The 72,089-nt window shown below is 33.4% G+C and overlaps 3 protein-coding genes and 1 pseudogene across 3 annotated transcripts in view; 2 read left to right on the top strand and 2 right to left on the bottom strand.

The window, feature by feature from the left end:
* Positions 1 to 23,998: 23,998 nt before the first annotated feature.
* Positions 23,999 to 28,703, bottom strand: LOC105634439 (fumarylacetoacetase). The gene is made up of 14 exons (XM_089718323.1): positions 28,179 to 28,703; positions 28,020 to 28,098; positions 27,863 to 27,921; positions 27,651 to 27,775; positions 27,439 to 27,513; positions 26,866 to 26,941; positions 26,568 to 26,667; positions 26,391 to 26,450; positions 26,143 to 26,213; positions 25,980 to 26,042; positions 25,718 to 25,782; positions 25,382 to 25,478; positions 25,148 to 25,273; positions 23,999 to 24,315 (listed from the first exon to the last, which is right to left on the bottom strand). Exons 1-14 carry the CDS (start codon positions 28,380 to 28,382, stop codon positions 24,256 to 24,258), a joined length of 1,260 nt encoding a protein of 419 aa, XP_089574449.1. The 5' UTR covers positions 28,383 to 28,703; the 3' UTR covers positions 23,999 to 24,255.
* An 89-nt stretch (positions 28,704 to 28,792) lies between these two features.
* On the top strand, positions 28,793 to 29,740 carry LOC149498377 (uncharacterized). The gene has a single exon (XM_089717304.1). The coding sequence runs from the start codon at positions 28,793 to 28,795 to the stop codon at positions 29,738 to 29,740; it is 948 nt and encodes a 315-aa protein (XP_089573430.1).
* Positions 29,737 to 33,789, top strand: LOC149498376 (uncharacterized; annotated as a pseudogene).
* Positions 33,790 to 71,884: 38,095 nt separating this feature from the next.
* The window catches only part of LOC105634440 (umecyanin), a 2,963-nt gene continuing 2,758 nt past the window's right edge, over positions 71,885 to 72,089 (bottom strand). Inside the window, exon 2 of the mRNA XM_012217303.3 lies at positions 71,885 to 72,089. This exon is cut by the window's right edge and continues 287 nt beyond it. Coding sequence (XP_012072693.1) covers positions 72,018 to 72,089 — 72 coding nt within the window. The 3' untranslated portion in view covers positions 71,885 to 72,017.

The raw sequence follows: 72,089 nt of genomic DNA, 5'->3' as shown, positions 1-72,089 counted from the left end.
GGCGGCACGGGTGTGCTTGGCATGACACGGTCATGCTTGGACTTCCAGAGGCTAGCACGGGCGTGCTGGAATTGGCACGGCCGTGCCCCTTCTTCTTGGGTTGACAGCAATCCAAGTCTTCCATATATTTAAGTGTCAGTTGCTCCACATCAGAAGCTCAAAAAAAAAAAAAAAAACCTATACATTGAAATTTCATATCTTAAACAAAACATAAATCAAACTTTAACCCTTCACAATTAACTCAACATCAATAACACGCAAATTAATTAATCAACATTGAAAACTCATCTTTAGCTCAAATATCACCAGCATCACATCAAATCAGAACAACTTGCTGTGGCGGTGCCCACTCAAGTGGGACCCACACAGTTTGAAAAGAAAAAAAAAAGAGCACAACGTGTTATTTGACCCACACAGTTTGACAAGAAAAAAAAAGAGCACAACGTGTTATTTGAAAAAATAAAAGTTGGCAGCAAAACAGTTCAAAGGTTGACATTTTTTTGACAAAACGAAGAGCCGTGAATGAGTAATACACGACTCTCTCGTATCCTCTCCTATAAATAAAGGAGATTGCCAAGCCTCAATGCACACACCAGAAACGAGAGAAAAAAAATGTAGAGAGAGAGGTTATCTAGTTTTAGGAAGGGTTTTCTAAAACTATGGGACAGAAAAATAGTGAGGAAATTATTATAAGGTGTTTTTGGAAAACACTTTGAGTGCCACTATTTTTATATTACTCTCTTTGTGCACCTACTATTTTTTAATAGTGGAAGAATGATTCAGAGTTTGTCCCGTGGACGTAGCCCTAAACAGTTGAGGGTAAACCACGTAAATTTCTGTGTGTCACATTTTTACTTTTCCGCTGCCGTAATTATTTTCTCTTAATTCTTTGAAAAGGCCCAACAAGTGGTATCAGAGCTGATGCCCAAAAACTGGTATCAGAGCTGATTCCTAACAAGTGGTATCAGAGTCGAAGGTTTCGGCAGGTCCAGCCGGTCAGATAGCGGTACCGGATTCGTGGATATATTTTGAAAATAAATATACCACGACGAAGAGAAAATTACAACGAGTCCATTGGTGCTGTCCGCTCGGAAAGACGTTGCAGACTCGACTTAGTGATGAATAGTAAAGTAGTAACTCGCCGTTAATGGTGAATAGTTATTATTGGCGTTACTGTTGCTAAGCCCGTCACTGTTAAGCCCAGTAATATTCACGCATAGTACTATTTATATGTACAGTTACTATTCATACATACAGTTACTATTCAAGTATACTGTTACTATTCATGGTCACTATTCACGTATACTACTGCTCACATATATGGTTTATGTTGGTGATGATTTCTGCGCAAGTCGAAATGGACAAGCAAAATGATCAGTCTAAATGGCGGGAATTACCATATATGGAGAAATGAGAGATCTCCTTATGGTAATTAAAATGCATTTGCGTGTGTTTAGTTGAACTAAACCGGAAGAGAAGACTGATGAGGAATGGACTTTCGAGCATGTGTCCAAATCTCAGTTGGTAGATTTGATGATGAAGGTTTCTGTAGCACCTTCAGAAATGGTCAGTGGAAGCTCACAAAAGGTTCATTTGTGGTTAGCTAAAAGACCGAAAGCTGTACATAATGCATGCGAAATTCTCCCTAGACACTTTGAGTGTAACAGAGAATGACAGTACAGTTGACTTGTGGCATAAATGACTATGTCACATGAGTAAGAAAGCTCTGGCAAGAAAGAACATACTACCTGGATTGGTTGAAGTTCACCTAAACAAGTGTCCTGATTGTATGGCGGGAAAGCTAAACAGATTAGCTTTCAAGATTACCCGTCCTTCTAGAATGAAGAATGTATTAAATCTGATTCATTCAGATTTGTGTGGACCATTGACAATGTCATATGGTGGAAATCGATATTTTGTGATATTTATCGATGACCATTCTAGGAAGACCAGGGTTACACATTGAAGTCTTCTAAACCTGGTTGAGAGATAGAACGCAGACGAATTGGAGATGAAGAAAATGTTCCACAAGAACAAGTGCCAGAGTTAGAAAATCCAGAAGTTCCTCATGAAAATGAACCAGATGAAGATTATGGTGTTCATGTTCAGCCACCAGCACCGGAAGGTTCTTAAACATTAAGAAGATCTAGTAGAGTCTGACAACCATCTACTAGATATCCAGTCAATGAATATGTACTGACGACTGACGGGGGAGAACCTACAAGTTTTGAAGAAGCTATGGAAAATGAACACAAGAGGAACTGGATTGAAGCCATGCAAGATGAAGTGAAGTCCTTGCATGAGGATGAAACATTTGAGCTGGTGAAGTTGCCCAAAGGCAAGAAAGCTTTGAAGAACAAGTGGGTGTTCAGGATCAAGCAAGAAGAACACTCCCAACCATGATTCAAAGCTAGACTGGTTGTGAAAGGATTCAATCAAAGAAAGGGTATTGATTTTGATCTTTTCACCAGTTGTGAAATGACATCCATTCAAAAAGTGCTCAGAACGGCCGCCAGTTTTTGAACTGGAAATCGAGCAAATGAATGGAAAAACTACCTTCCTACATGGAGATTTGGAAGAAGAAATATACATGGAGCAGTCAAAGGGTTTCGTAGAAAAAGAGGATTGTGTTTGCAAACTGGAGAAGAGCCTGTACGGCTTGAAGCATGCACCGAGACAGTGGTACAAGAAGTTTGAGTCTGTTATGGGGGAGCATGGCTACAGAAAGACTACTTCAGATCACTATGTTTCTATAAAGAAATTCTCTGATGATGACTACATTGTTTTTGCTCTATGTGGTTGATATGGTGACTATTGGTCAGAATTAATAGCTTGAAGAAACAGCTAAGTAAGTCTTTTGCTATGAAAGACTTGGGACCAACAAAGTAAATTCTTGGCATAAAGATCGAAGAGCCAAGAAATTATGGTTGTCACAGGAGAAGTACATTGTGAAAGTACTTCAAAGGTTTAGAATGGGGAACGCAAAAGCGGTTAGTTGTCCTCTTACTAATCACTTTAAATTAAGTTCTAAACAGTGCCCTTCTACCGATGGAGAGAAGGAAGAAAAGGAAAAGGTTCCATAAGCTTCAGCAATTGGAAGCTTAATGTATGCCATGGTTTGTACACGGCCAGATATTGCTCACTCAATCGGAGTAGTGAGTCGGTTTCTTTCAAATCTTGGAAAGGAACATTGGGCTGCAGTGAAATGGATTTTCAGGTATCTTCGAGGTAAAACCAAAGTATGTTTATGCTTTGGAGATGAGAAGCCAGTATTAGTCGGTTATACCGATACAGATATGGCTGGGGATGTCGACTCGAGAAAGTCTACATCAGGATATCTAATCACATTTGCAGGGGGAACCGTGTCGTGGCAGTCCAGATTACAGAAATGTGTTGCTCTATCAACAACTGAGGCAGAATTCATAACATTAACAGAAGCTTGCAAGGAGTTGTTGTGGATGAAGAAGTTCTTGAATGAACTCGGAATTCATTAAGAACGATATTTGATATTCTGCGATAGCCAGAGTGCGATTCATCTTGGAAAGAATTCCTCCTTTCATTCAAGATCAAAGCACATTGATGTTAGATATCATTGGATCAGGGAGGTACTGGAGATGAAGCAGTTACAGCTTGAGAAGATCCATACAGATGAAAATGGATCAGATATGTTAACGAAGATTCTTCCAAAAGACAAGTTTGAATATTGTCAACTAGCTGCAGGGATGATAGAGAGTATGGCTAACGTCCCCACTTGACTGTGCAGGGGAAGATTTGCTGTGGCGGTACCCACTCAAATGGGACCCACACAGTTTGAAAAGAAAAAAAAAAAAGAAAAACGTGTTATTTGAAAAAAATCAAAGTTGGCAGCAAAATAGTTCAAAGGTTGGCATTTTTTTGACAAAACGAAGAGCCGTGAATGAGTAATACACGGCTCTCTCGTATCCTCTCCTATAAATAGAGGAGATTGCCAAGCCTCAATGCACACACCAGAAACGAGAGAAAAAAAAATGTAAAGAGAGAGTTTATCTAGTTTTAGGAAGGGTTTCCTAAAACTAGGGGAAAGAAAAATAGTGAGAAAATTATTATGAGGTGTTTTTGAGAAACACTTCGAGTGCCACTATTTTTATATTACTCTCTTTGTGTACCTACTATTTTTTAATAGTGGAAGAATGATTCGGAGTTTGTTTCGTGGACGTAGCCCTAAATAATTGAAGGTGAACCACGTAAATTTCTGTGTGTCACATTTTTACTTTTCCGCTGCCGTAATTATTTTCTCTTAATTCTTTGAAAGGCCCAACAAGTGGTATCAGAACTGATGCCCGAAAACTAGTATCAGAGCTGATTCCTAACACAACTTGCGGTTGTATATATATATATATATATATATATATTGAAATACCCCGAATTTTTATTTTCGAAACTTTCGAATTTTTATTAAATCAAAAATCTCGATTTTCAACTATATGGGCTATAAATACCAAACAATTTCAATTGGAGCCCAAGGTTGCGAGTTGGGCCTAAGCCCAAATATATCATCGGAATTTTCAATTTGAGAACGGTTAAATTTTTGAAAAAATAATACGAAACCTCGTAATTTAACCTATTAGGAATATATACAAATTAATTATCCTAAAATCAAATAGTGTTACTATTAATATTTTATTATTATTATTGAGTAAATGGAAAAAAAGTTACGGAACCTAACTAAAACAATCGAAATAAATCGGACCTAGAAATCAAATTGATTTTGTCAAAAACTAGCTTGAATTTTCTGCAAACCAAATTAAATCGGGTCAAACCATTGATTTGGACCAAACCGGTTTGAATCGAACCGGAATGTCCTAGAAATTGCTAGAAACCGCCTTTCTTCTTATTTTCTTTCTCTTCTTCTTCTCCGCGCGTTCTTCTCTATCTCTTCTCCGACCTCCAGCCTCCGGCCACCAAAATCGGCAAGCCATAGCTCTAAATTGAAGAGCACAAAGAAAGGAAGCCATTTGTAGTCTCGTTTTGCGGAAATAGAGCTTGAAATGAGAAGAAATCGCGTTAGAAGCAGCGCGACACCGTGCAAAGCCATTTTCGGCGATTCTCGCCGTTTTCGGTGGACACAGCCAGCGAGGAGACCTCTAATCGACTCCTCTTGGTCTTGCGCGTGTCTTCCTCCCTTCAGTTCCGACGATCAGGCTTCGGTGGTGAAATCACCATTGACGGCGGCGCCAAGCTTCGGGTGGCATCGGTTTAGGCCAAATGGGCCACCAACTCAACAAACGGAGCATGGATTTGTGTCCTTGGTGAAATTTCGACTCTAGGGGTGTACAAATTGCATGTTTCTGGGCAGTGATGATTTCCGGCCACCGTGAACGGCGGTAGACGGCGACGCTCCGGCGAGGCCCAATGGACAGAATCTTCCTCTCCTCGCCTGGATTGTGGATTCGTCATCCGATTTTCATTCGGTATGTTCTAAGACTCAATTCTCAATTTTTTTTGTATAGATTTCGAATTAATTAACTAATGAATTTAATAGAGTAATTAAGTAAATTAATTTGAATAACAAGAAATTAGGTTATATAGAACATTTTTAGTTTTTTTTTTAAAATAAATTAAATTGATTAGCTTGCGGTAATTGCGATAGCCTGATATGTTTAGTTGGTTGGTTTAGAATTTTAAAATAACGTAATTGCAAATTAGTTTAAACCATTGTCAAATAAATTACATGAGCTATAAACTGAAATGACGGAAGAGTTGCGAAACCTGAAATGGCAGCATGCCATTTTAACTAATTAGCTTGAACAATTATTGCGGTATAATGCAAACGAAGTTATAAATTAAGTTTTTGGTGGAAAATGGGTTAAGTAGCATATGATGTATGAGTTTAATCAATAACTCAAGGTTTCTTTGATATAATGGCAGCTTCTAGCTATAGAAAATCATGGATTTTTTTGCTTGAACCAAGTTTATATTGTTGGAATAATTGTGCTCCTCATAACTTGTTGTGGATTGTTACTGTAAGCAAGAATGAAGAAATGAAAGCTTGATAAAGAGTACTATAATAGTTAGACAATATAAAACTATCAAATGAAGACAATTGAAATTAACATAATGATGTAAGTTTTATTCAATTATATATGTATTAAAGCTTTCATTTGTTTGGTAATTAGCTATTGAAGCTAGTTATAATTATATAAAGTAAAGAATGATTGCTATTACCACTGGAACATGATTGTTGTAAATTAATGGTTGAGTGTTGATATTGTTGTTTTGGAAGGAGGATGGGATTTAAAGTGATTGATTGCCCGACGGATGGGCTGTGTGTAATGATTGATAAATATATATTAATATTGTGATATTTGAGCAGGTAGATAGTCCAATTTTTAGGGGAGGTGCTGCCGAAATTCCGCTAGAACTTAGTTTAGTTTTAATTAATGACATAATTAATAAGTTTATTTAGAATAATTCTATAACTTAACACATAATAAATAGAGTGCTCTAATTATTTATTTATTATCTTTATTATTCATTTAGCTATTTAATTATTTATTTATTTTTATTGTTATTGTTTATTATTATTATCATTTATTTTATCGTTATTGTTTATTGTTAATAGTATTTATTTAATTATTTAATTGCATTTGAGAAATGGATGTCTAATAGTGCATTGCATTACGATATTCAATGGATCATTATGTCTGCATCTAATTGCAATGTTTGATTAGTTGTATTGTGATAATACTATGCTTTGTTTGTGTGGAGTTGGGATGAAGTGGGTCACCATGGGTTTGTGAGACCGTTACTGTTATATGGATCCTGATTCTGATTTCTGTTAGTCGGGTAAATGGGAGATCGGCGCCCCCGTGTGCACCTACTGTTCTGATCCGTATGATATGGAAAACCACAGGTTGGCTTCTTTATTGGGCGCACCTGATAATCTAGATTTGATCGCAGCCCGCAGGGTGGCCTCCTATTGTGAGCGCCTGATGATCTAGATTTGATGGAGACGACCGGGTTGCCTCCTGTTGGTATGGAAAAGAAAAGAGAGAATGGAAAAATAATGAGAGGGCTGGTCAAGTGAGGATTAGACCGGTCGGCCAGTATGGGGGATCGGCTCCCTGGTGCACACGTGAGAGGATGAGCCATGTGGGAGGACGGCTCATCGGGGGTTCGGTGACTCCACTGACCAATTTCCACGTGATGTGATTATATGAAGATGTTAATAATTGTGAGTGCTGGTGATATGCCATTTGTGTGATTGTCTGTGTGAGCATATAGCTAGTCGGATGACTAGATTGATATATTTATACATTTGTGTGAATGCATGTGTTGTGCAATAATTATTATTCATTAATAAACTCACATCTCTTTTGTTTAAATCTTTCAGGAAGTAGCATTTTCTAAATCCCAGCTATAACTCTGCTCTTTCACTGTTAAAAAGAAATTCTCTAATTTTAGTATTGATCTATTAAATAGATAAATGTCCGAAGGTTTATCTGTATAGATCTGTTAGTGAACTCCGCAGTTATAGGATTTGTATAATTTTAAGTCGTGTATTATTATAGATGAAATAATTTCGTGAGCCTATATTATAAATATAGTGTATTGTAAGCAGGGCGATTCGTAAATGTTTAAAATTTTATTGAGATAGTAAATTTTTAGTGTTTCAGGCTTACTACGGGCCTCGGGAGCCTTAAGCTTACCTGGGTCCTAGTGCCGGTCCGGCCCATGGAATCGGGTCGTGACAAAGTTGGTATCAGAGCTTAGGTTAGGGTTCTAGGACACAACTGCGGAGTATAGGAAATTTCTTTATGTTGGGATCGGCCGTAACCAGCATAAGGAAGGAAACTTGTGATTTTCCTCCCTAGGGAATAGAGTAATACCTGATGGTAGTGGATTGGCCTGATCACCCAGTACACTACTTTTCATGCGAGCTCTATTCCTATAGTGAATAGGATGGTGTAGAGAATAAATAGATTTTTCATTTGTATGGCAGATTGATGAACTTTGGGTGATTAGGAATCGGTATTTTAATATTCAGCTCGGCTACTGAATTTCTTTAGAATTTATTCAAAAGATAATCTTTTTAATTGTTTTATTTAGTTGATAATTGATATTTAAATTTAAAACACCATTTTGATTTTGAATTTAAATTATGTTATGACAAATAATCTGAAATTGATTAATTATGTAAAAAGTTATTTTCGTAAGTTGTCTATTTATATCACGGGGCCAGTTAGATGAAATAACAAGGTGAGTTGATCATGAGTGTGGTTAGAATTAAAAAAAAAAGAAAAAAAAAGAAAAAAAGAGAATGTTTTGAGAAGAACAAGATGAAAGGTAGTAATGAGGAATGGTGATGTTAATAATAAGTAAGTAGACAATTAGTAGTTGAATTAAGGACACAAATGTTGGAAAAGTTTGAAGAGACAACTTTAGTTTAGAAGCTAGGTTGCAAAATAAATGGAAGGGATAACATTAGGAATGGACTTGAATGGTTTAAGGGTATAAAAATGGTATATATAGCAAAGTGTAATATATGTTAGGAGCAAGTGGTAGACAAATCAGAGTAATTTATAAATATCTTACTCGACTTGAATAAGAGAATATTGATTGATTAAGGACAAATGAGATAGGTAAGTTAAATATAGAGTTGACTCAAGCTAGTGATAGGTAGATGTAGGGCTAATTAAGACTTTTAATTAAATGTTAAGACTATAGTTTAGAAAATTCTAGTCCATGATATGGACAGAAAAGTGAGAAGTTATTAGTATATATGTATTAGGCGATAAGAAGCTAATGAGATTGATTTGATGTGATATTTGGGTGTTAAGATAGCATTAGGTCAGGACTTAAGAAATTTTTATAGAAGACATTTGTATTGATGTGTAATTAGATGAAAGCGTATAGTTAGCGTAAATAATAAGTTTTAGATTGAAATGTTGGTGATTAGATAGATCACGATTAACAATGATTAATAGACGAAATAATTAATAAGAATACTCTAATATATCTAGAATGGATTAATAGGCAACATAAGCACAATGGAAGGTTATCAAATGAGATTTGGGTTATTAACTGAAATTTGAACGATTAAAAGATGTTATTATGAAAGTCGATTTTAGTGGTAAGTATTAAGATAACTTAAGGTATAAGTACCAGAAAGAGACGCTGGCGGTTAAGTGGAAGGAGTGAAAATTTTTATAGGAGTGAAATAGCTAGGGACCGCAGTGATCTAGGAGCTATATAACAGATGAACTAGTCTATGGTAAAGATATCATAGGGACAATCGAATTGGTATAGATGAGAAACAAAGACAGTTATTTCGAAGTGCCCTATGATATAATAGACAACAGAAGTAACAGACAATTTTTCTTAAAGTTTTGAATTAAAGTAATAAGTTTTTGAATATTTGATCAATAAGAGTTTTAGTAAGTATATATGTAAATTAAATGATATAATTTTTATCACTATATATAAAATCAAATTTCAATTAATCGCTTTTTGTAAAATTATATGCTTGGTTTTCATGAAGGAATGTTTAAATTTTCAAATGAATCATATAATCTTGAATATATATATATATATATATAACAATTGATCCATTTAAACAAATCAGCTTTTGGTACTAAATACAAATTACAACCTAAAATTGGTGAAACTAGATTTCTTCAAACAGACCTGACTAAAACAAACACAGTAATTCCTAAAACCATCCAATGGAAAGATATAACACTTCCAGATGAATGGATTTTAGAGGGGGTTGTACCTCCTCCAGTTATTGATCAAATAAAATCAAACGTCAATTTGCAAAAAATTGAACAATTTGAAGATGGTAAAGTAACTTTAAAATTTAATCGCAGTCAAAGTATGAGGTATACAGGGTCATCTTCCTCTGTTACAACAGATGAAAATGATAAACCTAGTTTTTCCATACCTTCTGTGATTTATGCTAAATACAAAGATAATGAATCTAAACCAATTATTCAAACCATAGTAAAACCAAGATATTCAACTTCAGACATTCCAAGTAAAATGAAAGGTGTTGATTATAGTAATTCTATACCACAGGCAGTTTATAATCCTGTAGATAATTATGTAAATCAACAGTCAACCTTAGTCAATTCACCTGAATTACCAACAGCTTCAGCTATCACTGAAAATGTTAGTGATATAAATAGAGAATTAAATGTTCTTAGTAAAATAGATATTGAGAAAAGTTTGATAAAAGAAATATCTAAAACTAAAAATTTACTTAAAATGAAAAAGATATTAAAAATTTACACTTTTGAAGAATTAAAATATGACTATTTAGAATATAAAATAAATAATCAAACTGAAATTAATTTCTTTGATTGGTATAAATTAATTAAAGAAAATAAATCTGAAAAAGATTTAAACCCTATAACAATTAGAGATAGAAGACCTGAATGGATAGTAAATGAACAAACCATAAAAAGTGATTTTCCTCCTAAAACAATTAGTAAATTAAAATATCAAGACAATGAAATTATTTGTGCACCTTATAAAATTGCTCAAGATAATGATGTAAATAAAAAGGTAATTGAACAAAATAACTTTAGTAATGCAAGTTTAATTTGTTTAAACTCACAATTAAAACGTATAGAACATATGCTTGAAGATAAACCTTTAGTTATGGAAAATATAAAAGGTAAAGAAATAGTAAAATCTCACATATTTAAACCTTACCAGATTTCTCAGTCAAGTAAAAAAGAATTTGTAAATAAATTAAAAGATCAATTAAGTAGACTTCAGGTTAGTTCTGCGACTATTCAACAAGTAGCTCCTGACACTCCTCAAGCATCTGTAAACATGATAGAAGAAAACACTAACTCTGATGTTAGTGAACCTGACTCAGAAAATATTAAACAATTTGAAATCAATCCTATAAATCATCATAGAGAAATAGTAAATAGAGCACCAGACTTAGGAATTGTTGATAAACCTAATACTATATCTCAATTTAAATATAATGCTTCAACAATTTATGAATGGAACATAGATGGTTTAAGCGAATATAATATCTTAAGTATTTTACAACAAATGACAATGGCTGCAAATGCTTATAAAACACAGTCAATCATTTCTGATAAAGCTATAGCAGAAATCTTAATTGCTGGATTTACCGGTCAAATTAAAGGATGGTGGGATTATCATCTCACTGACCAACAACATTTAGAAATCCTAAATTCAATTCAAATAGATGATGAAGGTGAACCTATATATGATGAAAATGGTGAAGTAATTCAGGATGCAGTATCATCTTTAATTCTCACTATTTCACTTCATTTTATAGGAGATCCATCTCACTTAAAGGATAAAAATGCAGAGTTACTTAGTAATTTAAAATGTAGAAATTTAGGTGATTTTCAAAATTATAAAACGACTTTTCTCACTAGATTAATGTTAAGGGAAGACTCTAATCAAAGCTTTTGGAAAGAAAAGTTTTTAGCTGGGTTACCTTATTTCTTGGGAGAAAAGGTTAGAAATCATATTAAACAACAATATGGTCAACCTATACCCTATAGTAAATTAACCTATGGACAATTAATTAGTATAATTCAAAAGGAAGGTTTACAAATATGTCATGATCTAAAACTTCAAAGAAAGATAAAATATGAAATGCAGAAAACTAAAAAAGAATTAGAATCTTTTTGTAAACAATTTGACTATAGTATAACTTTTCCACAGAAATGTGAGGGCCAGTGTTCTAAAACAAATAAACCTAAAAAATATTATAAAAATAAATACTCTAAAAAACAATATAGGTCTACACCTAGTCAAGATAAATTTTATAGTAAAAAGAGAACAAAATCTTCTTATAAAAACAAAAATAAACAACCTTCTAAATCTACAACTAAAACTTCTTATAAAAATTTAATTTGTTACAATTGTGGTAAAAAAGGGCATACATCAAAATTTTGTAAATTTAATAAAAGGTTACATAAATTAAATTTAGAAGATAATGTTTTAAATAAAATTTATGAATTATATATTGATTCGGATTCTTCGGAATCTGAGATTCATGAAAGTGAAAATCAAATTGATGAATTAGGAACTACTATAAGTTCTTCCAGTTCATCAAAATTTTCTTTAAATATGTTATCTAAAGATCAAAGTAATTTATTAACAGTAGTTAATGGAATTGAAGATCAAGAAACTAGAGCTAAACTTCTTAAAAAACTAATAAAAAGTTTTGAAGACGAAGATGACATAAAAAATATTACTCCTAAAATTCAGTCTAATACTTATGATTTAACTTCCATTTTAAATAAAAATAAACCTAAAAAGGTCGATGCGGATGAATCTACTAAAGAATTATATAAAGAAATTAAGATGCTAAAAAATGAAGTAAAAGAATTAAAAACCCAACTTCAACAAAACTCTAAAAAAAATAAAAATACTAGAATCCCAACTTATTTCTAGTTCTTCCTCAGAAGAAGACGAACCAGATAATAATTTAAAAATAAATGAATTAGATGAAGATATAGACTATAATTTTCTCAATTTATTACAAGAAATTACTTCACGAAAATATTTAGTAAAAATAAACATTCAAATAAATGATTTTATGATAGATGCAATTGCACTCTTTGACACAGGTGCAGATTTAAACTGTATAAAATCTGATCTAGTTCCTAAAAGATATTGGTTAAAAACTAGTGAAAAATTAAGTACAGCCAATAAATCTAAACTTGAAATTATAGGAAAAACAGATGCAATAATCATAGATCAAGCCTTAGAAATAAACACAGTATTTTTACTTTCACCTCAGATAAATTATATGGTAATATTAGGCACTCCATTTATAAATCTCATCACACCATATTCAGTTAAAGAGGATTGTATTAAATTTAAAATAAAAAATTGCAAAGCTCAATTGGAATTTACGGAAAAACCTAAAAAGAAACAATTAAATTTGTTAAAAGCTCATTCTATTAAAATGTTAGAAATAAATTCTTTAATCAAATCTAAAGAAGAAAACTTAAAAGATTTGAAAAATAATGCATGTTTAAATAGAATTAAAAACCAATTAAATTCTGATGATATCCAAAATAAAATCTCAACTCTAAAAAAGTTTATGGAAAACAAATTATGTGCTGACCATCCAAATGCTTTTTGGGATCGTAAACAACACATAGTGGACTTACCATATGAAAAAGATTTTGATGAAAAAACCATTAAAACTAAAGCTAGACCAATTCAGATGAGTCCTGAATTGATTGACCATTGTAAAAATGAAATTCAAGATTTACTTAATAAAAAATTAATTTCTAAATCCCGAAGCCCATGGTCTTGTGCAGCTTTTTATGTAAATAAAAACGCTGAAATAGAACGAGGTGCTCCCAGATTAGTTATAAATTATAAACCATTAAATACAGCTTTAAAATGGATTAGGTATCCTATTCCAAATAAAAAAGATCTATTAAAGCAACTCTATAATGCAAATATTTTTAGTAAATTTGATATGAAATCTGGCTATTGGCAGATTCAAATTGACCCTAATGACAGATATAAAACAGCATTTACCGTTCCATTTGGTCAATACGAATGGAATGTAATGCCTTTTGGACTAAAAAATGCTCCTTCTGAATTTCAGAGGATCATGAATGATATTTTTAACCCATATTATAAATTTTGTATTGTTTATATTGATGATGTGCTTATATTTAGTACAACTCTAGAAGATCATTTTAAACATTTAAAAACATTTTGTATGATTATCGAGAAAAATGGTTTAGCATTAAGTAAAGCTAAAATGGATTTGTTTAAAACTAAAATAAGATTTTTAGGTCATTATATAGAACAAGGTAAGATTCAACCTATAGAAAGAGCACTTGTTTTTGGTGGAAAATTTCCTGATGAAATTTCTAATAAACCCCAATTACAACGTTTTCTTGGTTGTTTAAATTATGTGATTGATTTTTATCCAAATTTAAATTGCATGATAAAACCTTTACATAATAGACTTTGTAAAAATGCTGGTCCTTGGACAATTCAGCACACTCAACTTGTAAAAAAGATCAAATCATTCGTAAAAGAAATTCCTTACTTATATATTCCTGATCCTAATGCTTTTAAAATTGTTGAAACTGATGCTTCTAATATTGGCTATGGAGGTATTTTAAAACAAAAAATTAATGGTAAAGAAAGAATAATCCAATATACTTCAGGTCATTGGACTTCAACTCAATTAAATTATTCTACCATTAAAAAAGAAATTTTAAGTGTTGTTATTTGTATAAATAAATTTCAATCTGATCTTTTAAATCAAAAATTTTTACTTCGTATTGATTGTAAATCTGCAAAAGAAGTTTTACAAAAAGATGTCCAAAACCTTGCCTCTAAACAAATTTTTGCTCGATGGCAAGCGCTTTTAAGTATTTTTCAATTTGACATAGAGTATATTAAAGGCAATGATAATAATATTCCAGACTTTCTAATTAGAGAATTCTTACAGAACAATGGGAAGAAAGAAGGATAAAGGGAAAGAAATTAAACAAGATTCCGGCTCCCCAACTAAAGCTCTTTCTGAGCACTCTGAAGATCTTAGTAAAACCTTAAACACTAAAACCACTTCTCCTAAAGACCTTAAAAAATGGATTGAGGAACTTTCTCAATCTCCTGAAGTAATTAAAGCACTGCAGGGAATGGCATCCTCTTCTACAGAGGACCCAGGTATGTCTTCTAAATCTAAAGCGACCGTATCCGCTCATGATACGGCTACTCTGTCTCAAACGGTAGACAGTAAAGAGTTATCAAATCCGTTGATGGCTGTGGATTTGCCAAAAATCCAATATAAATCTACTGGTAATATACATAAATGGTTTGATAAAAATTTATTTGATTTTGAAATTGAAGTTGAGGATGGTTATAATCATACTAATCCTTGGCAAATTATAAAAAATTATTATCCTGAGAATTGGTTTTTTATGCCAACAGACTTGTCAAAACCTCAGGCCTATTATAATAATATATTATTAGATACTGAATCAGTAAACATCAAACATACTTTTGATAAAAATGGAATAATTTCTTATTCTTCTATAAAAATAAAACGTGTCATCCATCCTAAGGATTGGCCCGTATCTTCTCTAGTAACGCCAGTAAAATTTAAAGGATTACATAAATATAATATGAGTTATAATTATTTTGATTATAAAAAAGCGTGGGATACGATATTTTGTCTTCAAAATCCCACCACTACTCATTCATGGTTAATATATTTTGATCAAAATATACGCACTGATTTAAAAATCCCAAATTGGTTTAAACGATGGTGGCAATTTAAAGGAATTTCCGAGGAAATCATTCCTCATGATATCCATTATTTGTACCAGTTCTTTAAAACCCATTATAAACCTAAACCTGAAGAAGTTCATATTCCTTCTTTGATGTATTATTGTATGACCTTCTTCACTCCATGGGTATATCAATGGTATTTTGATTATCAGTATGTTCCAGGAAGCCAAATTCCCATGATAATAAAAAGACATAAAATAAAATGGTGGGGATCATTCAAGAATTCCACCACTGAACATAAAATTAGTCAATGGATCCGCAATAAATTATCCAGCCCATCTAAACCAGCTTTAACCTATGCCCATACATTAGCTATTCAGGATAACCCCCAGTTTGGTATCCAAAAAGCCCAATGTCAGGCCCGGTTAGCTGCAGCCAAAACACCAGAAGAATATAGATTGATCTGTCAAGAGATGTCTGAACAACTCTCAACCAGTTCAAATCAGCCCATAAAACCATCCACCAGTAAAGCCCAAAGTGCATCCTCCAGTAAATCTTCAAACACTACACACCATAAAAGCAAGGGTAAAATCGTTTTACCATCATCCTCATCATCTAGTTCATCTAGTGACGAAAGTGATGACAGCGATATTATAAAAATCCAAAGTAAAGCAGGTAAAAAAGAAAAAGAAAGAAAAAAGAAGTTAAAACAAAAAGAAAAAATAAAAAAAAAGAAAAGAAAAGCTAAAAAAGAAAAAGAAGGACACATCATCGTCCTCATCTTATTCTGAATCATTGTAAACAGGCAGAAGGAACCTTATTCCTTCACTCTTTGTAAAACACCCAATCAAAGCGGCACACAAGTTTTTAGTAAAAGGCCAACTTAGCAATAGTAAAGGACAGCTCGGCACAGCCAAAATCAACTCAGCAACAGTAAAAGTCCACTCAGCAACAGTAAAGGTCCACTCGCCAACTGTAAAGGTCAACTTGGCACAGTAAAAGCAAACAGTAGAAATTCTCCGACAGAGACTACTGTTCACCAACAGTAAAAGCAAACAGTAGAGATTCTTCGACAGAGACTACTGTTCACCAACAGTAAAAGCAAACAGTAGAGATTCTTCGACAGAAACTACTGTTCACCAACAGTAAAAGTAAATAGTAAAGATTCGAAAATTTTTATTTAAGGGAGCCTTTTCCCCTTGTGAAGGCATCGCATGTAATCACATATTATAGCATATATAGGCATAGTTATTCTCGCCCAAAAGGATCCCCCTCCTTTCCCAGTTCGATTGTAAAGGATTACAAGTGGAAAGTCTTAAAATTCTTGTAAGTTAAAACTAGTTTAAGTTTATCATTTAAAGTTTAATTTTTGTATTTAAATATTGTAATATTATTTTGTTATTTCAATTATTTATTTTAGTAAATATAAATTGCTACTTATTAAAGCCCTGTTAAAGGCTTCATTCTCTTCTCCCTCCACACTCTGACTTAGTTCTGGGGATCCCAGGCTAAGGTTGCAGGAACCCTAAACTTTAATTAAAATATAATAAATTATTGGTTGAGTTAATTGATAAATATTAAATTGACTTGAGTATTGATTGTTGTATAAGTATGCTCTGTGATTGCACCTTAGTGTGATCTTCCACATCAGAAATATCATTCTTGTATGTTCATAAACAAATATTATTCAAATTAAAAATCTTTGGTATATCAGCTGGAAACACATAACCTCCTGGTGTTTATCATTGCACTTGATAAACAAGGGAAACCTTGTGCTACAACGCTACGTACCAAGATAATAGTAATGATTTATATGATTATAAATCCTATTGATAATAGTATATTATTTGACATATATATTAATAATATTTTGATTAATATGTATATTGATAATGATCGTTGTTTAGTTCATGCTTATATAGGTTTTAATATGTATGATATGTTTATTAATTTATAAATTACAACATCAACTTAATATCTGAGTCTGAGTAATTAAGCGGTCCTTTTCTCTTTTGTTGGTATCAGAGCCAAAGGATTTAGAACTGCTAAAACGGTATACATATAAAGACTCCAATTTATAATATATCATAGGTTATCTTGATATGGTTCAACTGAACTATACATCTAAGATCCATTTGAGATATCAGATACAGTAAGTGGCCTATTTTTGAACCCGTGTGTAAGTCCCGCACTCTGACTTAGTTCTGGGGATCCCAGGCTAAGGTTGCAGGAACCCTAAATACAAATTGCTGCCTAAAATTGGTGAAACTAGATTTCTTCAAACAGACCTGACTAAAACAAACACAGTAATTCCTAAAACCATCCAATGGAAAGATATAACACTTCCAGATGAATGGATTTTAGAGGGGGTTGTACCTCCTCCAGTTATTGATCAAATAAAACCAAACGTCAATTTGCAAAAAATTGAACAATTTGAAGATGGTAAAGTAACTTTAAAATTTAATCGCAGTCAAAGTATGAGGTATATATATATGTATACACATATAAATGTGCAACTTACTGCTAAACCGGTTTTAAGATAATATATTATTCAAAGAAAAATTTTCTAAAGATTTCAGTAGCTGTCTGAAACTAGTAATTGGAGATTTGGGTAATAAATTTAAGGTTCTTGTAAGTTTTAGCTAGGTGGCACTAAATAGGATGGTTGACGATAGAATTACAATTAGAATACCTGACCCTTTTCTTTCTTCAGTTCATATTATCCACTCTTGAGTTGTCTCCCTAGTGATGGAAGTAATTTCTTATGACTTTGAATTCCCTATGTATCCATTATTGCTCTCTCCTACTAGATTTCAATTCGAGGACGAATTGTCTTAAGGGGGGAAATTGAAATACCCCGAATTTTTATTTTCGAAACTTTCGAATTTTTATTAAATCAAAAATCTCGATTTTCAACTATATGGGCTATAAATACCAAACAATTTCAATTGGAGCCCAAGGTTGCGAGTTGGGCCTAAGCCCAAATATATCATCGGAATTTTCAATTTGAGAACGGTTAAATTTTTGAAAAAATAATACGAAACCTCGTAATTTAACCTATTAGGAATATATACAAATTAATTATCCTAAAATCAAATAGTGTTACTATTAATATTTTATTATTATTATTGAGTAAATGGAAAAAAAGTTACGGAACCTAACTAAAACAATCGAAATAAATCGGACCTAGAAATCAAATTGATTTTGTCAAAAACTAGCTTGAATTTTTTGCAAACCAAATTAAATCGGGTCAAACAATTGATTTGGACCAAACCGGTTTGAATCGAACCGGAATGACCTAGAAATTGCTAGAAACCGCCTTTCTTCTTATTTTCTTTCTCTTCTTCTTCTTCTCCGCGCGTTCTTCTCTGTCTCTTCTCCGACCTCCAGCCTCCGGCCACCAAAATCGGCAAGCCATAGCTCTAAATTGAAGAGCACAAAGAAAGGAAGCCATTTGTAGTCTCGTTTTGCAGAAACAGAGCTTGAAACGAGAAGAAATCGCGTTAGAAGCAGCGCGACACCGTGCAAAGCCATTTTCGGCGATTCTCACCGTTTTCGGCGGACACAGCCAGCGAGGAGACCTCTAATCGACTCCTCTTGGTCTTGCGCGTGTCTTCCTCCCTTCAGTTCCGACGATCAGGCTTCGGTGGTGAAATCACCATTGACGGTGGCGCCAAGCTTCGGGTGGCATCGGTTTAGGCCAAATGGGCCACCGACTCAACAAACGGAGCATGGATTTGTGTCCTTGGTGAAATTTCGACTCTAGGGGTGTACAAATTGCATGTTTCTGGGCAGCGATGATTTCCGACCACCATGAACGGCGGTAGACGGCGGCGCTCCGGCGAGCCTCCGGCGAGGCCCAATGGACAGAATCTTCCTCTCCTCGCCTGGATTGTGGATTCGTCATCCGATTTTCATTCGGTATGTTCTAAGACTCAATTCTCAATTTTTTTTGTATAGATTTCGAATTAATTAACTAATGAATTTAATAGAGTAATTAAGTAAATTAATTTGAATAACAAGAAATTAGGTTATATAGAACATTTTTAGTTTTTTTTTTAAAATAAATTAAATTGATTAGCTTGCGGTAATTGCGATAGCCTGATATGTTTAGTTGGTTGGTTTAGAATTTTAAAATAACGTAATTGCAAATTAGTTTAAACCATTGTCAAATAAATTACATGAGCTATAAACTGATATGACGGAAGAGTTGCGAAACCTGAAATGGCAGCATGCCATTTTAACTAATTAGCTTGAACAATTATTGCGGTATAATGCAAACGAAGTTATAAATTAAGTTTTTGGTGGAAAATGGGTTAAGTAGCATATGATGTATGAGTTTAATCAATAACTCAAGGTTTCTTTGATATAATGGCAGCTTCTAGCTATAGAAAATCATGGATTTTTTTGCTTGAACCAAGTTTATATTGTTGGAATAATTGTGCTCCTCATAACTTGTTGTGGATTGTTACTGTAAGCAAGAATGAAGAAATGAAAGCTTGATAAAGAGTACTATAATAGTTAGACAATATAAAACTATCAAATGAAGACAATTGAAATTAACATAATGATGTAAGTTTTATTCAATTATATATGTATTAAAGCTTTCATTTGTTTGGTAATTAGCTATTGAAGCTAGTTATAATTATATAAAGTAAAGAATGATTGCTATTACCACTAGAACATGATTGTTGTAAATTAATGGTTGAGTGTTGATATTGTTGTTTTGGAAGGAGGATGGGATTTAAAGTGATTGATTGCCCGACGGATGGGTTGTGTGCAATGATTGATAAATATATATTAATATTGTAATATTTGAGCAGGTAGATAGTCCAATTTTTAGGGGAGGTGCTGCCGAAATTCCGCTAGAACTTAGTTTAGTTTTAATTAATGACATAATTAATAAGTTTATTTAGAATAATTCTATAACTTAACACATAATAAATAGAGTGCTCTAATTATTTATTTATTATCTTTATTATTCATTTAGCTATTTAATTATTTATTTATTTTTATTGTTATTGTTTATTATTATTATCATTTATTTTATCGTTATTGTTTATTGTTAATAGTATTTATTTAATTATTTAATTGCATTTGAGAAATGGATGTCTAATAGTGCATTGCATTACGATATTCAATGGATCATTATGTCTGCATCTAATTGCAATGTTTGATTAGTTGTATTGTGATAATACTATGCTTTGTTTGTGTGGAGTTGGGATGAAGTGGGTCACCATGGGTTTGTGAGACCGTTACTGTTATATGGATCCTGATTCTGATTTCTGTTAGCCGGGTAAATGGGAGATCGGCGCCCCCGTGTGCACCTACTGTTCTGATCCGTATGATATGGAAAACCACAGGTTGGCTTCTTTATTGGGTGCACCTGATAATCTAGATTTGATTGCAGCCCGCAGGGTGGCCTCCTGTTGTGAGCGCCTGATGATCTAGATTTGATGGAGACGACCGGGTTGCCTCCTGTTGGTATGGAAAAGAAAAGAGAGAATGGAAAAATAATGAGAGGGCTGGTCAAGTGAGGATTAGACCGGTCGGCCAGTATGGGGGATCGGCTCCCTGGTGCACACGTGAGAGGATGAGCCATGTGGGAGGACGGCTCATCGGGGGTTCGGTGACTCCACTGACCAATTTCCACGTGATGTGATTATATGAAGATGTTAATAATTGTGAGTGCTGGTGATATGCCATTTGTGTGACTGTCTGTGTGAGCATATAGCTAGTCGGATGACTAGATTGATATATTTATACATTTGTGTGAATGCATGTGTTGTGCAATAATTATTATTCATTAATAAACTCACATCTCTTTTGTTTAAATCTTTCAGGAAGTAGCATTTTCTAAATCCCAGCTATAACTCTACTCTTTCACTGTTAAAAAGAAATTCTCTAATTTTAGTATTGATCTATTAAATAGATAAATGTCCGAAGGTTTATCTGTATAGATCTGTTAGTGAACTCCGCAGTTATAGGATTTGTATAATTTTAAGTCGTGTATTATTATAGATGAAATAATTTCGTGAGCCTATATTATAAATATAGTGTATTGTAAGCAGGGCGATTCGTAAATGTTTAAAATTTTATTGAGATAGTAAATTTTAAGTGTTTCAGGCTTACTACGGGCCTCGGAAGCCTTAAGCTTACCTGGGTCCTAGTGCCGGTCCGGCCCATGGAATCGGGTCGTGACATATATATATTAATAATTTCATTCCTTTATTTTCAAAAAATTATTATAATGTATTTAATTTTGCTTCAAATAATTATCGCGTCATTCTATCCAAAAACTATTTAACATTAGTTAGACTCACATTTCGAATAGAATATACTCACTTTTCCGATGGAAAATGTTCATGTTTTTATGAAAAGACCTGATAGTGAATTTATAGGAAAAATTAGGAATGTTAATTATAGTTTTTTGCGTTTTTAATTATAGTTTTTTTTGTCTACCTAAACCAATGTTTTCTTATATTTGCTTCACTAATTTTTTTTTTAACTTTTCGATTAGACCATTTAAATATTTTTGAGTTTAATAATATGTTCTAGCTAAAGTTCGATCTTTTCACAACATTGAAAGCACTTGGTTTCTTGAGAGCTTTCCTGATGTTTGTTGGACAGAAAACCCTTTCCCACCTGGCATCAACGTCTTCCAAGTTGAAATTTGCTTGAAGACCATGAAAACCCAACAATTGAGCTAGGATAAAAGTGAAGAAACACCCCCTCGAGTGAAACTTCACTCCGTCAGACGTTTTGACTCAATTTCATAGGATTTTATTTGATCAACCATATACTCCGTTAATATTTTACTATACATTTATTTGAAAGAAGAAAAAAAATATATTTATACAGTAAAAAAGAATATGACTTTTAAAATCTAATCATATCAATTTATCATGTAATTATTAATCTTATTTTTTATAGAGTAAATTTTAACTAATTCAATATTTTTTGAAGTCTTATTTGGCAATATATTTGATGGTCCGTGTACAAGGTCTTTAATTGTCTTTGAAAAGAATATATATCAAATTGAAACATGGTCTAAATTTGATTAATATATTTAATCATGCAATATCGAAATTTTTACTCGTCTATGATTCAACTTTATTTTTTTATACCTTCAAAAAAAAAAAACTTTATTCTTTTATAAGATGTGGATTCTATAAAAGAAAGAATAATACATTAAATCATTAGAATATTGATTATGTATATCTTAAAAACATTATATATTTATTTTGAAGAAAATTTTTTAAAATACACGGTTATGTTTTTTTTTAAATATTAAATAATCAATTATCATATATGGATAAAGATGAAGCAAATTTATTATTATTATTATAAGATTTTACAAAAAAAACACTTCTAAAAGTTTTAACGTTCAACTTACAAATCAAGTTTTTCAAAATAGTAATATAATTCAATATAATATTTATTCAAATAATTTATTAATATCCGAGCGTAAAACGTGAAATTACCACTTGTTAGGATAAAATTTACCTTCCGGGCGAAGACTTTAGCCTTAATAAAGTCACGATTGAGTTTGCACTGGTGAATGGAGGCCGAGGTTTCAGTTCCCAGGTTTACCTCCAGAGAATCATGGACTTCAGCTGGATTATCTCTTATCTTTCTTTCAAGCCATTTTTAAATCTTCTACTTTAAGATCAGCGGACGGACCTTGTTTAATGCTTCCAAGATTGTAATCTTTGCACGAATCGATAGGATTAGAACATTTGAGTATAGTCGTTGTCATCTTGACCTTAATCATATGGAATTTGTTACTTCCCGTTTTAATGACGACGATGCACTGCCCAGCGCTTAATATGTACCTGATTATGCCAAGGCTGCTGCTGCATTTGATGATGATGATGATGATGCTGATATACAATTTGATATGATGGTGCAAACCTGTATGATGATAAGGCTGCTGCAGGTACATATGATAATGATGATGCTGTACCCTTTCAATTTAAGCACGATCAGTGTTTTTGGAAAACGAAACATACAAGCCAGAGCCAGCCATTATAATTTGAGAGTAAAATTGGAAGGGTATATAGGTATAAACTTTAGACGGCAAAAGATGAGGCAGCTGGTCTTTATGAAGCAAACACTCGGCCCGCATTTAATTTGCGCTTCCAAAAGGCATAAAACTAATAAATTTTTGGACAAAACTATTTATTTGAAGTTAATGTTAATGTTTGAAGTTGATATTTTATTAATATCTAAAGTAATGTTACTGTTCTTTTTCTCTTATAGTTGCCAGTCTGGCATTTCACTAGTTAAAAACTAGCGTAAAGAAATGCTTAACATTAAATAGTGTGTCACGAAATTTGGCTAGGTGTGATGACTTCGAACTCTTTGAAGAAGAATGATTGAACTCATTATCCTTTCCCCTCTTAAAAGGTTAGAGGAGCTAAATAAGAAATAAGAATTGGAATTTCATCTCCATTAGACTCCTACCAACCAATGCATAGTTTTGAACAAGTGAATTTTGCAGCGGAGGCTGCCATCTTGGTACTCGGGGAACAGCCCAAGGGCTTTAACCATAGCTTGCACTTGGGGAACCTCTTCACATATTTCAATACTTGCCTTTAGTTCAATTTGTGAATGAAAATTCAACCTTATTCTAGAAATAGGATACTGGTTAATCCAAGCCTGTGGCTCCTACGATACTTACTGAGTTTCATTTATTTAAATAAATTATTGGACCAACATTATATTCATTTACTTCTCAGAACTCAAATTAATCAAAGTTCAGAACTTTAAAATTGCCACAACCATTTCCGTTCTACACAGCTCTTTTAGGCGTACAATTTGACTTTGCAACCACCAGAAATTAGCAAATGCTACCTGGCTTAATATTTTGTTTATTCAACAGTTCGCATTTTCATACTTCTTAAGAGCTTAACTTAGTCATTGACAGTAAAAAATAATAAGAAAATGAAAAGAACTTACGCGGTGCCAATTGACAATGTACCAACTAGAACAGCAATTTTAACCTTAGTGGGATGGAAGAATTTTTCCGGAGCATGTTCCAAACCCAACATTATAGCCATCTCCCTGCATATGGATTTAAAGTAGGTTATTTTTACCAATTCACACGAGACAAACTGACGAATTGCAACAAATATGAGAAGATCCGAAAAGTGAGAAGTATGAAAGCCGTATTCATATAACTGTGTTTAAAGGAGGTAGGATAAGTAAAGCAGATTCTTATTCCAGCAAGAGTACAAGTGTTAAGACAAAATCAGGGCATCATGGTTGAGCTCATAGTTTCCGATTTTTCCAGAAAAGAAAGATCATTAGTGCAATCTGAAATATTTGGAAAGAAAAATAATGCAAAATTATTGAATAGCAGCTTCCATCACTACAACTTAAAAGACCATGTAGTATATGCAATAAATGTTCAAGTGATAAAATATAGACTACTGGCTGGGTAGTCAATATGCTCGTGAAAAAGCACGCGTAAGCTTCACAAGAACATGAATGACTGAAAATGTGTCAGAAAAGATAAGTCAACAGCTTAATTTTATTGAAGCTCAGTATAGGAAATGAAGACAACCAGTAGAGAAAGAAAAAAACAAAAAAAAAAAAAAAAAAAAAGGAAAACACTCAATACAGCCAAATTTCCTCTAAGAATAAAGATTGCTTTGCCAAAACCAAAAAAAAAAAAAAAGGGAAGAGTAATAATTATGTGGTAAAAAAAAGAAAAGGAAGATTATTAGAAGAATGGTGTTTTAAAGGAGATATATGAATGAAACTATTGAGCATGGAACTAAATGGATGGCCACAAATTCATGTTTTTACATGACATGTATGGATGAGTCCCCTGAGCATGGATATAAAAAGATGGCTACATAATGCTATAGGACAAGGAGCAAAGATTAAGAACCTTGGAGAAACCACTGAAAATGACTTCATCTCCATCTTCCAGGAATTTCCGTGTTGCTCCATTTAATGACAAAGGTTTTTGTCCATTCCATGTTAGCTCTAATAAGCATCCATATGATTCTGGCTCCTGTTTGCAAAAATAAGAGGCAGTTCCTCAATACGGGACTTAGTATATATGATTAAGGCGCAGAGTACTAGGATTATGAACAATCTTATAATGCACTAAGAAATATACAGGTCCGCTGATTGTCCCAGTGCCAAGTAGATCGCCTGGCCTTAGGTTGCAACCATTGATTGTATGGTGTGCAAGCTGTTGTGTCAATGTCCAATATCTGTTGCATGAATAATTCAAGAGATGAATTATATATCATTTACATGAGCAACAAATCAAAACATAAGTTGAAGTATAAAACCAGAAAAAAGTTGTCTTCTGAGTTAATGTTCCTTTGTTTATATGAAAGCTCATGTCACCCGGCGTTTAATGATATCAAGGTCATTTGTGTAAGAGAAACAAGTATCGTTTAAAGCTACTTAAAATGTCAATACTGCAACAAAGAAAGTGAATTCTTACAAGTGCTTGAAATTACTTCTTGTGACTACAGTCGAGTCTTCTTGTCCAGTCGGTTTAATTTGAACCTTGCAACAAAAGGTCATTTATCAATACCACGCAATCTATATTTGAAAACTAACAAATGAAGTAAGACACAGTTTTTCTTAAGGCCTGAAAAGATTATGATGCATATGCAGATGATAAACAATCATGGTATAAAAAGGCAACGAACTTTATCAATTCTGAATTAAGTGAAAATTACAAAATGGCTGCTACATCCCACCTCTAATGAAATGTCATAGTTTTTTGATATCTTTTCAGCCAGATATGGCAACGGTTGCGGATCCTGCAATTTAGAGCATAAATCACACAGCAGTCAATATGCTAGAAATTGGAAAACAAACCAATTCAAATGGTTTTATTTTCTGCGAAAACTGAAGTTATACCTGTTTGGGGGCATCACAAGCAAAAGGCTCTAAAGCATCAAGTGTTACAATCCAAGGAGATATTGTAGTACCTGTATGATAGATGAGAAAGAGTAAGGCCTTTGCTTTGCAGATTAACCGGCTAAACTATGAATTGCAAGGGCAGACAAACTTTAAAAAACCAGCAATCTAACAGTTTAATATCCTGTACAACAAATGCAACAAATGGACTTTGAGGTTTAATGGAGAATTAAGACTTTGAAGCTTACCAAAACTCTTCCCAAGAAAAGGCCCAAGAGGAACATATTCCCATGCCTGAATATCTCTAGCTGATAAAACCAACTCCTTATAAAATATAGCATCAAACAGTTTTTTTTTTTTTTTTTTGAAAAAAAAAATTGAAAGATATGGACTAAAAATTGAGAAAGAAAAAAAAAAATTTATACCACTCCAATCATTCATTAATACAAGACCAAATATATGATCTCCTGCTTCATTAACATCCACAGGCTTTCCTAGTTCATTTCCAGGACCAACTACAGCAGCCTGCAGGAAATATGAGAACTAGTGAAAATAAAAAATAACATTTTTTAAGTGTATGGAGATAAATAATATTTCCATAACTAAAGAGAAAGATGGATAATTCATCCATTGCTAAGCCAAATTCTAGATATTATCACATCAAATTAACATAATTATTTTAAATATGCAGAAATACTGATAAAAGTGGTTATATCTTCCAACCATTTCTAGCTCAAAATCTAGCTTCATTGAAGGTCCGAAATAAGGCGGGGAGTTTCCAGTTGGATGGCCTTGACCTCTGAGAAGACACAAAAATTTAAAAACATGAGAATAAAATGGTCGAGAATGCAATAGTGAAATACGTTGTGATACATAATAACATCCATATTCAGCTTTTGCAGTTTTTTTATCACTTCATTTGTGTACATGTCAGACATGCAAAATAATTACTAATAAAACTGAACAAGCACAAGTCGACATAGAATTAGTATAATTATTTATGTATAAGTTTGGTGGACTCAACAGCATGTTGAACTAAAATGGAATTGAATTTGCAAAATATAATCATGGACATTTAAGTGGTAAAGAGTGATATGCTAAGAGTTTGATTATGAACACATGTAATAGCTACCCAGATAGTGGGCATATATCATGTGTACAAAATGACATTATTTTCTAATAGTCAAACTAACAAATGATTTTCTTACAAACAATTGGCAAAGTAAGAAAGAAACTCTAATTAATTTAAAAAAAAAAAAAAAAAAAAAAAGAAGAAGAAAGTTAAATTTGTATAACCTTGGTCTAACAATATCTGTTCCGGAGATAACGATAGATGAAGCTCGTCCATGATATGCAATAGGAAGATGGAACCTGGAAATCAAAATTAGATTTTACTTCTTTTTTTTTTTTTTTTTTTTTTTGTGGAAAAAAAAAAGTGCATACAGATAAAAGCATAGTAAAACAAAGAAAAGAAGATTTAGTTTCCCAAAACTCCAAAATTAACAAACCAATTTGCTGGAATAGGATTCTGCGGTCCCCGAAATATGGTGCCACAATTCTTAGCATGATGCATGGAAGAAAAGAAGTCTGTGTAGTCCCCTATGGCAATAGGCACAAGCAATTCTACCTTGCTCTATAGAATTACAGGACAACACTACTATCAGTCAAACATTCATCTTAACACAAGAAACGTAATTATAGCTTTCTATATGTGCCTTACCATTAGCACAAGTGATTTCTGCCTCAAACTTGCATTGTCACGCAATGTCGGTTCAGTAGCTGTATCAGAAAATTAAAAAATACCAACAATAATTATAATATATAACACAGAATTGAAAGAAAGAAAAAATGATTCTCCATTTTGTAAATAAGCATACATGACAACAGCTTTTGAAGTGTAGCGCGAGCTTCCTTCCATGCCGGTCGTCCCATGGCTACAAATTTGTTCAAGTTAAGCTGCAAACCAAGCAAAGGATCAAATTGGCCCGTAAAAAGGTCTAATTAAACAAACAATTACGTCTCTTAAACAAATGAACCTGCAGAAAACAATCGGAGCCTTTGAGAATAGGACCGTCGAAAAGGCCGGCAAGAGCAATTTCGGAGAGGTCCAAAACGTAGTCGCCGATTGCCACGGCGGGCCGAGGCGGCGAACTCGGTTGAGGCTTGAATACTCCATAGGGAAGATTCTGGATAGGGAAATGAGAATCGGGATGGACGTCAATGAAGGATTTCAAAGCCATTATTGGTTTTTCTTCGATAAGAAACGGCGTCGCGATGATCAGCGAGTTGCAGAGTGGAGAGGAAGTGAGGTGGGAATTGACTTTAACTCGAATTTGATAAGGTAGATGGTACCAAATTCTTTTGAAGGATAGTTATGATTTTTCTGCTTCTACCGGACGACGCATGCCTAAACCAGTAAACGCAACTACCCTGCAAATTGATGACAACTCACCCAAATTTGTGAACAGATTTTATAGTCTTTCGTCACAGACAATATAAGTGCCAGATAATTGTGGTAAGCAATCAACAAAGACTAATCATACAATTGGTGTTCTGAATTTTGAAATTTTTATTTTTATTTTTTATTCATTTATTTTATCAATTAAGTATTTAGTTCAAAATCAAAATATCAACGCTTTGTTTGGAGGGTATGCAGATTCGTGAGATCAATGGAGGGGTTTATGTTTTCCAGTTTTTCCATGAGGTTGACGTCCATCGGGTGCTATTGATGTGTCCATGCACTTTTGATAATCAGCTTTTGCTTCTGGAAAGGCTTGGGAGTTATCCTACTTCCCTTGATGTTCCATTATTCTTTGTCCCTCTCTGGGTTCAAGTTAAGGGGTTGCGTTCTGGTTTTAGGTCAGAACGAGTTTTAAAAGATATGGGGGATAGGATTGGCCAGTTTATGGAGGCTGATTCGAAGAACTTTGAGAATAGTTGGGACTCTTATATGCGTATGAGAGTAAAGTGGGATGTTCGTCGGCCGCTTAGGGAGGAGTTTAGCATCAAGCGTTCCACGGGGGAGTCTTTTACGGTTTACTTTTCTTATGAAAGACTTCCAGTATTCTGCTTTATCTGTGGTTTTCTTGGCCACACTGAACGTTTTTGCCGTAAATTGCTTGAGTTTGAACCTGGTAAAGCTATTCGTCGTTTTTCTCAAAACTTGCGTGCATCAAATCGTCGGGTGCAAAGGCCTGTTGGTGACAGCTGGTTGCGTCCTTTGGGTGGTAACGATGACAATTCTAATGTTAGGTCTGGTAAAAAGGAGGGTGTTGGTGGTGTGATGGCTGCGGATATGGTGGGCCAGCATGGGGTCTTTATTTTGAATAAGACAAGTTTTGGTGGAGTGCATCAGGGACAAATATTTTCTAATCCACTTGTTGTGAATGCAAATAGTTCATCCCTAGAAGGACTTGGTCAGGATTCTACTCTTGGTATGGGTGATGAGCTTGAGGTTGGTGATGTTAAACGTCAACGTGTGGGTCAGGATCAGCTCCAAGGAGTGACTCAAGGTTTTGCTTCTTCAACGAGTATGCCTACTGGTCCAACTAATGTGATATCGGCCGCCCCCGGAATGCAGGGCCGCCAGAAGAAATGAGTTGCCTTTCATGGAACTACCGTGGGCTGGGCAACCCACGAAATATTCAATGTCTTCAATTTCTTGTTTTAGAAAAAAGGCCTACTTTTATTTTTCTTATTGAGACTCTTTGTTCTTTTAATAAAATTAATGAAATAAAAACTTTGTTGGGTTATGATGATTGTATTGTGGTTGATTCTGTGGGTCATAGTGGAGGTTTAGCGCTCTTATGGAAGTCTGTTTTATTAGTACGACAGCTTAATATTCCTTTACGATGCATTGATGTTGAGGTAGTGGTTGATCAGGTGGGTGAGTGGAGGCTTACTGGCTTTTATGGGCAACCTGATCGTAATCGTCATTTTGAATCATGGAATTTGCTTAGGAATTTGGCTTAATGTAGTGAGCTGCCATGGGTTTGTTTGGGTGACTTTAATGATATTCTTCACCAACATGAAAAGAAAGGGGGGCGTCGGCAGCCTCAGAGTTTGATTAATGGCTTTCGTGATTCTATCTTAGATGTTGGTCTTATTGATTTTCCTATAGGTGGTTACCCATTTACTTGGGAACATGGTCGAGAGTCTAATGTTCTTATTGAGGAGAAACTTGATCGCGTTCTTGCTTCGGCTAATTGGGTTGGTTTGTTTCCTTTGGCACGTGCTCATGTTCTTGATACCTCTTCATCTGATCATCTACCGTTTTTTTTGGAGGTTCGAACTTATATGACCCATCAAGTGGCTAGACGTTTTAAGTTTGAAAATTCATGGGTTAGGAATCCAGCTTGTCGTCAATTGGTTCATGATAGTTGGGTTGCTTCGCAAGATATGGACTTGTTAGACAGATTGGCTTTTTGTAGTTCAGCATTGGACCGGTGGGGTATGGAGCAACGTAATTTTGATAGGAATTTGTTGGCAGATTGTAGATGGATTATGAATGTGCTTCGGGGTTCTAGAGTTCCTGCAGATATTCAGAGTTTTATTGCGGCTAAAAAAAATTTTCATGATTTATTAAATGATCGTGAAATTCGTTGGAAGCAGAGGTCTAAGACGTTTTGGCTTAAGGAGGGAGACAAGAATACCCGTTTTTTCCATATGGCTGCATCTATACGTTTTAAAAAGAATCAATTTTCTAAATTAAAGAATGCTGAGGGTGTTTGGGTGGAGGATGATTCGGGTTTGGATAAGCTAATCACGGGGTATTTTTCTGATATATTTACTGCTAATGTAGGTGATGTTGGTCCAATTGTGGATCATGTTCCTGTATGTGTGACGCCGGATATGAATGCTGATCTTATGGCTCCGTATACTACGGATGAGATTAAAGTGGCGGTATTTAGTACGAAGCCTGATAAAGCTCCTGGAATGGATGGCTTTAATCCAGCGTTTTATCAAAATTATTGGGATATTGTTGGTCCTTCAATTTCACAGGTTTGCATCCAGTATTTGAGTCGTGGTGTTTTTCCTAGTGAATTAAATAATACTATCCTTGTGCTTATTCCAAAGAAGGATATTCCTGAAAGTATGGGTGACTTACGGCCAATAGCTTTATGCAATGTTGTGTATAAGATTATGAGCAAAGTTATTGCTAATAGGCTTCGGCGGATTTTGTCTAATATTATTTCTCCATCGCAATGTGCTTTTATTCCTAACCATTCTATACAGGATAATAGCATTATTGCTTTTGAGTTGATGCATTTTTTTCTTAATAAGAGGAGTGGTAAGGATGGGTATGCGGCATTGAAGATGGATATTTCAAAAGCCTATGATAGGTTAGAGTGGAGTTATATTACTGTCATTTTGGATAAGATGGGGTTTAACCATCAGTGGATTAGTTTGGTAATGGGGTGTGTTTCGACGGTTTCTTATTGGATTTTGCATAAGGGTAACCATTTGGGTCCTATTGTTCCGTCTCGTGGTGTGTGTCAGGGGGATCCACTTTCACCTTATTTGTTTATTCTTTGTGCGGAGGGTCTCTCCCGCATGATTCAATCTGCTGTTAATGCAGGACTGTGGCATGGTTGTTCTATAGTTCGTGGGGCTCCTTTTATTGACCATTTGTTTTTTGCGGACGACAATTTGCTTGTTTTTAAGGCTGATACTTCTGAAGCAGCTATGGTGAGAGGAATTATTAATGGGTATGCTCAAGCATAAGGTCAGCTTATTAATCTCTCCAAATCTTCTTTATGTTTCTCCAAGAATGTTTCGGAATTGGTTCGATTACAAGTTTGTGGTGTTATGGGTGTGGAAGAAAAACTAGATTTGGGTTACTATATGGGCTTACCAACTCGTATTGGTCTCATTAAGAGAGAGGTTTTCGGCTTTATCAAGGATCGAGTTTGGAAGAAGTTAAATTCCCTGAAGCGGAATTGTTTGTCACGAGCGGGGAAGGAAATACTGATGAAGACTGTACTACTAGCCTTACCTAATTATGTTATGAATTTGTTTCTGCTTCCTAAATCTCTTTGCAAGGAAATTCAGAGCATAATGTGTAGTTTCTGGTGGGGACGTGATATGCAGCAACGAAGGGGAATTAATTGGATTAGTTGGGAAAGGATGTGTAGACCGAAGTTTTTGGGTGGTCTTGGGTTTAGAAGGTTATATGAGTTTAATTTAGCCATGGTAGGAAAGCAAGCTTGGCGGATTTTCATGAATCCGACTTCTGTCGTGGCTTCTTTGTTGAAAGCTAAGTATTTTCCTCTCACTAATTTTCTTGAGTCGAGTTTGGGTAATAGACCTAGTTTTTTATGGCGCAGTCTTTGGGAAAGCCGGCGAGTTATTTGTGCGGGTGCTTGTTTGCGGGTAGGTTCCGGTTCTACTATTTCCATTTGGCAGGATGCTTGGTTGCCATCAGTATCTTTAATGAAAATTGTGACGCCTAGGCCAATTGCTACTGGTTTACTGTGGGTTTCAGATCTCATTGAGAATCACCGCTGTAATATGGAGGTTATTTCTAATAATTTTGTGCCTCAAGATGCTGCTAAAATTATTTCTATTCCTTTGAGTAGGCGTGGTGGTGATGATGTGTGGTTTTGTAGGTTTGATAAAAAAGGTGTCTATTCAGTTAAAAGTGCTTATCGTCATCTTACTTTTATTGAGCCAACAGAACAGCAGTTGTTGCAGGTGGGTCTTTGGAGGAGAATTTGGGGTTTGCATATTCCTCCTAAGTGTATTTATTTTATTTGGAGGCTATTGAATAATGTTGTTCCTTGTATTAAAGTGTTGCAGGGACGAAATCTGCATGTTGATGGTCTTTGTGCATTTTGTCAGTATTGTGAGGAAGATGTGTTTCATGTGTTTGTGCAGTGTGATTTTGCCAGAGAATGTTGGCAGTCTTCCTCAATTGGATTTCGATTTGGTCATTGTTTGTCCTTTTGGGATTGGTTTAAGAGCATGGCTACTGTCCTTGGTGAGTTTGAGTTTAAAGTGCAGATAATGATTTTGTGGGCTATATGGGAGGCAAGAAATGATTTATTATGAAAGGATAAGAGGTTGTCATCATTTCAGGTTGTTAGGAGAGCAAATAATTTATTAAGTTGTTGGACCCAAGCTAATGGTGTTGATGGTGATATGGGTAGGATGGTAGCGCGTGTTTCTTGGTCTAAACCAAGTCAAGGAATTCTTAAATTGAATGTTGATGGTGCTTTGTTTAATGGAGATTATGCTGGTATAGGTGCAGTTATTAGAGATTCGAATGGGGCCTTTGTCCGAGCTTTGCAAATGTCCATCCTTAGTAATTTTGAACCATGTACTGTTGAGGCAATGGCTATTAGAGAGGTTTTGAGTTGGGTTAAGGAAGTGGGGTGGTCTTCTGTGGTTGTGGAGTCAGATGCTCAAACTTGTGTACAGGCTATTACTGATCCCAACTATAGTGATGGCTCTGCTTTTGGATTAGTTATTTTAGACTGTAGATCTCTTCTCGATGAGTTGAGGAAAGTGAGATTAGTCTTTGTTCGTAGGTCTGCGAATGGTGCTGCTCATATGCTTGCTAGAGCTGTTACCATCTCGACAGGCAAGGTGGTTTGGTCTGACCGACCACCTGTTTGTATTTTTGATATTTTAAGGCTTGAAGGTTAATAATATCCTACATTATTTTCGTCAAAAAAAAAAAACGCTTTGTTTGGATGAAAGCAGGGAGGATCATTAAAATAAGGCAATTGGTATTCTGAATTTTGTAATTTTTATTTTTATTTCTTATTCATTTATTTTATCAATTAAGTATTTAGTTCAAAATCAAACATTATATCAACGCTTTGTTTGGATGAAAATAGGAAAGATCATTAAAATAAGGTATAGTAAAGTATGATAAAAGAAAATATCGTAAATATCTTTTTTGTGTTTACGGAGAAGGTATGGTGACGAATGTTTAATAACACTGTGTTGTTTGGTTTGAAGGTAAAGTAATGTATTGTTAAATATAAAGATTATAAAAATACCATTTTCATGAAAGATTTATAAATATAGTTATGAATAATTTTGAAAGTAGATTTTTTAACCATGTTTACACCATATTTGAGGTGTTTAGATAAATTTCCAACCCTCAAATAACTTTCAAAAAACCATCTTCTCTCTCAAACCCTCCTCCCAAACGACTAAATAATCTTCATTTACCTTATTTTACTGTCGAAAATCACCAAATAACTTCCATCCAAACAAACTGTAAAGGTTTTACATGGTGCGTTTAAGAGGACACAAAAATCAAGATTTTACTTGAAGTAAGCATAGTAACTAAGCAGAGACCGTCGTCGATGACTATATAGTCTTCAGTGCTTAACACCTTTCTAGAATGTACCAAATTTTCCTTACTCGAATAATTGTTATTGCAGACCATTGTACTGTGGTTGGATCGGCTGCATAAGGAATCCAATGGCTTTATTGTGGCAAATTTCTCAAGATTTTCTTTGGTTTATTCGAAGTCTTTTCCTTTAGATCAAGTAAGTTTATTTAGTTGAGCCAGCAATGGACCCAAGTGGCAGACTCTATCATCAATAAGGTGCCTAGAATTGGTGTTGAATTTATTTATTAGTTTTGCTAAACGTCACATGGCTCTTCTCACTCCTTTGACCATCACTGCCTCTCTCTCTCTCTCTCTCTCTCTCTCTCTCTCTCTCTCTTTCTACACCTTTCCTTTCTGTCTTTTCTATCTAAAGTCTACCGTCGATTTCAAGTGGCAACGGCGATCTAATGTTCCAAAAACTCAAATCTTAAAATTGAAAATTTCTTTTTATTGATTTTGAATCGAACCGTAGTAAATGGCAATTCGATTCATTGGTTTTGATCCGCTTTTTACCGGCTTCTATTAGTTTTTCTACTATTTTTTAATTCCCGATTTGAATAGCCAACTCGGACTGGATCACAATCTGATTTCCGGTTAAACTGCCGGTTCGATCCAGTTCTCAAAACTATGAAAATCAAACCTATTGGCAAATATAATGTAGTTTTAGAACTATTTACTAAAGTAATATTGCTTTTTTTGGATGAAATTTTGCAAGAAACAATAGATAGTAGCTACAATTTCTTCAGCAGAATTGACATACATTTAATAATAAATGCTCTTGAAACAATGAGTCGATGTTGTTGTTTATGAATAACAATATTCTACACTTTTTATCATTTTCATCATTTGATTTTATGAATAAAAAAAATGATGCTAAAAAAAAGTTAATGAAGGCTACAATTTCTTGAATATATGATAGGCCACGACGGTCGCAGCGACTTTATGAAGAATCCAAAGTATTTCAATTGACAAAGGCCACTCCAAAATGCCTGCTTAAAAATAGGACCAATATGATCACGTTTCCTTTATTTGCATTGTTGTAGGAGTATCATCCTACTTGTCAGTTATTTGCTTTTTTATAGGAAAGAAGTTATTTTCTAGTTGTATTTAAACATTTCAGTCATCAATAAAAGGCAAGCAATTTTAAATCAAAAAATCTTGTTGGTTTATTCTCACCATAAGTAGAATATTTTCTGATTTCTTGTAACTTTGAGTGGAACCTATTAGTGGTATCAGAGCTACTCATTATCGCAAAGGGTGCCCTTAGCTTCTTTTTATTTAGAAAGGGAAGTTAATCAAGGGTGGCAATGAATGAAGAGGTCTTATATGAAAGAACACAAGATGGTAACATGGGAGATTTTCTATGCTGAACTATGGGCCCAATTTGTTCCTATTGACGATGAAGACTTTGATGAAGCCTTGTCTAAGATTAAACAAGTAGGCTCATTATGTGGGTCCCGTATATATATGGATAACCCAAGAGGGGGGGTGAATTGGATTTTCTTAAAATAAAAATTTAACTTTTAAAAATAAACTCAAAATTCTGTTGCAGCGGAAAAAGTATGCATTTGTAAGAGTAAGTTATTAAGGTTAGAACTTCCCCACAAAGCTCTATGCAGAAAATAGAAAGACTTTATAAAGAACAGTTATAGATTAGAACTGCGTCACAATATCTTATTCAATTTCAAAAACTACTCAATGAAGGAAAGCTATTACTTTCAGAACTTGCTCATAAAGTTTAGATATATTTTAACGACTCTGTGAGAGACAGTTATTGAATTCTGAACTGCTTCACAAAGCTCTAAGCCAGATTAGAAAACTGATTAAAACCCAAATAGTGAGATATATTGAAAATAGAAGAACAGTTTAAAACTTGGTATATTCACTATGCAGAAGTCCAGAGTTCTAATGTTCAGTAATAGATAAAACTTATTCCAGTTTAGAACATCAAAACCATTGACAACTTTAGCATTTCTAAAAAATAAACAGAAGTGTGAGTAAAATAGTATCAAGCAGAACTTCAGAAAATAAAAAGATTAACACAGTTATTTATAGTGGTTCGGCACTAACTCGCCTACATCCACTCCCCAAGACTCATCTTGAGATCCTCAACTATGTTATCTCTTTTCAAGGGTAAGAGACAAACCAACAGTACAAGGCAATAGATGAACTCCTAGATCTACCCTTTGCCCCACTAGATTTTCTAAGGTTCTAGTTAACCTCAACCCTTTCTGTTTTTGGCAGAGAACAGAAACTCAAATAAAAAAATAGAATCTCTCTCACAGAGAAGATCGCTTGATAATCTATTTCACAATAGCTTTTCACCTAAGCTATTACACACCTATCTTCAAATAAAAACCTGTCTACAAAAGATTACAGAATCTAAATAGACAGACAGAAATGCAAATATAAGCACATGAAAAACAGTATTTAAGATTAAAAAATCGTTTTAGAGATCAGAACTGTTTTTCAAAAGAATTTGTTATAAAATTTCTTTTCTCTTTTAAAGATAAAACATGAAGTAATAAGATGAAAAGAAATAAGGGGTTGAGAGTAAGTTTTGAGAGATAAAGATTTGATCAATATACGTATTCTCTTAAAACAAAAACTCTTGCGTCTTTTAAAGAGAAAGACGCCTTATATAGAGAGGGATGAGAATCCCGTTTTAGAAAGTAAAATCTCTTCTTTTCAAAACAGAATATTGACTTTCCAATTTTAGAAGATACGGTGATGTTGTTACCAAAAATTCTTTGAGTCAAAATCTTTTCTTTTAAGGTAAATGAATAAAAGAAATTTTATATTTCTTTTAAAAATAATTTTCAAAAATAAGAATAAGAAAATCTTTTTCAAAATATTTTATTATAAAAAATGATTGAGATAAAATCTCTTTCATTTAGGTAAGTAAATAAAACCAAGATTTTGGATTTCCTTAAAAAAAATTAGTTTCCGAAAATAAAAACATAAAAGATCTTTTTCGAATTACTCTATTACCAAAAACGATTAATACAAAGTCTCTTTCATTTAGGTAAGTGAAAAAGAATCAGATTTTTATAGAGATATTTTCCAGAACCTAGAAAATCTTTTTCTAAGAAATTTCTTACCAAAATGATTGAGATATAATCTCTCTCATTTTAGGTAAGGGAAATAAAGAACGAAAGCTTTGACTTTTTAAGGAAACATTTTCGAAAATATTTTTGATAAAGAGAGAAAAATTATTTTTGTGCTTATAAATGAATATTCTCTTTATCCTACAACAAATCCTAAAGAGCTAACCACTAAAATCTTTAATGGTCTTCATGATCTTCGATTTTCCTTGGATTTGTAGGATTTTGCTTTTTTTATTATTTTCATATTTAAATCTGCATAAAATATATTAGCACAAATAAAATAATTAAATTTATTTGTTTTGCTTTAATCATCAAAATCTCGAGATAACAAATTGATCATTGAGCCAACACATTATGAGAATATCAGAAGGAGTTCGAAAAATTAAGCAATAGGGTATGAGGATGGACACAGAGGGCCTTAGTAGGTACCTTTATGGGAGGTTTAAAACCAGAAGTAGTGGATGGCATCAAAATGTTTAACTCAATATCTCTAAAGGAAGCCATTAGCCTTGCTCAAATGTGAGATGAACAACTTACTCGCCAACATCAATCTTTCCGATCTGTCAACAAGTCTGTTACTGAATCTTCACCTCCAATAAAACAAAAATCTCACCACCTATGAAGCGGCTTACTCGGGATGAAATGCAGAAGCGAAGTGCTCAAGGCCTATGCTTTAATTATGACAAAAGTTCACATTTGGGCATCGTTGCAAAGGACCTCAACTGCTTATACTGGATGGAGGAATTGAAGAATATGATGCAAATGAACAAGATGACTTCCGAGTACTTCAACTTGAGATTTCACTCCATACGCTCTTAGGATGGACAACTCATAAAACTATACAGGTATGGGCTAGGATTGGTCATCATAAGGTGGTCATTTTAATTGACAGTGGTTCAACTCATAATTTTATCAGTGATAGAATGACAAACATACTTCACCTTCCTGCAACTCCAGTAAAGCCCTTTGATGTTAAAGTGGCAAATGGCAAACCATTGACATGTAGAGGAACATTCGACAATGTTAACATTTTGATCCAAGGTATTCCATTTGCACTCACACCATATGCTTTACCTCTAAATGGGTTGGATGTGGTTTTAGGAATTCATTGGTTAGCCCAATTTGGTGGTGGTGTGAAACTTGAAACAACTCATAATGGAATTTTAGTGGAACAATCAGACCCAAGGATTACAATGGATTGATTCTGACGGCATTCAATCGGCTTCCATAAAAGTTATCTTTAAAGATGTACAACAAAGGGGTTCTACGTTTGCCATTTGTTCCCAACCCAAATAAGATTAAATACCATTAGAAATCCATCTTGAGATGCAACAATTACCAAAGCAATATCAAGATATGTTGTAAGAACCTACACAACTTCCTCCTCCATGAAAAGTAGACCATTATATCAACTTGAAGGATGGCACTGAGCCTGTAAATGTGAGACCCTATAGGAATGCCTATTTTTAGTTAGTTGAAATTGAAAAAAAGGTTCATAACATGTTACAATTGAGGCTTATTCGATCTAGCACTAACCCATTTCCATCTCATGTTTTATTAGTTAAGAAAAACATGGTTCATTTGGCGTTTTTGCACTGACTATAGGGCACTTAATTTTGTCACTATCAAAGATAGATTTCTAATTCCTACAGTAGATGACATGTTTGATGAGCTCCATAAAGCTGTCTATTTTACTAAACTTGACTTGAAGGTAGGCTATTATTAGGTACAAATCCATCCCACACACATTTCCAAAATTGCTTTTCATACCTATAATTGTCATTATGATATTTAGTTATGTCGTATGGCTTACATAATGTGCCGTCAACTTTTTAAGCCATTATGAATTCTATATTTTGCCCTTATCTCTACAACTTCATCTTGGTATTTTTTTTATGACATTTTGATATATAGCCCCAATTGGAGCATACATATCGAACATGTTAAAAACAACTTTTGAAGTATTAAGGCAACAATAATTTTTTGTCAAAATTAGTATATCTGTCTTTGGTCTACAAGAATTCGAATATTTGGGACACATTGTAACTTCCTAGGGGGCTATGGTCGATCAAGAAAAAAAAATTCAATCTATGCTCGATTGGCCTAATATTACTAGTGTTTTATGAGTTGCATGGTTTTTTAGGACTCACAGGTTATTATAGAAAATTTGTGGGCAACTATGGCCTCATCACTAGACCACTCACTAATTTGTTAAAAAAAAAGTAGACAATGCTTTTCAAGAACTTAAGAAAGCCATGACTACAACTCCTACTCTTTGCGATGCCAAATTTTCAGGAGGCATTGTTACAGGCAGGATTTCTAAGAGAAGTTCATTACCCGGAATGGTTGGCGAACGTGGTTTGGAACCAAAATCGAACGGAAAATGGAGATTGTGTGTGGATTTCACCGATCTGAAAAAAGCATGCCTTAAGGACTCCTGCCCTTTGCCTAACATTAACTAACTAGTATATTCAATAGCCGATTATGAAATGTACAGCTTCATAGGCGCGGCTGCTAAATACCATCAAATAAGGATGGACGAACTAGGCTAAGAAAAGACGAGTTTCATTACAAACAGAGGAATTTATTGCTACCAGGTAATACCCTTCAATTTGAAAAATGCAGGCATTACATACTAGAGATTAGTCAATAGCATGTTCCAGCAACATATAGGGAAGACAGTAGAAGTGTATGTAGATGACATGATTATCAAAAGTACTCAAGCCTCAAATCATTCCAATGATTTGAAAGAAGCGTTTGAAATCCTAAATAAATTTAACATGAAGCTGAACCCAGACAAGTGCATGTTTGGGGTAAAAGCAGGAAAGTTTTTAGGTTTCATGATATCACAGTGGAGAATCGAGGCAAAACCCAAAGAAGATTAAGGAGATCTTAGAGATGCAAGCACCTACTAGCATTCATGAAGTACACAACTGAATGGGCGAATCACAATATTTATATTTATACCTCATGCTTGGCCAAAAGATGCATACCCTTTGACTGAGCTATAAAACAATTGAAGAGTTTTCAATGGGACGACAATTGTCGTCTTGCTTTTGACAGGATAAAGGAGTTCCTATCTTCAGCTCCTCTCTTGAGCAGACCCAAGAAGGATGAACCTTTTATATTTATACCTAGCCGCTATTGAAAGTACAATAGCATCCGTCCAGTCAGGAAAGAAGATGGGGAGCAGTACCACATCTAATACACTAGCAGAGTCCTTCGAGGTGCCAAGCTAAGATACCCCAGCATTGAAAAACTAGAATTTACTATCCTCACATAAGCTAACATGTTACGTTACTATTTCCAATCTCACATTATATTTGTCAGAACTAACCACCCTTTAAAGAGGGTTTTTTACCAAGTTGAAACCTCTAGGAGGTTAAGTAAAATGGTCAATCAGATTGGGGGAATTTGACATCAGGTACATACCTCATACCGCAATGAAAGCATAAGTGCTAGCAGACTTTGTAGCTGAATTCTCCAAAGAGCATAGAGAGAGCGAACTGGAGATCAAAGTAGCAAATCTGAGAAACAATACTTGGCAGTTATACACTGATGGGGCACTAGGAAGTTCAGGATCTGCCGTAGGTATAATATTGCAAGGATTTGGGAAGGTGAGGATACAATATGTTGTCCATCTGGACTTTACCGCGACCAATAACGGTGCCGAATATGAGGGTTTAATCACAAGACTAAAACTAGCTCTTGAAGTATGAGCTCCTATACTCCACATTTTCCTAGATTCACAGCTAGTGGTGAACCAGGTAACAAGTACATTCACCACCAAAGAGGCAAACTTAACTAAATACCACTCTCTAGATTTATCGCTCTTACACAAGCTAGAAGAAGAAGGTAGCACTTGGCAAATCGCGCTTATTGATCAGCCGAGCTATGAACAGGGCAGAGTTCTCATGTCTCAGCTTAGTAATAAATGGATGAGTCCAATCATTGATTTCATACAGAATGATGTCCGACCTGACAATTGAAAGAAGCAATCAAACTCTACAGGGAAGCTGTAAATTATGCACTCAAAAATGGAGAGTTGTACAGGAGGTTAAAAACACACCCTTGGGTGAAGTGCCTTATTAAAGAAGAAGGCAACTACATGAAGGTGTTGGTGCAGCACATGAAGGCTCGGACGCGATGATAAAGAAGATATTTCTTTTAGGGTATTACTGGCCGATAATAAAAAAGGATGTTTGCCAATATGTCCGCCACTGCCTTACTTGCCAAAAGTATGAACATGTACCCAGAAAACCCTCCTTTGAATTACAACTATTAGGTTCAGCTTGGACTTTTCCTTAATGGGGGATAGACATCCTAGGACCTTTTCTTGTGATGACAGGGTAAAGAAAATTTATAGTGATAGCCATTGATCACTTCTCCAAATGGGTTGAAGCTGAAGCCCTCAACACCATAACTTCAGCTCAGATCATTAGCTTTTACAAAAACAACGTGATATTCAGGTACCCCATAAGATTGTTACTGATAATGGCAAACAATTTGATTCAAGGGCCTTCAGAGCTTTTTGTGAAGACTAGCACATCAGACTTCACTTCACAACGATAGCTCGTCTCCAAACTAATGGTCTTATCGAAGTCACAAATAGGACTATACTGTAGGGGTTAGAAAAGAGATTAGATGGAGAGAAAGCTAATTAGGCAGAGGAGCTAAATAGCATACTATAGGCATGCAGAACAACACCTAGACAAGCAACAAGCCAAACCCCATTCTCGCTTGTGTATGGGACTGAAGTTGTAGTTCTAATGGAGATAGGCATACCAAGCAAAAGAATGAACGACCACAAAGAGCTCGACAGCAATGAAAGCTTGAAAATCAACCTAAATTTAGTGGAAGAACTTAGAGATGAGACAACAGTCCGAGCTAAGGCATACATCCAGAGAATGTGAAGGTATTTCAATCGACAAGTCCAAAGTAGGCAATTCAAAGAAGGAGATGAGGCGTGGAGAAAAGCTGAAATAACTAAAGGCTCAACATGTGTAGGCAAGCTTTGGCAGAATTGGGAAGGCCCATACGAGATCACAAAATGGCTAGGACCGAGCACATACAAACTCAAAAAAATTCATGGAGCTGAACTACTTGAGATATGAAATTCAGACAATCTGAAGAAGGCTCATTGTATTTCCACAAAATAAAGTGTAAAGTAGTTCTAAGGTGAAATAATGAAAATAATCTCAGGTTTTTTTCACTTAACATATCATGCCTTAGAAAATTTAAGAGAGCATGATATGTTAAGTTTTTCCTGAAAATTTTTCACTTAGAAATTTTTGACATTCTTTGCTCTCTTGTCACATCCATCAGTTCCGACTTAAGCAGTGCACCAGCTCGGACTTAAGCAGTCCATCCGTTCAGACTTAAGCAGTCTGCCAGCTCAAACTTAAGCAGTCCATCAGTTTGAACTTAAGCAGTCCCCTTAATCTATTTATTCAAAGTCAAAACAACTCAACTACTTAGACTTTGGCATAATATTTGGCACCTCAGCTCACAATTATGAATCTAAACAATACCTTCGTTCTTTTTAACATCGATTCAGTTCAAATTAAGATGTTTTATCCGAAGTACTTAATGTTATGCAAACACTTAAAGCCATGAGCAACAACAGGAAAAAATAAAAAGAATAAATATAAGCTTTTTCATTACATTAACCAGAAAAGTGTTACAAAATTTTTTCCTACACTATTACAAAAAAGGTTCCCCTAAAGGTCTAAACTAGTCTCCTCACCCAAGGGTGGCTCGACATATGAGACTTGCTCTGTAGAAGGGATCACACTAACATCTGAAGGAGCCTCGGTAATCATTTGATGATCCACTTGACCATCTTCTTTCTCCTCTTAACCATCAGGATACACCTAATTAACCCAGCTCCAGTCCCCTTTTGGGTTCCGAGCCCTTAGTTCAATTAAAATATCAACCCTAAGGCTAAGACAGGCTTTGGCCAAATCCTCCTCCATTGAGCCCTCTTAGTCTCGAAACCCTTTTTGCTTGTCTTCCAGCTCTTGGCTCTTAGCCTCCAAGGCCTTGATCTTTTCAGCTTGAACCTTATTCTCCTCATAAAGCTTCGAATGCTCCACATTCAAAGCTTCAATCTCCACATTGTGTTGACTTTCTTACTCTTTCATAGCCGAATCCAAGCTCTTCAAAGCTTCCTCCAAGTCCATTTTCTTCACCTTCAACTTGGTATACCCACCCTTTGATTTCTTTATGCAAGCATAATTGATGTTATTAGCATTTATGGCCTAAAAGAGAAGCTATCACATATTAGTTCACAGAGGAAACAGAAGTAAAATACTTAAGTGATAAGGATACCTGGAAGAGGCCTGGTCTGCGAGATCCCTCATTCCCAAGTCGTCTAAACATTCATATTGATTTTGGTCCGCAGGGAAGATGTAGTACCTAGACATCTCACGACTAGGAAGATCATTTTGAAGACTACAACTTGGATCATACTTCCTTAAAAATTAGGATCAGACGTCTAGAATCTTGCCAATGCTAGGAAGAGGAGGGCAATTGGAATCGCCACCTTTCGTGGCCTTCATTTGGTGGGCTTGGTAGACGAGCTTAAAGAAGCATGCTCATCATGGGCAAACTCAAGAGTGATACCAGTATCAGTTGCTGGAGGATCCAAAATAACCAAGGGTGCCCCTTTTGTCGAGCCCTCCCCATTTGCTTATTTTCTCATAGCCTTGGCAATCTTTGACATCTTGGAGGACCTTACCTTTTTAGGATCCATCTCTACACAAAAATAAAGAAAAAGAGAAAATTAAAAGGTGTCAGTACAAGGGAACAATACTTATGCACTAAGAACAAAGCTTACCCGGAGGGTAAGGGTTCGATCTCCTGAGTTTGCTAAGAGAGTAAACTGGGTAACCCTCGACAATTACTTGCTTCAAGTTCACCGATCTCAATCGCCTAGCTTTAATTAGCTCTACACATCACTAATCTTTAGGGGTAAGCGAAGCAAGGATACGACGCGTAGGGTCATTTGACCACTAGTTCGATATCCCGAACCCTCTTGGGTGCTGAACAATAAAGTACTTTTGTTTCCAGTTCTTTAGAGAGGAGATCTTTAATTGATTGGAGAAAATGTTGCAGTTGTTCTTTGCTTGGATGAAATAGTGGTCCTCATTTACCCAGTCATATAAGTGGTAAAGTTCCCACACCCCTTGAGCTGTAAGAGTTGTCCCATCACGGTAAGCCAACTCCACTATGCCACATAAGAACCTGAAGCTGTTGGGATGGAGCTAGCTGATGGTAATGTCATAATCATTAAAAATGACTTCAAAGGCTCGGATAAGGGTAACCGAACCCCAGATCGAAAATCTTCTTCATATAACATAATGGACTCACTATCTAAAGGTTCGTTTACCCTTACATACTCAGAGGGGCGAACTAACTTATATTCTGATGCAATTTCATACATAGACCATATCAAGAAGCTCGCCCTCATCAATGTTGCAAGGCACATTGACAATCCTGATATTCTCTTTTCTACCTCTCATTTTGCCCACCCTAGACTCAACAACCTCAATGTTATCGTCTTCGAATTGATCTACCAGAACCCGGACATCCTCATCACTAGAGGAACCCATTACCCCTATAGAAATGGATGAAAAAAAATAAAAAAAAATATAAACTTACTGTGAATACTCAAATTTTGAGGCTCAGGGGAATAACATGATATGTGAAACTCTTTAAATGGAGAAAAGCACGCCTGCTACAGTACCGTGCCATTTGTCCGACCGGACCGAAGGCCATTTTGGACATTTAACATAATGGACTCACTATCTAAAGGCTCAGGGGAATACTCAAACTTTGACTTTGCTACAGCAACTGTGCAAACTGTCCGACCGGACCGAAGGCCATTTTGGACATTTACTTGAAGTATGCCAATATGGTACTTAAAACGTCCGGAATGTCGCAACGATCACGAAACAGGTCCCGGAATATTTTTCGGAGACCCGGAACTCCCGAAAACTCCTCCGGAGTGAAAAAGCCCAAGTAACCGTGGCCGAGCACGGTGGCTCCGGCCACCGTGGCACCTGCCACCGGCACCGGCTGCACCTGCCGCCGGCGACCCGTTTTGGCCTATAAAGTGGCCTCTCCCCCTTCATTTCTGACACCCCTGTCTGTGTTGACGGACGATCTTCCTCCCTCCCACGCTCCTTGCGATTTCTTTACCGCTTTTTGCATTTAATTTAATTTTTATTGCATTTTTATTGTGATATTTGCCCACTAAAATTCAACAAATTAAAATTAATTAATATTTCCTAAACGAGGAGCTTAATCTGGAGCTAAGAAGCGGCCGTCGATAAAATCAGGTACACAAACGAAACTCTGCTCATTTAATTTTAGCACTTCATGCATATTTCTCTTCTACTCTTAATAATTCTACAACTGCATAAATGCATTCACGTCATCATTTAGACAAATAAACTGTTTTAATTAAACACGATTAAGTTTAAATGCCCGGTTAATCAATAATCGTGGTGTTAAAGCTTAAATCCGACAATATTGGCTAAAAGAATCTAGTTAATTAATAACTACGGTTCAATCGCCTTATTTCGAACAAATCTGGCTAAAAGTCCAATTAATCTATAATTGTGGCTAAAAGCCTTAATCAATCGCGTTTTGGCAACAAATTGCCTACAGTTTAATCAATCACATTTTGGCAACAAATTGCCTACGGTTTAATCAATTTTGGTAAACAAATTGCCTATAAATTAGATTAACCACTGTCTAGCGACGAATCGCTTAAATTGAACTTTTTGGCAAAATGCCTTAAATTAATCAATCTTTTGGCCAAAGGCTTTAAAATCAATCAATTCTGGCGACAATCGCCCAATCAACACTTTTGGCAAACAGGTTGCCTAAATCGACACATTTCGGCCAAAGGCCCTAAAATCAACCATTTTGGCGACAATCGCCTAAATTACACATTTTAGCAAACGAATTGCTTAAATCAACACTTTTTGGCTAAAAGCCTTAAAATCAATCAATTTCGGCTCGAAGCCTTAAAATCAATCAATTTTGGCTCAAGGCCTTAAAATCAACAACTTTCAGCGATAAAATCGCCTAAATAAACTATTTTGGCTAAAAGCCTTAAAACATCACTTTGGCGACAAATCGCCCGACAAAATCATTTTCGGCAATAATAAGCCCAAACACCGATTTTGGCGACAAATCGCCCGACAACCGTTTTTGGCACAAATGCCTTAAAACCAACATTTTTGGCGACGAACACCTAATTGAATCAATCGATCCTTTGGCAAAATGCCTAATCAAACATGCACAAAGCATACACACACTCATGCATTAAGCATACACCTTCAAAGCCCTTCAAAGAAGGCCTATCGAACTACGTTGACTTTGATCTTCCATTCAAACGGAAGTACGTAGGCACGTTCGGGATTTAACCCTGGGTGGCAAGTCAAAATCACTCAAACATTTCATTAATCCATCATTCACCTTGCAAAGCGCTCATTCATCGGTTAGTTTATCAGCATGACATGGTCTCAGGATCCACCTCGGGTTCGTAGATTGTGCCTTAAACATTGGGATAATTAATCTAGTAACTAGGTTAATTAAAATTGGAGTCACATAGGGTTTCTTCCTAGTTTACCCTAAAATAATTAAACAAGGTGGCGACTCACACACTCACGTGCATTTCTGTCCTTAATCATATGCATTCACATGCCTATGATATTTGGGGGAGGGGTTCACACTTACTGAAGCAAAGTAGACTAGAGAGAGAAGCACTTTTAGAGAGATGCTCCGGAAGTTAGAAGTGAGAAAGTGAGTAAAATGAAAGGAAAGTGGAACTATATATAGGGAAGGAGGATACTGGACAGTCACTCCCATTTAATGAAGCGCCTCTTGAAGTTCCCTAGGAAAGTGAACAGTCACATCATTCCAACAAATGGAGTTGTTTTCCTTTAAAGCAAGAAGCTTGGATAAAGAGCCCTATACCAGGGAAGATAAATATAATATTTGTATAATGATATATCTATTGGGTGCAACATATTTTGTAAAAAAAAAAAAAAAAAAAAAAAAAAAAGCAGAGACAACACACGCATAATAGCATCCTCTTTTGAAAATAAATGACCAAATAATTAAGGGGGACTACTGATAATACACAATAATAAAATATACAAGAATAATATGTAAACATGCATACATAATAGGAGATTCCTAAATAAACTCTAATTACCAGATAACATTGGATTCTCAATGTCCTTATCCTAACTTAATTATCATTTTTCCCCATATATATCCCAAATTAACTCTAGAAAAGGGCTAGCTAATTCTCAATTCAAGCAATTAACAAACATGATGAAATATATAGAATATTGCGATTCAGAAACGGCAGCCCCAACCTGCTGTTTCAAGAGCATTTCTAGCTTTTTATTATTATTAGTTATTTTATGGTGTTCATTACACATTGTCGTTGCTTGTTTTTTACTTGTTATCTATACTCACTCACTATTTTTTTATAATGTTATGCATTGGTTATTTTTGAAATTTCCAGTTAAAGAAGGAGTTATTTTTGAAATTTAAATTGATAATTTTTGTTCAATATAATTTGTTTCTTTATTTATTGAGTTAATTCTGAAAAGAGTTCTATTCTTGATGACAATTTTTTAGTTTTTTATTTCTTTTTTATTAGTGAATTAATTTGTAATTACTATCACTTTAATTTAATAAGAGACTCATATCTCTCTTGCAATAAATAGAGGACCTTTTAATGATTAAACATTTTTAAATTTCTTAGTATTTTTTCTATTATATTCTAAATCTGTTTGACTTGAAAAAAAAAAAAGGGTTTATAAAACTGAAAAAACTATATTTCTATTTTGAATCACTTTTGGGGTTTCAAGAATTTGTGTATGTTCATATATTTTTTTCTCTAATGCACTGAATAAATAATACTGTCACTATAGCCAAAGTAATTATCATTATCAATTCAGATCATCTACTCGTTTATTTTCTTTACCTAGTAAAAAATAAATTATTATTATTTTTCACAATTGTATATAGATATTGATTTTGAGTTAAGGGCAAGGGGTTAGAAATTGAATTATGAAGATTGAATGATGACTTGATTTTCTTTTTGGGCACTTATTAAGATTTGAAAAATTTACATTTATAAATCAAGGACTAAGAATTAAGTCTAGGGATTAGGTTGAATTTTATTTTGAGCCAATTCATTATAAAAAAAATTGAATTAAATACATAAGAAATAACATTATAACTAGCTTATACAAATTAAGTAATAATATTTTTTTTTTGAAAGAAAAGTAATTATATTTATTTTAACCTAAACAAAAATTTATACTTTCATATTATATAGATAAAAAAATTAAAAGAGTACAAGTCGAGCACAGTCAATGTACAAAGCACGTTATAAAAAAGATTAGTATACACATAAAAGTTCCTTTAAAAATCTAAACTGGCAATAAGAATCAATAGAAAATTCATTGTTTACCAAGTAAAATAATTTAAGAAAGCAAAAGAAGAAAAATTATAATTACTTGTATCGTGTATATATCTATGATTATAGATTTTAAACTTGATAAAGGAAAAAGAGATATCAACAGCGTAAAAAATATTTTTAATAATTTAATAATTATTTTTAATAATTATCTGAAAATATATATTAATCAAGTAATTATTGATAATAGGTAAATAAATCATCCAATCAAATTTTTTTTAAAAAAATTAAGCAATTAATTTCAGAATTTATAATGAAAAGAGAAAATAAAATATTGAAAAAGGAGAATGCTAAATTGACGTTTCTCAATGTTTTATTTTCTCTTTTCACTATAAATTTTGAAATTAATTGCTCTACAATCAAAGATTATATATATTTTTAAATTAAAATTATATATATTTTCATTTTCCTTATATCCTTTCTAACTAAAAATTTTAAATTATTATCAAATATTAAATAAATTTTTAAATTTTAAAAATTTTAAATTTTTTCACTTTCTTTATCCCTCTCCCAATTAATATCTTTTAAATTAAACTGTATACAGTTTTTAATTTTCTTGTTTCTCTCCTAATTAAAAATCTTTAAATTATAATTGAATTAGTTCAAATCCGCGCTTCACTCGCGGTTGATTGATATTATCCGAATAATTATTATGCGTAAGTTATATTGCTATTTTTTTAAAAAAAAAATATTTGTAATTTTACGTTGAAATCAATAACAAAGATAATTGAATAGATTGTTTTTTCTCTTTATCTCTTATTTTATTATTAAGTATGTTGTTAAATTATTTGTATATAAACAGTTGTAGATGTATTTAAATAAAAATGAAAAATCAATTAACAAAAAATATATATTCTATTACATAATGAAAAGTAATATAAAACCAACAAATTGATTTTTATTAAAATAAATTGATAGAATTTATATCAATTTGGTTCTAATAGATAGAATTTATATCAACTATTCTATTGGCATTAATAAAATCTTTAACATGAGATACTCAAACAATATCTGGCATTAATTTTTCATCGATATAATATGTGAAATTATATTTGACAAATTAGCATAGAAGCATATTATTGACACTCATATAATTAATCATATATTTTTTAAATATGAAAAGTTGCATAATTCTAAAATTTCAATTAACTTTTAAATATATTTTTAATATATATATTTCTATTTTATTTAATCTACATATTTTACTAAAAGTCCTAAACCATAATATTCTATGATATTTAAATCTTTTTTTTTTAATCATCTATCTTTAAAGTGAAATTGATTTTACATATTTTCATGGGAGATTATATAATTCTAAGCTATTTGACAATTTAATTTTTAATATTTTACAAATTGCAATGGTATATATATATATATATATATATGAATGAAGAATAAATTTAGACTTATATGTGTGCTTTTAAAGATAAAAAAAAAAAATTATTTAAAAAAATGTAAAAGAAAGAGTAAGAAAATAAAAGACATATTATAATAAACTAAGATAATGATGTGTCACTCAAATGGAGTTCTATATCAATACAAAATTTATTAATTCTGTACTTTAGTAAAAGCCATTGCAATGACAAAAATGATAAAACACGATGATATTATTATTGCTCAAGCCAAAGCCAGCTTTTGCAGCCTACAATAGCACAAACAGGTTTCTAAATTTAATAATCAATAAGCTTATAACAGTCTGATTTCTTTTTTTTTTTTTTTTTTAATAATCAATAAACATAGTTGTCTGATTAACTATGTTTATTGTTTTGTGTTAATTTTAAAGTTAAGAATTTATGGTTTTTAAATAGAACTTTAGCTTAATTCCAAAAATAGATAAATATTATCAAGTAATTACTTCTCTTTTATCTTTTCTTGAAAAATTAAACAGTGGTGATTATGAAATGAATTTAGAAGAAATGAGTTACATGTCAAGTGCCCAGCAATCCTCCACTCTGCTTCTTTAATGCATTCCAAAACAATTGGTTTCCCTGTAAGCATCCTTAAGAAATAATAAAGAAACCAAAAGAAGATTATAATAAATAAATAACACAGATGATTGCAAACATTCAAGCAAAATGGAGAAAAAAAAAAAAATTCTAAGTCAAAAGAAGGAAACCTCGAGACTGAGATCGGCGAGAAAAGCCTTGGTTACGCTAAGAATCCGATCTTTAGGGTCGGGCTCAATGCTAAGAATCCTACTATGATGTTGTCCTGCCACTATTAGCTTTTGATATTTCAGTTACACGTCAATAGAATCAATCCATGTTATTATATAATAAATCTGTATGTAGGCTACAAAAAACCACAGCAAAGACAGATGATTTATATAAAACAACTGGAAGATAAAAAAACTAAAGAGAGGTTACCTGAAACATTAGGATTAAATAAGATAATATCATCTTCCGTTTTAATTCAAGTTAATATTTTAGTTGAATTAGGGTAGATAATTAGATTAGATAAGATTTCAAAAGATATCAATTATCATTATTATATATATATACACTAAATATTAAATTGAAAAATTAATCAAAATACAGAAAATAAGAAAAAAAATTTAAAATTTTCTAAAAGAAGAAAAATAAAATGCTCAACAAAGAAAAAAGCTTTGAACTTTTATATCTTGATTGTAATATATATATATATATATATATATATATATATATATATATATATATATATATATATATATATATATATTACAGTTAAAATATTAAATATAATTGTAAAAGATATATAAACTAAAATTTTTAATTGGCCATTTATTAAATTACAATTAAATATCGGTAACTTTATTGCCAGATCAAAACTTTTTATATGGACAAATTTACCCCTTTTTTTTATTAAATCCACCCTCCTTTTCCATTTTCTGTAAGCCATCTGAGTCATAGCAATAATCGACCTGTTCTCCTATCTCTCTACCACAATGAAGAATCTTTTTACTGAAACTATGACTTCCATTCTGCTCATCTCTTTCCTCTTGACAACCACCACCGCCATTGTTACCTAAGAGCTTAACTGAGCTTTTGTTCGAAGACCAGAATTTCAAAACTCTATCATGTACCACTTTGACAATTCTGATGAGCATTTTCAAAGCCCTACCATTTTCTATGGCAAGACCAAAACTCTCTAGAATTAGTTCAAAGACCCAATGGGAAGGGTTTAAACCTTAATAAGGCTTTTAGGTAAGCAATAGATTATGTTTTTGGGAACAATCAGTTTCTACAAAATTGGAATTTTATGAGCAAAATCACAGAGATTTGCAAAATAATTTGAATGGAAATTACCAAATTTTATTTCAATTAACGATTTAAATTTAATTTTTAAATTTTTTTCATTTTTCTTATCTTTCTTCTAATTAAAATTTGTTAAATTGTAATCAAATATTCTATATATTTTTTAAATTATATTGGCCATTTTTAAATGATAATCAAACATTATATATTTTTAATTTTTTGAAAATTTTCTTTATCACTTTTTTTAATTAAAAGTTTTTAAATTTTCAGTCATCTTTTAAATTATAATCTAATATTATATTGATATTTTAATATTTTCCTTTTTTTTCTCTCTTAAGCACAATCTTTTAAATTTATAATTCTCAGGAAATTAATGGATGTCTTAGGCAGAATATAAAGTCTATATTTTTAAATAGTGAGAACTTAGTCGAAATTCCACACTTCACTCTTGATTAACTAATATTGTTTAAATAATTATCATTCTTAAGTTATAATGCCATTTCAAAAAAATTTTCATTTGCAATTTTTTGTTGAAATCAATAATAAAAATAATCGAATAGATTTTTTTTTCTGCTTCTATTTCTTGTTTCCTTCTATTTAGATATACAGTGCATTCAAATTTAACTAGAAATAAAGTATAGATTTAAATTTAAGTTTTTAATATAAAACTATACGAATTAAGTATGTTATTAAATTTTTGGCTTAAAGTATAAAAATACCCTAACTATTCGACCTATTGCAAAATCACTCCAAAATGATATTTGTACTTTGGACACCTTCATTTGAAAACTTAGATATATTAACACCCTAATTTAAGTTTTAAGCTATAAAAGGGAATAAGTGATATTTTACGTGGGACATAAGTTTAGGTCAACCTAAGAACAAAAAAACTCATCGTTTTGGTGTAGTCTCCCCTATCCCAAAATCCTCCCTTGCAAACAACGATTCATGGCATGTAATTGGTTTTATTTAACAGTTTGTTGTCCTAATGCTTAATCCTTAAAGCATAATTTGAACAACGATTGCAGAGTGTAATTTTTGACTTCATTTCTGAAAAAACGCAGCTGTTTCTGAGAGTGCTGAAGAGAACTCGTAAAACAAGGGTTTCTGATTCCAGTTTCATCAATAACTTGACTAGCGAGGCGGGTGATCCAGGCGAGAAGAAAATTTTCCAGGCACCAGTTTGGCATTGAGAGAGGCAAGGCATGAGGCTGATGATATTGGTGAGAATGGTGATATTAACACAATTACCTTATATGAACAAGGTGAGTTTCTAAAAAATTTGTGTTTAAACTAAAAATTGTGACATGTCTCTGAGTTATTTCCCTGCCCATCATTTTGACGTGATATGTTATTCGTCAAGTGTAGTTATAATGTGCTTCCTTCATTTATTTTTGCTTTCTAGTTCAGGAAGTTGAATGGTTGTTTGCAAGGGAGGGTTTTTGGGTCAGGGGAGACTATACCAAAATGGTGAGTTTTTTATTGTTTTTATTATTTATTAAGTTAACATAAGGTAAATCGGTGGGTCCCGTATAAAATATCACTTCAGTCTTTTTTATAGCTTAAAAATTAAACTAGGGTGCTAATATATATAAGTTCTCAAACGAAAGTGCCCAAAGTATAAAGATCGTTTTAGGGTGATTTTATAATGGATCATATAATTGGAGGTATTTTTATATTTTGAGCGGTTATATGTAAATGGTTATAAATATTTGAAATAAAAAAAATGGAAAGTCTATTAATAAGTATAGTATTTATTATAGATTAAATCAATTGACAAAAATAAATTCTATTTGATGAAAGTAATACAAAACAAATCAATTGGTCTTTATTGAAATAAACTGATAATAATTTTGTCTATAAATTGGTTTAATAGAATTTATTTAACCAACTATTCTCTTGCTATAATCTCTTGATTTCATTATTGGAAAAACTTGAACTTGATTTCTTAATTGTATTGAGTGACCTGAACAACATTTTATTTTGCATTCAGTCACTCATTAGAAATTTGTATATGGAGTTTATCTCCTAATACAAATTAAGAGTGGGCAACTTGTCTTGTAAAATCAGTTCTAGCCATTAAGGTCGGATAAACTGCACTCTTAATTTTATTATATAGATCATATATATAATGGATTAATTTCACTGTTAGTCTCTAAACTTAGAGGACATGCACATTATCGTACCTACACTTCAATTTATAACTTAAAAATATTTCAACTTTAATTATATAACATGTAAAATACTTATGGCGGTTTTTCCCATATTCCGTTCACTAGAAATTAGACATGGCCACGGTTCCGAAACCGAACCGAACCGAAAATTTTCGGTTTTGGTTCTGATTTGGAACTGAACGGTTCCGGTTTCTTTAACAGTTCTAAAACCGACAGTTCTGGCCAGTTCTCTAACTGGTTTCCAGACCGATTTCTATCGATTCAGACCGGTTCTGCACAGTTCCGGCCGGTTTTAGACGGTTTCGACCGGTTTTAGACAGTTTCGACCGGAATTAGAACTGCCGGTTCCAACTGGAACTGGAACCGCCAGTTCACGGTTCCAAAACTAGTGGAATCGAAATCGAATCGATTCGGACCGGTTTCAGTTTCGGTTCGAACCGGTTCTGATCCCACCGATTTCGGTTCCGATTCCGACCGGTTTGGAACTGATGGTTTTGGTTCTGAAAACCGGATTTTGGCCACCCTTACTATAAATCCACCTCACACTACACTTTGATAATTTTTTTTTCAATCAAATTAACATAATAAAAAAAATACTTTCTCTCTCTTTCATGTTGGCATTTTCTCTCCCACCATTTTCTTTTTAATTTTCTCTCTCCTCTCTCCAACTTTTCACCTCCACTCCATTAATCTCCATCGTCTCCTTCGTAACTTGTATTTCGGAAACTGCTGCACTTGCCGGATAATATAACCCTTGCAACAGAAAATGCAAAATCGAAATCACAACACTGTGGTTGCCATTACCGCACCAACAATGCATTTATATGGGTTGCTAGTAGGATATCAATTTCCTTTTGGTTTCCCCTCATCAACAACAGGCTTTCAATATACATGAAAATATAGATTCAAGAAGGGACTTTCAGAGAGAGACGAATTAGAGTTATGAAAAAAAAATAATCATTCCGTCACATTTTATTTGTATGATCTGACAAAACACACATATTAACAATTTAGTCAATAAAAGTTATTTTATTTTTTTTTTATCCTTAACTTATTGAAGATATTAATAAAAGTCTCTCATTTAATGAAGGATCATAAATGTTATCATGGGAAAAATAAATTGTTTTTAATTTTTAAATTTAGAAACCTTGCAAATATTTTAAGACATCTAAAAAAAGAATAACAACCAAACAAAATAAGACGAAAGGAGTAATAGATAAATTAAAGTTATGAAACAAATATACATGGAAATAAAAGCAATGAGAAACAAACAATTTAATCGTAGTATGTAGATACATCATCTTCTCCACAAAAGCAACAATCAATTAGAACAGTCTCAAAACCTTTCCTTCAATAATTGGCAGTTGGCCTTTGAATCCAACTTCCAATGATGTATTTTTTTTTATTTCGCACAGAAAGCAAGAATCGCAATTTGATTTTCTTTTTCTTTTGTTGGAGAGCCCATTATTCCAAGCAAGGAATGGAGAGGTAGAGGTGAACTATTAGTAGAGAGATGAGGACGAGTTCATATGCTTCGTGCAGAGGAGAGATAAAAATAGACAATAAAAAAATGTAGTCAGTAAGAGTTGGAGATGCTTTGAGTTTATAACATTTGATTTTTGAGTTTTCTGTTGCAGGAGATGCAGTTTCCAGTGAGTTACGGAGGCGATTGAGATTAATGGAGTGGCGGTGAAGAGTTGTAGACAGGAGAGAAAATGAAAAAAATGGTAAGAGATAAAATGCCAACATGGAGGAGAGAGAAAATATTTTTTATTATGTTAATTTGATTGAAATAAAATACTCCAAGTGTAGTGTCATATGGCACTCCGGTGAATGGAATATATGAAAAAGGGCTATAGGTATAAATTTGGAGTATTTTTAAGTTATAAATTGAAGCATAAACACAATAATATGCAGGCTCTCTAAGTTTTAAGACTACTAGTGAGATTAACCCTATAGATAATAGATAATGAAAACATCATTAGCAATAGGTCATTTATAGCTAGAAATAGAAAAAAAAGTCAATGCAAATAATAATTACAAATAATGAAAAGAAACATCAAACATGACATAATAGAAACTTAGGAGTTACATAACTTACCAACTTTTGCTTCTTATTTAAAGCCAAAAGCTATTTTGTAGATTTAAAATTTAAAAAGAAGCTCCTCCCACTGTCACAGAGATAAATAGAAAAAATTTAAAATCAATAGCTAATTAGAGAAATTTAATGAAAGTTTTTTTTTTTTCACTTTAGTACTATATTGAGAATTGTGGCATTTTCTAAATGGTTCATTGGGGATAAAGCTCAACAACAACGGAACAAACCACAATAGAATGGCTTCAATAATATCAACCGACATAGCGCAGAATGACTTATATTTAAGTCTCTAATAATAGGGTGATCTAGATTAATCTCAAGTATTCTCCTTCCTCTCATGAACTCTAAGCTAGTAATGTCTCCAAGAGCTTGTGCTTTTATTAACCTATAGAAAGTGAAAAATAGAGAAATTAAGATTCTAAATGCTTTTGAGTTTATTTTCAAAGCATCACCAGAGAGGAGGGTTGAGCTATTACTGACCATTTCCTACCTTTCCATATTGGTTGACCATCCAAACTTACTAGGAAACAACATACAGGGAGATGAGCTTAGATGCTTTAACACTTGGACTTTAGTCACCTTGTCACTTAGTTGTTGTTTTATTCAATCACAGTGGAGAATGTATTCCTGTTTTATTTCTCTTTCCTTCACCTCATTCTCATCTCCTGATATCAAACTTCTGTCTATTTGTAAATATGCATATCAAAGTCCCAGCAAGATAACAACTATGAGAAAAGGAAAGAGAAAAAATCAACTTGTGCTATTAATAATACAGAATTTCTAAAGTCTAACCAAGTTCTAGATCTTCCTTGCTGATATCAACAAATTTATTTTCTTCGTAAGTCTGCATGTTTTGCATGATAACTTCATCAATGGGCTCGATTAAATAAAGAATCCAAAATCAATTACAATTATCAAACTAAATCAGAAATACATAAAAGAAAAGGAGAAATGTGTAGTTACCGATGCCAATACAGATAGCCTAAAATAAACTAATTCATTAAGGGAATAAAAAGGGCAAAAAAATGGACAATGTATTAATTATAGCAACTATAAGTAGCACACACTATAAGTATCACTATATCAGTTACTAATGTGTATGAATATCTGTCTCAATTCATTCGAAAGATAAAAGATTTTTTGTATAAGAAAATCACAAACCTTCAGGATGTTAGCGATAATTCAAAAATTAATATTTGTTGCTCCTCCACGTTTTTATTAGTCCATATTTTTTTTATTCTTTCTTTTAATTGGTCAATAGTTGTTATTCAATGCCCTATTTTCTTGTTAATGAGGATTAATTGGTTTCCTTATAATTTGGGATTATTTGAGATTAAAGGTATCTAATGAATAGAAAGTAGTGTACCATTTTTTTCCACTTTATGTGCCTACCACTTGTTTGATAAATTGCTCATATAGATAATTATCTTTGTTCGTATTTTAGCTTTTATATTTGTAAATACATGCTTAATTTTAACACATGGTATCAAAGCAAAGCAGTGTGCAGATGGCCAACAATTCTGTAGGAGTCAATCTCGCACAACCTTTAGTCTCAATCTCCAAGGCAACGACTATGATATTTGGAGCATCAAGATGAAAACTCTATATCTATCCCATGAATTATAGGATTTAGTGAAAGTGGCTATGATGAAGGAGAATTAACTGAAATTCTTAGAAAGATGTTAAAGCTTTTTTCTTCATTCAGCAAGCTATAGATGATGCTATTTTTTCTCGAATTTTAACAGCAATAAAAGGAAAAAGAAGCATGAAAGATTCTGCAGAACAAGTATCAAAGCATAGAGAAGGTTCTTGCAGTCAAGCTTCAAACTCTTTGTAGGAAATTTGATTGCTTCTTTATAAAAGATGGTGAATCCATGCATGTGTATTTCAATAAAGTCATGGAAGTTGTAAATCAGATGAGAAAGTATGGTGAGCAATTGTCTGATCAAAAGGTTGTTGAGAAAAATAACTCATTGATGCCAAATCAGTCATATCAAATTCAACTACCATGGTTTTCTTAAAATCATTGATTAAATCAATATTATTTCTAGTATAAATTAAGTCATCCACATAATGACAAAAAATCAATACCTCATTATCTCCTCGTCTTGACATACAAAGTGGTCTCATATGTACTCCTTTTAAATCCATCTTTGCAAAAATGTGCATCAATTCTTCCAAATCAGGCCCTTGGAGCTTGCTTAAGGCTATAAAATGCTTTCTTCAATCTATAAACCTTTCCTTCTTTACAAGCGATTTCATAACCTTTAGGTTGTTGCACATAAACCTTTTTTTACAAAAAATAATTTAGAAAGATAGATTTGACATCAAATTGAAAAACTTTCCGTTTATAAAATGCAACAATAAATAGAATAGTTTGAATAGTGTCAAATCTTGCTACTAGAGAAAAAATTTCATTGAAATTAATGCCTTCACATTCCATAAAACCACAGCAACTAACCGAGCTTTATGCCTTTGGACTGACCCCATCAGGTTTTTATTTTAGCCTAACTTCACATTGTATAAAACCATGTGCAACTAACGTGCATGTACACCAACTTCAGCCCTACTACTTTTCCAAATGGTAAATCACCAAGCTCCCATGTCAAATCACTGAGCTTTATTCTTTTCTAATGCTTCCATCTCCTTATCCATTGCACTTCGCCATTCGTTGCTTTTTACTGCTTTTTCAAAAATGCTAGGCTCTTTAACAACTGCAAGCTGACATGTATCAAGTTGTTCATGAATCTCCTATAGAGATCTCCATTTTCGCAGAGGTGTGTTTGAAGAAGAGGATGATGTTGAGCTAGAGGGGTTAAAAGCAATAGTGTTAGGTGGTGTGGAATTTGGTGAAGAATATGAAATGTTATTGCCACTTTCATCTTCAACTTTTTCAAGAACAAATTCACTATTATCTTAAAGAAAACTTACACAGGGTTGTATCTCATGCTAATTTCATGCACTTTTCTCATCAAATACCACATCCTAACGTATTAGCAATATTTCAGAAATGGGATTATAAAATCGGTATCCTTTAGTCTTCACACTATAACCCAAAAATATGCACTTTTCACTATTATCATCAAGCTTCTCTCATTTTTAAGAAGGCACAAGAACATAAGCAACACAATCAAAAATTTTAAAGTGCGTTACCTTCGGCTTCCAGTAAAAAATCAAAGGGTGTTTGATTTGAAAGTGTAGATATAGGACTCCGATTTAGAATATAAGTTGCAGTATGAATTGCCTCTATCCAGAAACTTTTTAGGGGACATTTGAACTTTAACATACTCTTGGCCATCTCCACAAGACTCTGTTCTTACGCTCTGCCACTCCATTTTGTTGTGGGGTGTAAATTGCTATCAACTACCTATGAATACCAAATTCCTCACGATATTTATCAAATTTTTAGGAAACAAACTCCCCCCTAAGATCTGTCCTCAATATTTTAAAAGGTTGTCCACTTTTGTTTTTTGATGGCAAGTTTGAATTTTTTGAAAATTGACATCACTTATGACTTCTTTTAAATAAAATAAACCAAAATCATTCGGCTAAAATCATCAACCAAAAACTAAAAAGTACATGATTTTATCAAAAGAGAGAGAGAGAGAGTGTGCATAGGCCTAAAAACATCTGCATGAATTTAGTCACTTTGTATGCTATTTTGCTACTGTTCTTTGGGAAAGAGTCTGTATATTGTTTACCAACCATACTAAAAAGGAGAAACAGAATTGTTGTTGAATATGTTTTATTCATTCTTGTGTTCTTTAAATATACATCAGTATAACCAACCTTATCATCAGGTTGTTACATGAGATAAGGACTATACAATTCAAATACAAAGGCTGAATATATCTATTCCCAGAACTAATCTTGTACAGCTATTCCAGCTATTCCATTACTCCCCCGCAAGATGGAGGTACCATTGCGTACTCCAATCTTGAACCTGTTTGCGATAAAAATCGATTTAGGCAGTGGCTTTGTTAGTAGATCAGCATGTTGATCTTTGGACGAAACATGACTGATGCGCAGCTTTTTCTTTTGAACAAGATCTCTTACAAAATGAAGATCAATTTCAATATGCTTCATTCGTGAATGATATACCGGATTTTGACATGCATATGTTGTGGAAACATTATCACAATAAATGACCGACACATTTAAAGATTTTGTGACACCAAGTTCAGACAATAAAGAACTCACCCACATAACTTCAAATGCTGTAGATGCTACAGCACGATATTCTGCCTCTGTGGAGGACCGTGCTACTGATTTCTGTTTACAAGAGGTCCAAGATATAGGAATATTACCAAGATACAACATGTACCTATAGTAGACATTCGATCCGAGGGATCCCCTGCCCAATCTACGTCAGACAATGCATGAAACACAAGTGAAGACTGAGGAGTAATCATAACACCATAATCTATTGTTGATTTAAGATAACGCATCAGTCGCTTCAGAGCATCCCAATGCGCAGCAGGTGGACTTTGCATAAATTGAGACAACTTGTTCACAGAAAAACAAATATCTGGCCTAGTCCAGGTTAGATACTGCAAGGCCCCGACAAGCTTGCGATATTCAGTTATATTTACTTCCGAAGCAGGAGAGTCATTCTTGGAGAGAGAAGTGTATGTGGCAAATGGCGTGGAGATTGGTTTCGAACCCTCCATACGGGCAGCAGTTAACAACTTCCGAACATAATGATGTTGTGACAAAAATAATCCTGCTGGTGTTGTTTGTACATCAATACCCAAAAACAAATTCAATTTCTGAGGGTCCTTCAAAGAGAACCTAGAAGCGAACTCCTCAATGAACAGCCGAACCAATTTATTGCAATTTCCAGTTAGTAGCAAATCATCAACATATACTAGGAAAAAACAAACCAAGGTATCTTTACGATAAATAAAGAGCGAGTGATCACTCTTTAACTGTTCAAACCCAAACTGAACTGCACAATTTCTCAATGCCTGATACCAGGCTCTTGGAGCCTGGCGAAGACCGTACAGAGCTTTGACAAGCTTACAGACATAATGTGGTTTATCAGAATCAACAAAGCCAGGAGGTTGTTGCATATATACCTGTTCTTGCAGAGGGCCATGGAGAAACGCATTGTTAACATCGGGTTGACAAATGCTCCATTTATTTGTAACAGCAAGAGTCAGTATGATTCGAATTGTGGCTGGCTTCAAAATTGGACTGAAAGTATCGTCAAAATCGACACCAGGCCGATGATTATACCCTCTTGCAACCAAACGTGCCTTGTGTTTAGCAATCGTGCCATCTGCATTCCTCTTTACCCTGAAAATCCACTTACAACCCACCAAATTCTGATCAGTACAAGGTGGAACTAGAACCCAAGTTCCATTGGCCATTAAAGCATCAAACTCTACAGACATAGCCTGACGCCAAACTGGTATTTTAAGTGCCTGTAAAACTCGTGTTGGCTCATCAGATTCAGAAAGAGGATGTTTCGTTACTGAATGAAGAATCTTTGGTTTAAAAATATTGTTTTGAGATCTTGTAGTCATAGGATGTGTTCGAATCGAAAGAGTAGAAGAACCAGACTCAGACATTAATGAACTCGATTGGGAACTAGACACCTCAGTAGAAGACGAAGAAGAAGACACTTGAGAATCGTGAGATTCTTGAGATTGGACCGATTGAGAAATGGTCGGTGATTGATTATCTTCAGCAGCAAAAGAAGAGGAAGGGGAAGACACTAGAGAATTCGAAGATTGGGCCGACTGTGAATTAGACAAAGAAGGGTTATGAGCAGGAGATGAAGACAGATTGGGAACCCTAGTTGTGGAGAACGGCGATTGAAAAGGAGGTAAAGAGGGATTTACTTGAGACAGCACCATATTGTCCATAGAAGAACTCTTATGTGAAGGTCGAAATGGCACCGTTTGGTAATTAGGAATATTATCAGTGCAATAATCATACCAAGAGCTTGAAGGAGCTAAACCTGACTGAGACAAAGTATGGCCTGGAAATTGATTTTCAACAAATACAACATGACGAGAAACATACACCTTTTCCTTACTAGGATCAAAACACAAATACGCATTTTGACTCAATGAATACCCCAAAAATATGCAAGGCTTTGATTTTTGTTCAAACTTATTATGGTTATAGGGCCGAAGATAAGGATAACAAAGACAACCAAACACCTTAAACCTAGTATAGTTTGGGTCTTTTTGAAACAACATAAAAAATGGAGACGACATATGAAGAATTGGTGTGGGTAAACGATTAATGAGATAAGCTGTTGCTTCAAAAAGCATAGGACCAGAATTTAGAGGGCAATGAGGCAGATTGAAGAAGAGTGAGACCAGTTTCAACTAAATGTCGATGACGTCGCTCAGCAGTCCCATTATGCTGGGGAGTGTGAGGTGGTGTTTGAAGATGATTAATCCCATTATTTCTAAAAATTGTTTTCAAAGCAATAAACTCCCCTCCCCCATCTGTATAAACAGATACAATTTTGGTCTGAAACATATTTTCGACCAATTTTTGAAAAGCTGGAAATACAGAAGCAACATCAGATTTAGCCTTAATAAGATAAAACCAAATGTATTTAGTATAGTGATCGACAAATATTAAATAATATTTAAAACCATCAATCGATTGAATAGAAGCAGGCCCCCATAAATCGGAATACAATAACTCTAAAGGTCGAGAACTAGAAAGAGATGAAATACCAAACGCGAGTCTGTGACTCTTATTACAATGACATGAATTACAATCAAAAGTTGCAGCAAACGACTCAGACATTCAAAATTTAGATAAAACATAACGACACACTTTAGCAGCAGGATGACCTAAACGTTGATGCCAGATGGACGAAGGATCACGAACACAAATATTTGCAGCAACAGAAGACGCTGACCGACCTTTGGAAAGCGAAGAAAGACGATAGAGAGAGTTCTTAATTTGCCCCTTTGTGACTATCTCCCCCGTGAATAGGTCCTTGACAATAAAACAATCAAAGAAAAACTCAATGGAAACCTTATTCGCAAAACAAAACTCAGAAACAGAAATTAGATTTTCTTTCGAACGAGGAACATACAAAACATTATTTAACGAACAAGATTTCATTGGAAATGAAAGAATTTGAGAGCCAACATGAGTAATTCGCAAACCTGTACCATCAGTAAGATGCAACTCATCTAGGCCTTCGTACGGTGCATGTAAGGACAGGTTTTGGAGATCATTAGTGACATGATGAGAGGTGCCTGTATCCAAATCCAACTTGAAGATTTAGTAGCAGCAACATGATTAGCTCTCGGTGGCTGTGGAAAATTATTTTTAAAGAAATCCTTAGCATGAAAGCACTGTTTGGCACTATGACCTGGCCTCTCACATATCTGACAAAAAACTTTCAAACCACCAGATGTCTTTCGCGCCGATGGAAACTGAGAGGTCTGATCTGGAAGAAACCGTGAACCCGAAGAATTTGAAGTTTCAGTGGACACACGTTGTCCATCAAACCGAGTATTCTGCCTGTGAAGTGATCCTTTCCTCACGTTGTTAGCAGTAATTGGCATAGGATCATACGAGGAATCAACCCTCTTCAAATATAGCTCATGTGCCTGAAGTTTATCTTGGAGCTCTTCAAAAGAAATAATAGAATCCCTCGCACGTACAGCTGCAGCTATATCACGAAATTCAGTTCCCACACCATTCAAGACATAAATTACCAAATCCACATCAGTGACAGGGCTTCCAGAAAGAGCTAAATCCTCTGAAATGATTTTAACATTCTGCAAATACTCGGATATAGATTTAGAATCTCTCTTGTAATTGGCAAGCTTTTCACGAAGAGAAAGAATGCGTGTTGCAGAATGATTTGCACAAGTAGTCTGAATTTTATCCTAGGCATCAGCCGAGGTTAGAGCAGAAGAGACAATATCCATTGCTGAGAAACTTGTAGAAGCAATGATTGCAGCCAACACCAGTTGATCTTGACACATCCAGTATTCATAATCTAGATTTGCAACATCTTTCCCTTCTTGCCGAAGAACTATAGAAGGACATGGGAGAGTTCTGTCAACATATCCCATTAAGTTATGTCCATGAAGAACAGGGACAATTTGAGCACGCCATGTTGGGTAATTTTGTTGCGTAAGTTTCAAAGGAAACTGAGAGGCATTAAAGGAAACCAGATTCTTCCTTGAGGAATGAGTGACATTCGATATATTAGAAGATGAAGACATCGTAATATGAAAAGGGAAGAAAAAGGAAAAATGAAAATGAAGCGGAAACAGAGTAAAGAAAATCGAAAGGTTTTATGGCTCTGATACCATGTTGAGAATTTGGGCCCTATGAGCAATTAATCAAATCAAATTCAATTATTTATTTAATATTGGGCTTATAATGAGTTGGGCTTACCTTTAACACAAAATGGCCTAAGCCATTTTGGTTGATTCACCCTTCACATTATATGCCCTTTTACTTAATTGTATTTATCCGATGTGGGATTACCCACATACTCCAACACTCCCCCCTCAAGTGGGACTACCCACTTGACAAGCATACGATGGCCCAACACATGGGTCCATCAGGGTACGACCCAACACGGGAACTTCCCTCATGCAGGTTCGCGTCCTAGGCTCTGATACCATAAAAAGGAGAAACAGAATTGCTGTTGAATATGTTTTATTCATTCTTGTGTTCTTTAAATATACATCAGTATAACCAACCTTATCATCAGGTTGTTACATGAGATAAGGACTATACAATTCAAATACAAAGGCTAAATATATCTATTCCCAGAACTAATCCTGTACAGCTATTCCAGCTGTTCCATTACATACAACTTTCACAAACACCATCAACAAGTTTTATGACAGGTAATCAATCCACCAAATTATGTTTAAACATCAAACTTAAACTGTTAAAATTCAAATGTGCATACTTATGATGTCATAACCAGTTATTGTCTTCCAATGAGGCTAACAGTGCTTTGTGTTGGTTGTTAAGATTGAGAGGGAATATATTTTTCCCGGCCATGGGAGCTTGAAACACCATAGTCTTTTTAATTTTATCAGAAAACACAATGCATGGGAGACCTTCGAAAATAAGTGAGTAGCTTTCTCTCAAAAATTGGCCTACACTTAATAGGTTTGAATCCAAATCAGACACATAGAAAACATATTTGATACTGTAATTGTTCACATGCATCCCTTTGCCATGTGATTGACAAATCATTCCATCTGCCGTCTTGATTCTTGTCTTGATTGACTTATCCAAACTAATAAAGGCCTCCAAATCTACAGTCACATGTTTACTGCTCCCACTATCCATATACCAGACACTTGAATCACACTCTTTAGTGGTAAAGCAAGCAAGAAATAAGATTTCACATTCATATTTATCTTCTTACTTCTAAATTTTTCTTGGTTTCCCTTTTGCCAACAAACTTTGCTACATGACCAAGCTTTCCGCAATTATAACATTTAAATTTAAGAATATAAGTTTCACCTTTATCATTGGTTGTATTTTGTCTAGTTTTGATCACCTGCTCGTCCATCCACTCAACCACGTTTTTTATGGCCTCTTCCACCTCTTCTTCCTTGTGAAGAATGCCCACCATGATTGTTATGGCCGCTACTGTTACGCTCACCATCTTTAAAAATTACAATTTGGTTTGAAATGCCTTCTCCATAGTTCCTTCTTCATAACTTTTATGTCTATCTTCATAAGATTACAAAGATCCTAACAACTCATCAATAGATAGGAGTCTTAAGTCCTTTGATTCTTCAATGGCAGCCACAATATACTCGTACTTTCTGGGCTAGCTCTGCAAAATTTTCTCAACAACCTTTTGATCAGACAATTACTCACCATACTTTCTCATCTGATTTATAACTTCCATGACTTTGTTGAAGTAGTATTAATTTAATCAACGATTTCAAGAAAATCAATGGTAGCTAAATTTGATATGATTGATTTGAGATCAATGAGTTATTCTTTGAGTTTAGAAGTGAAACAATGTGATGCTGGAATTTTTATTTCACAAGAGAAATATATGAAAGATCTTCTTGGAAAATTCAATATGAAAGATTGTAATCCTATCATGACCCCTATGATTACCAATTATAAATATTTCTTGGATGATGGAGAAGAGAAGGTAGATTCACAAGTTTATCAAATTTTGGTGGGTAGTTCAATGATATTTTGCAAGCTACCAGTCTCCTGTCACAATTTATGAAAAGTCCAAGCGAAGTTCATTTTTGTGCTACAAAAGGCTGCTAAGATATTTAAAAGGAACCTGTTCTCATGATCTTTTCTATTCTAACATTGAAAATCTTAAGTTGTATGGGTTTTCTGATAATGACTGGGCAAGATTCTCAAATGATCGTAAAAGTACTACATGGTATTTATTTATGTTGGGGTCGAGCGTCATATCTTGGAATTCAAAGAAGCAGTCATCCATATCTTTATCATCTTTCAAAGTTGAATATATAGTTATTACTTTAACATCATGCCAAACAATTTGGCTAATAAGAATTTTGCAAGATATAAGAATTGAGCAGAAAGGGGCAACAATAATTTTTTATAATAATCAATCCACTATTTTGATAGCAAGAAATCTAGTTCACCACCACAAAACAAGACAGATTGACATTCGACATCATTTTATAAGGGAGCAAGTTGCAAAAAGAAATATCAAGTTGGAGTACTGCAATTCAAAAGAGCAAATTGCATATCTATTTACGAAGTCGATTTCTCTAGAAAAGTTCACATACTTTAAAGATAAATTAGGATTTAAAGATTTTTGCATTAAGGAGGAGTAAGTTAGTGGATAATGAAAAAATTAATATCTGCTATACTACCATGTTTTTATTACTCCATTTTTTTTTTTTTTCTATTCTTTCTTTTAATTGGTCAATAGTTATAATTTAGTGTCCTATTTTCTTATTAAGGTGGATTAGTTGGTTTCCTTATAATTTGGGATTAGTTGAGATTGAACTTGTATTTGAAGATGTATCTAATGAATTAAAAGTAGTATTCCACTTTTTCCACTTTATATGCGTACCACTTGTTTGATATAAATTGCTCCTATAGATAATTATCTTTGTTCTTATTTTAGCTTTTAAATTTGTAAACACCTACTCAGTTTTAATATAGAAACACTACGAAACTCATCCTCCTTTTTATATACAAAAGCTGAAACAATATGCAACCTCGCTAAGGAAAACATCAACCAACAAAGCCAAAAGTCGTCTTTTTACATAAACAAACTTAAGAATTATGACATTAAATACGATAAAGAGTTTACTTTTTTTTTACATAAACAAAGTTAGGAATTAACACATTAAGCATGATAAAGAGTTCTATTGAGACGACAATAACAAAAACGAATCAAAACCCTAAAACAACACAACATACATGACTAGAAAAGCTACAAAGCAGAAAAGCTTTAAAGATAAATTAGGAGTTAAAGATTTTTGCATTAAGGAGGAGTATGTTTATGGATAATGCAAAAATTAATATATGTTGCACTTCCATGTTTTCCATGTTTATACTTGGCAGGAAACGTAGAGGTTATTCCATACGCATTTCTTTAAAGCTAAACCTGAAGTATTTGTAGTTGAGTTGTCCAAGCTGAGACAAAAAGTGGTGAGTCGGCAGATACATTCATTATGAGGTTCAAGAAATTAAGAAACATATGCAAAGTATTCTTACTAGAGGTAGAATTTGTAAAGATGGCACAATGTGACTTGGACTTCAAAAAGCTGAGAAAAAAAGTTCCAGGGAATGGAGTTCAAGGACTTCTGTGAGCTTGCTGCAAGCATGGCAGAATATAAGAAACTACTAAATGAAGAGTCATAAAGGAATAGTTTAGCTATGGGTAGCTACTTTTAGGAGACTCATCAGGAGGTAGTCGTTCCTCATTTAGTCAATTTTGGTTCCTGTATTTGTCCCTTTCTTAAGGTACCTATAAAAGGGGGCTCTCAGGAGACGTATCAAGTGAACTCTGGAATTGAACCTCAATATGCTTTGATGTCTCCAAAACTAAGGATATTTTTTATTTCGTGCTCAAAGAACAATTAATTACTCTTTCAGCCAACCATAAGATTTCTACCAAAGAAGAACTAAAAGGAAGAGATTACTGCAAGCTACTGTTGCCCGATCCTCTATGGAGAGTAAGTATCGATCTATTTCTCATGTTATCTCTGAAATCATGTGGTTGGCATCCTTATTATCTGAACTTGGATTTTCTGTTTTACCTGCTACTCTTTGGTGTGGTAACATTGGTGCAATATATTTAAGTTCCAACCTAGTCTTTCATGTCCATACTAAACACATTGAACCGGACTACCACTTTGTTCGTGATCAAGTTCAACAAAAGAAGATTCAGGTTAAATTTATATCTGGTGATGATCGGGTGGCTGGTATCATGACCAAAGCCTTGGGGTCTTGTCTCTTTCTTTGCCATTGAGACAATCTTCATCTCCTCTCCTCTCCGCTTTCATAAAGGGGGTGTTAAGGTACTGTATTTATAATTGGATTGTTTTTGAGATATTCTTGATACTATGGTTGAGATTTTCTTTGCATTTTAGTTTAGATTATAGATTTAGTCTTTTGAGATATTTTTTGTTAGGATGCTGTATTTTTTGATTGAGATACTCTCTCCAAATAGTTTAGATTATAGACTTAGTCTTATAAGTACCCATAAATACCACCTTCAAGTGGCATTACAACTCAAATACCACCTTCAAGTGGATTACAACTCAAGCAATGCAAATATTCGATCATTCTCATTCTAATGCTTGTACAAATCATATTAAACCCGGTCAAACTCTTTGGTTCAATGAACGTCTACCTCTAATGGTTCAATGATCGATTTAGTTCTCAGAACATTATTGATTTCACATTATTTTATCCAAAGTCTTTGAGAACCCCAGAAGTCCCAATTTCTCTTCCCACCAAATTGAGGAATTAAGAATAGTTAAAAGTTTTTATTTCTCTTATTACCTATATTTTATTTTTTAAAAATCCTAAATCGCCCTTCTTTTATTTCTTTTCAGTTAACATTTCTATAATATATATAAAAGTACGAATGAGGGGGAATATTGAGTTCCTAAAATGCTCCTACTAAATTTATGAATTGACAAAAATATCATTACTAATTCTATTCAAATTATGATATCAATTTATTATTTTTATTATATTAATATTATAAATTTAATCTCATTCTAATTAGAAATTTGTCCTATCATACCATTATAGATATATATATTTGGTTATCAAAAATTTGTTGCTTTTGACTATCAAGAATTATTCAATCAAGTTTTTGCTAATTTGAAATTATTGAGATTGCAATTATGTCTTCTTTTTACGGTAAGTACCCCTACAAATTTTTAGTTTTAATGATTGATTAAAAATATTATTAAGGAGAATTTAGTCCTATTCTAATTAGAAAATTGTTAATTTAATTGATATTTTATTGGTTGATTAAAAATATCACTAAAGATAATTTAATTTATTCTAATTAGCAAATTTTAATTTTATTGATTAATTAAAATTATATAATAATTTTTAGTTAGATTAGTTATATTAATTTTCTTAATTAGATTATTTTAATTAATTATCAAATCTTATTTCATTCTTTTTTCGTTGCTAAGAGTAGGTTCTAAAAACAGGGTAGCAGCGGAATATTTATCCGTTTCTAAAGTTCTAACCTAAATTGATCTCAGTCTTCTCCCATGGGTTAGGGTTGGGAAAGGGTTCTACAAATGGTTTGGCATCAGAATTTTTATCCTTTGCTAAAAGTTATAACCAAAATTGACAACCTATTTTGAATCTTTTTCTCTTTTATTCCTCCCTTTTATTTTATATTTTATTAATAAAAGTGTAAATTCTATTTCATTAGTAAGATTAATATTTGTTAAGATAATATTTTTTATTTTTTATCTTTTTAGTTTCAAATACTTCGATGGAAGTAAAGTAGCCATGAGAATCTCAATATTGAAATTATAATATAATAATAAATCATAATTTATGTATAGGAATTTCAAATTTTATTTGTATTTTATTGATTGGTTAACGATATCATTAATGATAATTTAGTCTCATCCTAATTAGAAAACTTTTAATTTTTTTGGTTGATTAAAATTATATAATAATTTTTAATTATATTGGTCAATATTATTTAATTAAACATATTAAACTGGGAAATATAAAAATAGAAAATGAGAATTTTTTTTATCTAAACCCTAAAATAAAAACTAATTATCAAATAAAGTTAAACATCCAGTTAAGAAACATGAATACATTTTAAAATATTTTAACTCAATTGATATAAAATTATGTAAATTTATTTTATATTAATTTAAATGACTTAAAAAATTTAAAAATAGTTCAAATAAATGATAAATTGATATCTATGATTAACTTAGTTATGTTAGCTAACTCTTTTAATATACAATTCTAAAAAAATAATAAAATAATTAATTAAAATAATTAAAAAATTAATACTTATTATTTAAATATTATTGTACCTTCAATAGTTGAACATAAGACGCATGAGTAATATCTTAATTATGAATAATTTATGAATTATAATATAACTCAATTAGGAAGATTATAAAATATGCTTATAAAAAGAATCACCATAATAATTTTATTTTTCTTTGGCTATAGAGTTTTTTATTATTTTATATCAAAGACTTTTCTTCTTATCATTTTACTTTTTAATCTTAAAGATATTATTTTACTTGAGTTATGATTATTTTTACTTTCCATATCGTTTCAATCATAAAGTTTTATTTTTTTGTTCCATTTTAATTTTTTTTTACAATATTCATTCATCTTGTCTACATACATATTATAATATTAACAGTAAAATAAAAAAAACTTAATTAATATATTTGTTTTTTTTTTCAATAATTTATTATCATTTTTATTATATTATGAAAAAATCAATAACTATATTTAGAAAAAAATAAAAAATAAATAAGTATAACAAGTTTTAACATATAAAGCATGTTCTTAATACTAGTTTATTTTATATGTTATTAAAAATTTAATTTAAAAAGAATTAATTTAATACTTATTAAATTAATATTTTATTAGATAAAATATTGTTAACTAATTTATATATCGAAAGTAAAAACTTTTATACTTTCTAAAAAAAAAAGTAAAAACTATTATAAAATGGCATTTTATAATTTCGTAGATAATCATATTTTTCAATACATTCAAATCAAATAATAAAACATGATTAAGCCTTTATTTTGCTTATCTTCCTTGCGGAAAAACATAAAAAAAAAAGAAAATTCCATTTCAATAAACCTTTCCCAAACAAAGGCTAAATTTGCATGATTCTACATTAGTTTCATGACAATCAAGAAAACAAGAGTTACCGCGAAAGTCTAAATTCTAAAAAATCCACTCTAAATACACACATAATAAAGCCAAATTCCGGCAACAAGGAAAACAAGGCTAGCACCAAGATGAGCTGAACC

Source organism: Jatropha curcas, chromosome 2, assembly GCF_041381405.1.
Source record: "Jatropha curcas cultivar XTBG-Jc1 chromosome 2, XTBG_Jcur_1.0, whole genome shotgun sequence".
NCBI classification, from domain to species: Eukaryota; Viridiplantae; Streptophyta; class Magnoliopsida; order Malpighiales; family Euphorbiaceae; genus Jatropha; species Jatropha curcas.
The sequence above is the reverse complement of the archived record's forward strand: the minus strand, read 5'-3'. Positions and strand labels throughout refer to the sequence as shown.

Excerpts from the sequence above, each read along its gene's own strand:
- LOC105634439 (XM_089718323.1), bottom strand. The coding sequence starts at position 28,382 with ATGGCTTTGAAATCCTTCATTGACGTCCATCCCGATTCTCATTTCCCT. Across the intron at positions 27,514-27,650 it reads AATCCTATTCCAGCAAATTG|GTTCCATCTTCCTATTGCAT; the intron begins GTTTGTTAATTT and ends TTTGATTTCCAG. Across the intron at positions 26,214-26,390 it reads TTTTCTTGGGAAGAGTTTTG|GTACTACAATATCTCCTTGG; the intron begins GTAAGCTTCAAA and ends TCTATCATACAG.
- LOC149498377 (XM_089717304.1), top strand. The coding sequence starts at position 28,793 with ATGCAGATTCGTGAGATCAATGGAGGGGTTTATGTTTTCCAGTTTTTC.